We start from the raw sequence: 72,089 nt of genomic DNA, 5'->3' as shown, positions 1-72,089 counted from the left end.
TTTAGGGAAAAAATTGACCATATAGATAAACAGATAGGGAAAAAAATTTGAACAGATAGATATAAATTTGAACAACTAAATAGAATTTAGGAAAAAATATTTGAACAGATAGACAAAACATTTGAACAGATAGAAGAAAAATTTGAACAAATAGATATAAATTTGACAAATAGTCAACGAAAAGTTAAGCAGATAAAAAAAAGTCAAAAGGTAAAATTGGAAACAAAATATCCTTCAGGACTTCTCACTAAATTATTTTACAAAATGTGGACTTTTCACCAATATTCACTTGACTTAATGCCTTATACCCTTCTTAGATTAGATTTATCACAAATTTTCTCATTATTTAAATTATAAAATATCTATAAGAAATATTTAAAATTAATAAATATATAAGACTATGAAAATGTATTAAATTTTCATATTTTTTATATTTTTAATATTTAGTGAATTTTTTAAAGATTTTTTTTACAAATATTATATTTTTAATTGTATTTATATTAAGTGTATTTAAAAAAAATTATTTAAAATATTAAAAAAATTTCCTAAAAATAAAAACATACGAAAATAAAAAATTCATTTTTAAAAAATTTGAATTGAGGAAATTGAAACATTGGGGTCCGTTTGGTTTAGTTTTAAAATTATAATTTGAGTGTAGAGTTGTGTTTTGAGTTTTTAGTTTTTGAACATCATGATTTGAAAAGAGAAAATTTATTTGGTTATGAGTTTTGTAAATAGTCTTGGGATGATTTGTAATTTTTTTTTTTGATTAAGAGCATCTCTAATGGTTTGCTATTAGAGATGCTAAAACCATTTTATAGTAGGTGTGGGCTAAAAGTGTTCTCCAATAGTTTGTTTTGGCAACTACTATCTTTGGCAAATGCCAAAGCTTGCGTCAAATATGGCACAAGCTTTGACAACTGCCAAGTCACCAAAACAAATCGTTTCCTTCCTTCATCCATCCTTTTCTCATCATCCTTCCAAGCAAAAAGTTCTAAAACAGAAGCAAAATCCACCCAAAAATAAATAAATTCTAAAGCATTTGTTTTTAGAATCAATAATAAATCCATTTGACCCCCCCCAAAAAAAAATTGAATTTCAAGAATTTCTAATAATATGAATGAATCAATTTCAGCAATTTCAAGTAATGAATTTCAAAAAAAAAAATTTCCCGAATTTTAGCAAGATAATATCATAAAAAATACTTGCAATTTGAAGAGGAATTTGGCTTCATTTGCTTCATCTTCATGTTTGGATCATCTTTATTACGGCTTCGACTTGATCTTCTTCGTCTTCTTTGGATGGTTTTCATCTGGGTTTCGGGTTTGGATTATTTTTTATAGAGAGGGATCGTTGGAGAAGAGATTAAGAACAAAGGGAGAGATAGATCGAAAAGGGAGAGAAAGGATCATTTTAGTTAGGTTTAGGGTTTTAATCGTTGGAGAAGAGGGTTTAGAACGGACGAGGAGAGAAAGAGAGAGAGATGCTGAGAAGAAGGTGAGAGATAGGGGTTATGGTGGAGAAGAGGGTCGGAGAAGAGAGAAGGAAATTTGGGTATGGTGGTTGGAGATTGGCGGTCGATGTAGTAGTGGTTCTGTTAGTTGTGGTGGTAGTGGTTCATGTGGTTGTAGTGGTGGTTGTGGTGATAAAGAATGTGAGAAACAGAGGAAGAGAGTGAGTGAGGAAGAATGGTGATGGTAAGAGAGAGAGAGAGAGAGAGAGAGACTGGTTCTGGAATGAAGACAGACAGAAAGATAGATAGAGAGAGAGTAGACTTGGGAGATGAAGCAGGTAAATTGGTTCGGAGGATAGTGTTGAGCCGTTGGATTATTTGAGCAATGACTCTTTTTTTTCCCTCTCGAAAGTTTGAAACGACTCTTTTTAACGGCTACAAATTAAATGGAAATAAAAAGTCATATTTTTACTCCCTATAAATATAAACAACCAATCACAAATTGAATTCACAAAATATTTTTCTTGTTCGTTTTTTTATAGAATCAATATGGAATATTCATCAAAAACAAAGAGAGAAAAATCATTCACCACTCAAGAAGATGTGACAATTTGTAGAGTTTGGTATCACATTACTGAAGACCCAATTGTTGGTAATTAGCAATCACATGCTAATTTTTTGAGCAAGAATTTTTGAAAATTATTGTTCATTTCAGAGGATCAATCAAGAATATAAGTGTCTATCTCATCTCGATGGAGTGTAATCATGAAATGCTGCAACAAATTTCATGAATGTTTAGCGTAAGTCGAAAATCTACACCCAAGTGGGATGTCTCAAGTTGATATAGTAAGATTTTATTTTCATTTATTATGTTAGTTTTTTATTTTGTCTCATATAAAAATTAACTAATTAATTAATTTAATATTTTATCAATACAAATGCTTCAAGCAAAACTTTTATACTATCAAGATGAAAATAAACATTTTGCTTTTGAACATTGTTGGCCAATCTTGCAAAACAATATCAGGTAGCAAGATGTAACTCCTATGAACACAATAAAGTTAAGGATACATGCACCATTTTTTCCTAATTCAACCCTTGAATATGGATAACTGCATTTCTCTTAAAGACGACAACAGTCCAAGTCTTGGTAACAATTCAATTATTGGTAATAATCCAATCGGTGTCTCTACAGGGGATAAAAGGTCTATGGATAGGAAATCTACAAACGAATTAATTCGGAAAAGTCAAGCCGTTGAAGCTCAAGTAAACCAATTTAACAATTTGTTAAATACATTTAATCAACACCTTGTTGAGAAGGAAATGAAAAAAACTGAAAGAGAAGAAAAAAGAGTTCAAGCATTGTAGGAGATGAAAGAACTTGAGATCAAAAAGGAAGAACATTTATAGGAGATGAGAGAACTTAAGATCAAAAAAGAAGAACATTTGATAAGCGCTACGGACATTTCTTATTTAGACCCTCAGACGAAAGCGTATTACATAATGCACAAAAATGAGATTTTCGCTAAGTGGTTCGCATATGTTAACAACCCAAATTACAGTTTTCCCTTGCCTCTTGATGAATAATTATGAGAGAATGTATTTTTTAATTTTGTAATGTTATTTATTTGTCAATGTAATTTTGAGTATTTTTTATGTTCCATTGTAATTTTGTTTTTGCAATGTAATGTTGACTATTTTTTTGTATAATTTTAATTTTTCAATGTTATTATGAAAAAACACATATATTATTGAAATGAATGCAATAAAGTTGCAAATGAAGATAATTTTATTAAAATAAAACACTTTACATGACATTAAGTGTCATTAAAAAGATAAAATAAAAACTTAATCTAACTCTCCAGTAGATCTAATCTTCTAGCAATTCAACATAAATTCAGCATACTTTAGATTTGGATCGCGTGACACTTGACATGGGATATTAGTGGTATCAATTTACAGTAGTGCTGCACTGCGTTCATTTTCTGGAATATTACGCTCGTCTTCAATGATCATATTGTGCAAAATAATGCACGTTTTCATGATGTAACATAGATCCTTATCACTTTAACCTCTCGTCGGAACTCTAACAATATTAAAACGTGTTTGGAGCCCTCCAAATGCCTTTTCGACATCCTTTCGACATTTCTTATGCATCATCGCAAACAGTTGTCTCTTTAAATCATGAGATTAAGATATTGTTTTCACAATCGTTGCCCAATGAGGATAGATACCATCAGCAAGATAATATCCCTTGATGTACGCGTGATTATTGATGGTATAGTTGGCAGCAAGGGCACACCCTTTAGTTAATTCAAAAAATAAATGCGACCTGTTAAGAACAGTAATATCATTTAGAGAGCCAGGCATGCCAAAGAAAGCATGCCAAATCCATAAGTTGTAGGAGGCGACTGTATCGAGTACAACTGTTAGTTTGTGGTAATGTCTAGTGTAAGCACCGGCTTGGGCAGTTGGATATTTATCCCAACACCAGTGCATACAATCCAAACTCCCTAACATTCTAGAAAACCCGCGTTGCTCTCCCTCTTGCAATAATATGGCGACATCTGCCTCATTTGGAGATCTTAAGTAAACACTTTCATAGATAGCAATAATCGTTCTGGTAAGGAAATTCAAGGTGACAATTACAGTAGTTTTGCCGATTCTGATGTACTCATCTATTGCATCAGCAAGTACGCTGTATTACAGGATCCGAAGTACAGCAGTCATCTTCTGTACACTGGATAATCCAAGAGCACTAGTGGCATCATGGGTTTGGATGAAGTACTCATTGACTTGTTGAATATCATGTAAGATACTAAGAAATAATGACCACCTCATTTGAAAACGGCTTCGGCAGTATTCTTCTGGGTAGACAGGATTATCTGCAAAGTAATCTTTATAAATTTGTTCGTTGCTTTTGACCCTTTCATGATTAATGTATCGACAATCACTTGTGGAACCAACATGTCTGGTTGGTTGGTTTAGGATAATGCTTGTATTATTTATTGTTGCATTGTTAACAGATGTATCATCAAATGATGGAAATTCATCAAAATCTCCATTGAAGACGGTTTTAGTGAAATTGTTCATTGTGGGCGGGTGAGTGAATATGAAAATTATAGAAAATCTTGTGAGTGGGTACAGAGAATTTAGAAGATATGAAAATTGTGGATAGGTGAATATGAAAATTGTAGAAAACCTTATGTTATAATTTATAGAGAAAATTGTGGGTAGGCGAATAATGGGTGGTTGTTGGTAAGTGGATGATGGATGAATAATGGATGGTTGTTGAATAGGTGGTTGTTGGTGAATGAATGATGGATGATTGTTGATGGGTGGTTGTTGGTGAACGAATAATGGGTAAATAATGTATGGTTGTTGGTGGGTAGTTGGTGATTGTTTATTTTTTAATGTAGTTAATAATTTTTATTTTTTTATTTTTTATAGTGGTATATTTTTTGGTGGGGTGAACTATATTTAATTTTTTTTAATTTTTTATATTTGTCTGGTCAGGTATAATGCAAATATAATTTTTTTTAGAAACAGTTGAAAAAAAGTCACAAAAGACAAAAAAAAAATCTATATCCAAACAACACCTACAAACTTAGAGATAAAGTTGATTGCGATTTGCCAAAATAGTATGTGACTATTGGAACACAATTGCTATAATTTGACAATTTACTACTATTCATTGCCAAATTATAACAATGGCAGTGTTATTATAAAAAATACCATTGGAGATGCTTTGATTGATGTATATAATATGAGAAAACTAGTGTATGCCTGTACCTAAAGGTACGATGTGAATAAAAATAAGAGAACAAAAAGGAGAAAAAATAAATAAATAGAGAGAAAAATAAAAATGAGAGAAAATAAAAGAATAAAAAGAAAAGAGGAAGGAAAGTGGGACCATGGCATGTAGTTAATAAATTTTATTTTTTATTTTTTATAGTGGTATGTTTTTTGGTGAGGTGAATTATATTTAATTTTTTAAAAATTTTTTATATTTGTCTGGTCAGGAATAATGTAAATATGTAATTTTTTTTAGAAATAGTTGAAAAAAAGTCACAAAAGACAAAAAAATAAACAAAAAAAAAAAAATCTATATCCAAATAACATTTACAAAGTTCACTACAAGAAATTTCACTTTTGGCGACTAAATTATTAGTTGCCAAAAGTACGATTTTAGTCGCCGGAAATTTTTCCCGACTAAATATTTTGGTCGTCAGATTGGTCGCAGGAAGGTTGTCGAGGAAGGTATTGTCGACTAAAAAATATTTAGTCACCAAAAGTCCTACAAATGGCGACTAATGTTTTTAGTCGCCAAAAATCTTATTTTCCACCACTAAAACTTTGCTCGCCAAAACTTGTCGTTTGGTAACACTTTCGTTTTCAGTTTTCTGTTTATATTTACAAAAATTTAAAAACTCAAATAAAAACTTGTTTGATAAAATTTTTGATTTATAAATCAGTGGTCTCAGTTTATAAATTTGGCCAAAAAATGAAAACACAGAAAATGTGTTTCCATTTTGAGTTTTCAGTTTTTTTTTTTTAACCACCCAACACTAGCCACCACCCGTCACCATTTTCCACTACCGTCTTCCGCCACCACCACCCATCACCCACCACCCACCCCCACCACCTGCCACCACCACTTACCACCTATCTGTCACCACCACCTGCCACTACCACCCGCTACCAGCCACCAGCCGCCGCCACCAGCCACCACCCACTCGTCACCACCACCCACCCCTCGCCGCCACCACCACCCGCCACCCGCCACTTAGTTACCGCCACCACTCACCATCCACCTGCTACCACTATCCACCACCTGCCACCACCACCATCACCCGCCACCTACCTGCCACCGCTACCCACCACCTACCACCACTACCACTACCACCACCACCACCACCACCCGCCACTACCCACCACTATCCGCCATCCGCCACCCACCTGCCACCACCATCCACCACCTGCTGCCACTACCACCACCACTCACTCGCTACCACCCACCACCCACCACCCGCCACCGTCACCCACCCACCCGCCACTGTCACCCATCACCCACCCACCACCACCCGCCACCACCACCCACTCGATACCACCGACCACCCGCCACCATCACCCACCCACCCACCGCCACCACCACCCACCACCACTCGCCATCCGCCATCCGCCACCCACCTGCCACCATCACCACCCACCACCCGCCACTACACCACCACTACCCACTCGCTACCACCCGCCACCGTCACCCACTTACCCGCCACCAGCTACCCACCGTTACCATTTTCCACCACCGTCTTCTGCCGCCACTTGCCACCATTGCCATTTCTCACTTTTTTTTATATATTTTTAAATTTTTTAAAACATTTTGTCAATTGCCAAACGCGTTTGTAGTTTATGTTTTTCTAAAAATAAGCAAAAAATAAACAAAAACCAGTTTATAAATTTTTTTTAAATATAAACTGAAAACGTAAACGTTACCAAACACATCTACGGTGACCAAAGTTTTAGCTGCTAAAGGGTTTTTTTTTTCATCTTATTTTTTTTTATTTTTTTCATTTTATTTTTAGCTACTAAATTCTTAGTCACCTAAAGTCTGCTTTTATTTTAGCTACTAAATATTTAGTAGCCAAAATTTTTTCTCCATTTTATTTTTATTTTTAACTACTAAATATTTAGTAGCCAAAAGTTTTTTTCCATTTTATTTTTATTTTTAGCTACTAACTATTTAGTTGTTAAAAATATTTACTTCATTTTTGGCTACTAATTGTTTAGTCCCCAAAAACATGATTTTATTTTATTTTTTAATTAATTTGTCCACAACATTTATATATTCCATGCAACTTGTATCATATATATACATATATATATATATATATATAAAACAATACATCTATTATGAATCATTCCACAATTTCCATCCATTTCATTTCCAACCATCCAAAAAAGAATAACTTTTAATGTCAAATTTCATACAAATTAAGTATATTCCAACCTAAAATAATAATATTATTCCATACAAAATAGAGAATTAGACCAAAACATGTCCTCCGTACACAAATATATTCTCTACCATGCCAAATATATTCCCTAAAGAAGATATCTTTATTGCTGTAAAGTGAGTTGATAATGATGTGCATAAGTCGAGACACCTCAGCCTGAAATTCAAACTTCTCTGCATTACTGTGGAGTGATCTCTTCGACAAGTTTCCCTAAACCACATAATTAAAAAACTGAACTTTGTAAGCAAATAGTTGCAAAGATGGATTGTTTTAAAAAAAAAAAAAGAGAAAAAGATTTCAATGAAAATACCTTTGGCTCTTGGAATTGCAGCAGCCCTGCATACCCATACAACAAAGAAAAACAAATTCAGTCAACCGTCACATTTGCGCCTCCCTCTACATTTGAATTTAAAAACTAAAACAAACTAAGACTACATAAAATTTAACTCATAAACATTGAAACCTGATTTTCAAGATTTGTTACAGAGCAATGGACCTCCCTCATAGGTTCATGATTCAATAGCAATACACCACACACTCAATACGTCATTAAACTAAAACTTTTACCCCCCCCCCCCAAAAAAAAAGAGGAAAAAACTATGTAATTCTAAACTGGGTGTTTTATGTACTACAACTTTTAGCTTTATAATGTAAAGCTTGCTTCCTCACTTGCCACCTAAAATTCCTAACAATCAACAAAATCCTGAAACAAAAACAGTAGTGAAAAACAAAACTTTTTGCCTAAGAGAGATAAATTGCAATTTTGATTTCAACAAGGGATGTGAGATTAACTGTCAGTAGACTTAAATGATAAAATCCCCAAATTGATAGTAATTGGTTTCACAAATTCCTCAACTATACACACTATACAAAAAGTACCCAAATTCCAAAACCACCATATAAAAATTTCCTCGACTTGCAAAGTATCTGAATCGAAGCGATAATGATCATTAATGAATAAAATTGACAATATATATATATATACGGAGAATCAAAATTATAGAGAAAATAAAGCAAAACAGAACAAACCCAGATGAAAAAACAAGAAAGCAAAATGGAAAGAGAGCTCACAGAGCAGTGGCATGCTGAATATCAACTTCTAGAATTTTCAGAGAGTCCTAGTAAGAGAACCTAGACAACTGCTAGTACATCATCTCCATCTTTCTCTCACTGGAACCTAGACAACTAGTAGTACATCATCTCCATCTGGCCCCCAAGTTTCCCTAAACCCAATTTGGTATCATAAACTTCACAGAAATGAAGGAAGATCAAACTATACCTGATCAATAGCAGATGGCCTTTTTCCATAGTGGAAAGTTGAAATCACAATGGACATAGCTTGTACATGATTCATACTGACATTATGCCGATCTTGTAACATTCTAGTTCTCTCATCACACATGCTTGCAAAGGGTTTCTTTCCTCTTCTCCACAGCTTGGGAGCTCATGTACCAGAACACAGACAAAGACGCTAAGGTCCAGAAAACAATCCAAGTGACCAAAAGGTTCTTCCACTATGTTTTTCTCACTCTCTTCGACCCAATATATTGGTAGTATCAATGTTGGATCTTACTAGTGATTTCTGAGATCATCTCCCAAAATTTCACCCAAATCTTTGTACCATCACCAAGAAAACCAGTCTTGGTTTCCATGATTCCACCATTAATGAACCAATTCATGGAAATCACAGAGAAAAGCCAGCAACATAGCATCAATAGCAGGTGGCCAACCTTCAAGCCAAACTCAATTACATGAAGAAAACTCATCCACAACAGTAACCAGAAAAGAGTTCAAACAGTATCAGATTGAACTGGGTCTTGGCTGCTTTCTAATGTCATAAAATAAAAATAAAAAAGTAAAAAAAAAATGAACTCCACCACTGTCAAATCTACAGAAACTTAACTAGATGATCTAACATAAAATCTAAAAAATTCAAAGTTGAAAGAAGCAAAGAAGTAGGAAGAAGATGAGCCCACCACCTCCAACTCCAACTCTAGATTGTGTCTGTGGGGGCCGAATAATTATATACTAAGGAAAGCCAAATTTATTTGAAGGAAAATCAGGACAAAGACAATTCGGCTCTGTCCTGAGGGGTCCTGAAGCCAAATATTTAAATCGGCCATACAAGGAGCCGAGTAGGAATTGGGATACAATAGAAAGGCCGAATAAGCAATTATGCGCTGGATTAAGAGTGGGCCCGACCCCTAGGACCAGATACTAGTATAAATAAGAGGAACATCAACCAAAGAAAGGTATGTGAGAATAGATTAAATAACTTGAGATAGAAGCAAACTGAGAGCATATACTAACTTGTCCGTCGTAGTGCTAATTCCGGCACCCCTGACTGGAGCGTTCATTATTTTTCAGGTGGCAATCATAGGATTAAGAACGTCTTACAGGATTTGGAGTATTTCCAAACCACTTCTCCACAATTGGCGCCGTCTGTGGGAATACTCAAGCACATCCATGGCGGGTGTAACAGATGATCCTTCGGTAGTCGCTGATGACATTACGCCAAGAGATGACATCACTCCAAGAAACATGCTTGGACCGGAAAATATCACCGCACGACGGGCCTTGAACTTCGACTCAATAGCCCAGACCTCACCCTCGACATCAGTACATGAGACAATGCAGACGAATATGGATCAAGCAAAGCAAAATGAACAGCGGCTGGAAAACATGATGGTTGAGAACGAACGCCTATGCCAGGATTTGGCCCTGGAGGTGGCAAAATCCCAACAGGCCGTATGCCAAGACCGGGGTCAACCTTCGAGAAAGAAGGATGGTCGACGACGTCGACTTCGGAAACACGATAATGACAGTGATTTTGACTCGCCATCCCCAGAACTCGAAAAAAAGGGACAAGTCGATGTATCTAGCTCATCTGAAGGAAGTCCGTATGTACAACACAAGCGAGGGAGAAAAAGTGATGATTCGGATAAAGAAGATAAGCATGACCCTTTTGTGCGAAGAATTGGAAGGGCAGTGCTACCCAAGAAGTTCAAAGCACCGTTGTTCACCCTGTACGATGGAAAATCGGACCCCACTGATCTTAATCGTCATTATAAACAGGTGATGACACTGTATGCTGACGATGAAGCCCTCATGTGTCAAATGTTTTCGAGCAGTCTGGGATCAATGACTGTCAGATGGTACTATAAACTGGAGCCGTCATCGATTAAAAGCTTCCATTAACTCCAAAAGTCCTTTAGGGCAAGATTCATCACCAATGAAATCCAGCCAAAGCAAGCCGATTCTCTCTGGGCAATGCAAATTAAACTAGAAGAAACCCTTCGTGAATATTCGACATGCTATTGGGAATGCTTTAACCTAGTAGACGATGCCTGCAATGACTCCATGGCCATCACCACTTTTAAGATGGGATTACATCCTGAGAGTCCCTGTAGCTCGTCTTTTTGCGTCCCCTTTTGAAAGGTCGAAAAGAAACCCCACAGTTCGGACTCCAGGGATTTTGAATTTAATCTCATAAGTGTAATGTGAGACTGATAAACACCAAAGAGTCCAAATCCTGCAAATCGTTTTGAAAAATTGATTTTGAATAAAAAATGCCAAAATTGGACTACTTTGCCAGATATAGAGTCGACACCTAAATATTTTATTTTTAGAGAAATTTAGGAAACCCATGACTCGTCCCAAAGGTCACGTGTCCATCATCACCAAAGTTGCCTCGGCTCGGGAACTTGGGTACAAGAGGGGAATGTCATGAATTGAGCACCCCCGCTCGCCCGATCAAAGATCGACCTTTACTAATCATGATATGATTTTTTATAAACATTATGTGCTTTTGTTCCGGTTATTAAGCTAGCTTTACTATGTGATGTGCATAATCAAGTATAGACTAGTTTGTTCAATTTGGAACAATTCAACTCAGGTTTGTTTTTGCGAAAATGGTTTGAATTTGCCACCTCAAGTGGGCTTAAAGGTTTGCGAATATGCCACCAAACATAATGGGCTTAAAACATGATTTGCCACTCAACAAAGTGGGCTTAAAACACACATTTGTTGAATTGTTCTAATTCAAACAACAAGCCTTCATTCGTAGGCATTCATGCAATTTAGCATTTAAGCACATAGCTTCATGGCAAGCATGCTAATCATGGCAACATTCACACTTATGTAAGTATGCTAAAGCGTAAAAACTTACCTAGTACTCCAAGCCAAAACAGAAACTAGTTAGAACGATGCATGATCCTAACTATACAAGATGCCTAATGTAACACATGCAATAATCAATTATATCTGCTTGGCTACTAATATGGCATATAAATCGATTTGAACAACACGCGATTAAAACACGTATTCAAAGAAGATATTGAAATGCCAATGCAGTTTGAATGATATGTCGAGCCTCGGTGCATGCAAGACAAATGAATGGATACAAGCATGCGATATGCTAATCAAAACATGACCCTAATCTAACCATCAAAAGTGATTAAATAAAAGGGAGAAAGACGTGGGGTTGAAAAACATACACACACGCAGGCACACTTATTACAACATTACGCCCTTGCGAAGGAGGGTCCGAATAAATAAGCTAACCAACTAGCTACGCTAATTTAGCTAACTAAGCTAACTAATTATTATAAAAACTCGAAACTAATTAACTATTCTAGTCAACTAATTATTACAAATCAAAATCAAATAACTAGTTAAACTAACTAATTACTTACAACACTTTATTAGCTATAACTAATTAATTACAACACATATTTGATCTAATGTTAATTAAACTAATTAGCTAATCCCGAGAAGCGAGGGATGCATGCATGCTCGATTTTTCACCTGAAAAGCCACTGCCTTGCTGCTGAAAGCATCTGTTTGCACATATGAACACCAACAAAGCTGCCCACTTCCAGAACACCTCTGCTCCCTCTTACCAACACACTGTGCAAATTTCATTGGTGGCCGACAAGGAGTCGGACACTGGTGATGGCTGTCGGCCACTGTTGGTTTGAACTTTCTTGCTGCAACAGAGAGCAAAACAGTGTATTTCTCAAGGGTTGTTTGCATACTTTGCCCCTCATTTTCATAGGGAAATCAAAGGAGGGACAAGCTTTGGTTCACAAACCATCAATCAAGCAATTTCGTTGCATGATGGCTTGTGAAACCAATTGTGCAAGTTCAATAAATGCATAACAAGACCAAAATGACCATCACCCTATCATACATGATCAAGGGCAATGGAGACCTAGGAAAAATTGCACATTTCGTCACTTTTGAGTACGAAATGTCCCATTTTCCTTGTGTTCAAATTAACGTCCGATTTGAATACATGCAATGCAACACAAAGACTGTTTATCTTGCCTCTTTTACTTGTCAATTTTGTTTGCTCATTTTAATTTACCAAATCATTCTTTAATCCATTAAGTCCATTGGTGAGTGTCCTCTAATGGAAGGAGCATCAAACTACAAGTTGTTTTAGACATGAGAGAAGCTTCATGTCGTTGGTAATGAATCTCAAAGGGATTAAATCATTAAGCACAAGACCTCAATCTCATGCTTTAAACAAGCAAGGAGCTTGAAGCACTTTCAAAGAAAAACAAAAAGTCAAGAAAGGGGGAGGTTGCAGAGATTATCAATGCTGAAAATAAGTGATAAAAAGCATAAACAAATGCAATCAATTCAAAAGAGGTGGTGTCTAAGGCCTAGAACACCAAACTCATGAGGACTATTACTCTATAAGCATGCAAAACAAAGCTCAAACACAACAAACACCTAAAAACAATCTTAAAACAGGTCTGAAACAGCCCTAAAACATGCTGGAATTATGCTAACAAAAGCTAAAAAAACAAGCTAAGACATAGAGCATGTTAAGTTAGTAAACAAAACACAAAGAGGGGAGGGTACCTCCTTCATTTTTGGACTCCAAAACATGATTTTAGCCACTAAAATAACTTTGAAATTTAGTGTTTAACAGCTCTGAAAAAGATGATGCAAGGATAGGAAACACAAGGGCAAAGGCCTCCAAAACAAGGTACAAAGAAGGGCTATCAACCCCTTAACCTTTAATGGCCTTAGGACCCAAGCTTTAGCCCAAAAACATAGAGTTTTTATAGCCCAAAATCAGTTGGAAAACATGCTAGAATGAAGACAAAAGTAGCTAAAACAATAAGCTAATACATGGGGTTACACTATAACTATGCAAAACAAGACTCAAACAAACTAACTAGCCCAAAACAGAGCTAAAACGGGTTATTTCAAAGGCTAAGACATGCTGGACTTGAGCTAAGTTAAGCTAGAAAAACATGCTAACATGTGAAACTAACTAGGCATGCAAACAAGACACAAAATTTTCCACTGAAAAACCTCTGAAATTCAGTGATTAAAAGGCCCATAAAAAGTTGATTTGAAAGTGGTAAAAAAGACACAAAAGCTTTACAAGCAAAGAAGCAAGAAGGGTGAACCACTCCTTAACTGAAAATGGCCTCAAACCACCACTTGTAGGCCACAAAATAGAGTTTTTTACAGTCCAAAAATAGTCCAAAAATAGTGGAAAGAGATAGGAAAACAATTGTGCAAAACAAGCTTAAAAGGAGAGTGCTATACCTCTTGAAGCCAAGACCACCTTCTAGAGCTCAAAGAGGGTTCCAAGTAACCTCATCCCAAAGATAAGAAACTTTTGTTAAGTGCTGATAGGCAAACTTGAAGCGTATCTACACTTGTATGCACTAAAGTTCAAGAGAGAGAGAGAATTGTAGAGAGAGAGACTCCCAAAATTTTTCCAACCTTGAAAATGATAGAGAAAGTCCTCTATATATAGAAATATATGGCTTCAGGTCAACGATATCAATATAGGACAGCTGGAGCAGTATGGAACAGCTAGAGGGAAAATATTTGTAGAAAACTGCCTTTTTTTCACCAATGGCCGACCGGCCATCATTGGTGGCCGAAAAACCTCATCCATGGCCGACACACTTCACCCCTGGCCCCCACATGGCCATCAAACCCCACTAGTGGCCAACACATGGTCGTCAAACCTCACTAGTGGCCGACAAGCAAAAAATTGGTTTTCGGCCCCGACTTCAAACAGGCATATCTCCTTTGTTTGGACTCCGTTTCAGATCATTCTTGAGTCTAAATTGAATCCCTGGAAGTAAGATTTCCAATGGTGGCAGTCTCACATCAAAATTTCAAGTGTGCAAAAAGATATGCCTATTTTAGTGAAGATTGCTCAGTTTTGGTCTTAACCGGATTCATGCCTAACTTCTCATCAATTAGTTTTCTTCCCTCCCCTCTTATTTCCTTCAACTCCAAACCACTAAATAAGGTGTTTTGAAAGATTTTTCAAGGAGTTCACCTCTCTTTCATTTATTTCCACTTTGTCCTTGCTCAGTTTACTGAAAAGCGTAACATTTAACGAAATACGAGTTTCGGAACATCGTAGAAACTTTTTTCAAAAATATTTTGAAAGAGAGGGTTTTAAGGTCTAAAATCATTTGGGTCAAAATAATTTTGGTCCAAAATGGAGTGTAAGGTTGGGATTTGATGCTCTCCTTGTCGAAGAAATCGAATCTTTGCATAGCATAGCCTTCATCACGGAGTGATCAACCTGTGGCACCCAAGTCTTATGGGCGGTCAAAAATAGGGTGTCTACAATCCCCTCCGCAGTTCGTTGACCAAACAGCCCCCCAAAATAGTCTGGGTGCTAATGAAGAAAGTTGAAGAATATTGCAAAGTGGAAGACGATGCCCTGTGGGTCAGAGCCGCACAGAAAGCCGTTAAGACAACTTCATCTGGAATTGTTTAGCCGGTAAGTGTCGTGCCATCAAGGAACCCCGAGCCGTAGGATTGGGCTAAACAAGACAAAAGGCGTGACTCGCGCCGATCAAATGATCAATGTTCACATCGATCGAATGAACAATATCAAGTGGATAGCAGGCGCACAAGATGCTCAGATAAAAAGTATACGGAGTTGGCAGAGCCGGTCAGCTAGATTTTGTCGCAAGTTCAACACTTTCCGTTCTTTAAATGGCCGTCCAAAATGATTGGACTTCCTGATACTAGGAGAAGGGACAAGTAGTGTGAATACCACAAAGACCATGGTCATGACACCGACAGTTGTTATGCACTGAAGGACCACCTAGAGGAACTGATACAAGATAGCCGGCTGGCGTAACACGTTCGAAAGAATAATCCATCAAACACGGTAACCCTAAACCAAGATTCACCTCCATATGGTGTCATTCACGTGATATACAGCCTGCTATTGTCAGCCGAGATACAGACAATTCAGTTATGACCTAGCCTCCAAAGGCCGATCACACCGGTAAAATGACCCCATGAAACTGGGAGGATCAGTTTCGACGACACCGACTTAATTGGAGTAACTCTTCCACACACTGATCCCCTCATCATTGAGCTACGCGTCAACAGATTCACCATTGAACGTGTTCTCATCGATCAGGGAAACACTTCAGGAATAATGTATTATAATATATTCGTCAAACTCGGCTGCAAGGACTCGGATCTGTTGCCGGCCGATTACCCATTATTCGGCTTCAACGCTAACCCTGAGTATCCATTGGGTAAGATCGCATTACTAGCTCGAGTGAGCACTAGATCAGTAGATGTAGAATTTTTTGTCGTTAAACTTTCGTCACCGTACAATCTCATCATGGAAAGAACTTGGTTACATATAATGTAAACTGTTCTGAGCACCTACCATAAATTACTTCGTTTTCTGACCGAGTATGGCATTGAACAAATTCGGGGTTCTCAGAAATTAGCACAGGCATGCTACCTTGTTGCTACTGCAAAGAGACCAAAGGAAATATAAGTGAATTCAATTGAAGTACCAGATTGGGAGAGCCTCGAGGACATTGGGAAGATCCCTAGCGAAAAGGCAACTAAAGATTTGGATCGGATCGAAATTAATGGGAGTCCTGACAAGTTCTTCATGATCGGCATTTCCCTGAACAAAGTTGATAGGCACGAGCTTATATCCTTTTTACTCGAAAACCTCGGCGTGTTTGCATGGGCGCCATACGAGATGCCAGAGGTGGATCTGTCTGTGGCCCAGCACTACTTAAACATTGATCCAAAATGTAAACCAATCATTTAGAAAAGTCGCCGGTCAGCCGCGGAGCATACTTCTGCCGTCGTTGAGGAAGTTGATCGATTGCTTGATGCCAAGGCAATTCGCGAAGTTACCTACCCTACATGGTTGTCCAATATGGTGGTTGTAAAGAAGAAGAATAGATCTTGGCGTGTTTGTATGGATTTCACGGATTTAAACAAAAAAGAAGATTGGATCTTGGCGTGTTTTCCTCTCCCCAAAATAGACCAACTCGTAGATACAACGGCGTATCATCAACGTATGAGCTTCTTGGACGCCTACAGAGGCTATCACCAAATTATAATGCACTCGGAGGACCAAGAAAAGATTGCATTCCTCACCCCGAGAGGAACCTATTGCTACAAGGTCATGCCTTTCAAGCTGAAGAATGCGGGGACAACTTACCAGAGATTAGTTACTGCCATGTTCAAGGAACAACTCAGCCACACCATGGAAGTATACATTGATGACATGGTGGTCAAATCCAAGGAAAAACACGCCTATCTAGCCGACTCGACAGAGACATTCGGCATTCTTCGAAAGTACAAAATGAAACTGAATGCCTCAAAGTGTGCATTCGGCATCAGTTCCGGAAAATTCCTCGACTACATTGTTAACCACCGCGGTATAGAGGCCAACTTGAGGCAAATCACGGCAATTCTTGAACTCAGCTCTCCTCGGTCGGTCAAAGAGGTTCAAAAGCTAATAGGAATGGCTGCCGCACTCAACAGGTTTATCAATCGTTCCACAGATCGTTGCCGACAATTCTTTTATACACTTCGGTAGGGTAAAGCCTTTGAATGGACCCCTAAGTGCTAGGCCGCTTTGGACGGTTTGAAAACTTACCTCCGATCAATACCACTCTTGGCAATCCCCTCGGCAGGTGATCCATTTATTCTGTACCTGGAGGTATCTGATCGAGCGGTCAGCGCCGTACTTTTAAAGGAAGAACTCGGGAAGCAGCGACCAGTTTACTATGTAAGCAAAGTAATGGCTGACGCCGAAACACGTTATCTACCAATGGAAAAGCTCATCCTTGCTCTCGTTATGGCTGCAAGAAAACTAATGCATTACTTTCAGGGGCATATCATAGGGGTACTAACAGACTATCCCCTCCGATCAGCGCGGAAGCATTAGGGCGTATTTCGAAGTGGGCTTTGGAACTCGGCCAGTATGATATCCAGTTTCTGCCTAGAACTTTCATCAAGGGGCAAGTTATCACCGATTTTGTAGCCGAATTCACGGGATGCCTCGGCGACTTCAAATCAAATCAAATGCAACCTAAACCCAACTGGGGGATATATGTTGGAGATATTTGGAAGTTGTACTTCGACTAGTCATCCAACCAACGTGGTAGTGGGGCAGGCGTAGTAATCATGACCCCCAAAGGGGTAATAATTGAGCAGGCGGTCAAACTAGGCTTTGTTGCATCAAACAATAAGGCCGAATACGAAGCATTGTTAACCGGCCTACGGAATGCACTTCACCTTGGTGCACGACAGTTGCTTGTTTTTTGTGACTCCAAATTAGTCATCAACCAGTTGAAAGGAGAATATGTAGCTAAAAATGATCGCATGACAGCCTCCATGAAAACAACAAATTCCTTGCTTGTAAAATTCGACCACTAAGAATTGAATGAAATAACCCAGGATCAAAACAAGCATGCAGATTCCCTGGCTTGTCTAGCCTCTGCCATCGATTCAGAAATCAAACGGACAATCGAAGTAGGATTCGTCCCTGAGCCGAGCATTACCTCTGCTGAATCAGTTTGGATTAACATCATTGAATTTGGTCAAGTTGGATGGACTGCATTGCTGCATTCCTTTCCTTAGAGCAACTCTTAATGGATAAGAAAGAAGCCCACAAACTGTGGAATAAAGCCCTGCAATACTACTTGGATCCGCATAGAAAGCTCTATAAAAAATCCCTTTTCGAATCGTACTTAGAATGTGTTCATCTAGACAAAGTTGAGGAACTCTTGGTTGAAATACACGAAGGTAGCTGTGGCGCCCATTCTGGAGGACATATATTGGCCCATTGAGCTGTAACACAAGGGTATTATTGGCCGACCATTTGTACAGATGCCGGGAGCTATGTCAAGAAATGCGAACAATGCTAGAAGTTTTCCCCTTTAACTCATCTACCTGCCAAGGAGTTAAGCTTTATCACTAGTCCTTGGTTGTTTGCTTAATGAGGACTTGATATCTTCGGACCATTGCCGCAGGCTCCAGGGAACAAGCGATTCCTGATTGTCGCAATAGATTATTTTACAAAATGGATCGAAGCAGAGGCGTTAACACGTATTCGAGATGTCGATGTTAAGCATTTTGTATGGAGAAACATCATAACACGATTCGGCATACCAAGAGCGCTTGTCTCAAACAACAGTATCCAATTTGATTGTGGCGTCTACCGAGAATAATGCAACACGTATGGTATCAGGCCATACTTTCCTTACCGACCTATCCACAAAGCAATGGTCAAGATGAGTCCTCCAATAAAATCATCCTGGACGGCATCAAGAAAAGATTGGAAAAAGCTAAAGGTAGATGGGTCGAAGAGTTGCCCAGTGTGTTGTGGGCTCATCGCACTACTCCATGGTGATCCACTAGGGAAACGCCGCTCGCTTTGTGCTTTGGAACACAGGCAATTCTCCCATGGAAATCGGCCAACCCACGCTGAAATCCAAGGTTTTTGACATGGACTGTAATGATATGATGTTGGCCTTAGACTTGACTCTGATTGAAGAACGCCGAGATCGTGCCTTAGCATGCATGGCGCGGTATCAGCAATAACTCACTAAATCATACAATCAGTGCGTACAGTTATCTCGTTATACACCTGAAAAACTGGTCCTCAAGAAAGTATTACCTGCTACCAAGAATCCGACAAACGAAAAATTAAGCCCCAACTAGGACGGCCCTTATCAAGTTGATTTAATCATCAGAACAAGGGCGTATCGGCTCAAAGATATGGTTGGGAGAAGTTTACCGCGCCCCTGGAATTCCATATGGTTTGTGCAAATTTTATCATTAAGCCAACCTGTACGGCATGCTAGCTTGCTTCAAATTTTCGTTGATGTATGAACTTTTGCTGATATATATGTATTTCTTTTAAATTCCCCAATGCAATTCCTTTTCTTATCCTAGTCTTGTCAATAATGGTTTGATAATGAATAAAAAAACTCCAAATTTGGAGCCCCATCCGTGGTTGCCACGTTTGGGCCGAATAAGCCTCCGAATTCGGAGCGCCTTTCGTGGATGTCATGATTGGCCAACACTAAAAGACCCCGAATTTGGAGCCCCATCCGTGGTTGCCACGTTTGGGCCGAATAAGCCTCCAAATTCAGAGCGCCCTTCGTGAATGTCACGATTGGCCAACACTAAAAGACTTCAAATTCAGAGGCTCATCCGTGGTTACTATGTTTGGGCCAAATAAGCCTTCGAATTCGGAGCGCCCTTCGTGGATGTCATGATTGGCCAACACTAAAAGACTCTAAATCCAGAGCTGTATCTGTGGTTACCATATTTGGGCCAAATAAGCCTCCGAATTCGAAGCGCTCTTCGTGAATGTCATGATTGGCCAACACTAAAAGACTCCGAATTCGGAGCTCCATCCGTGGTTGCCACGGTTGGGTTGAATAAGCCTCCAAATTCGGAGCGCCCTTCGTGGATATCACGATTGGCCAACACTAAAAGAGTTCGAATTCGGAGCCTCTTCTGTGGTTTCCACATTTGAGCCGAATAAGCCTCCGAATTCGGAACACCCTTTGTGGATGTCACGATTAGCCAACACTAAAAGACTTAGAATCCGGAGCCTCATCTGTGGTTACCACGTATGGGCCGAATAAGCTTATGAATTCGAGTGCCCTTCATTGATGTCACGAGTGGCCAACTCAATCCCTTCCGTGGATGTCACGTTCGGGCCAAATAATCTTTCAAATTCGGAGCGCCTTTCGTTTATAACCACGAATGGCCAAATAATCCTCCTAATTCAGAATGACCAAATTTGGCAATATAATGGTATGGATCAGTGTACGATAAACATTAATCGAAATAATATAGAAAATGTTTATTTCATTAAATAAAGCCTAAATACATGACTTTTGACAAACCTAAAGGGTACAATGCGACATATAAATTTATCAACATATAAATTTATTCTATACCCTATTCATCATTGGTCTTCTCGGCATCATAAGCCTCGAAGGGAAACTTGTAGTTCTAAGATAGAGGTGATGCCGAGTTGATACGCGCAGCCTATAGTGCCTTAGTCCACCTGTGCTTAAATCCACGATTTTCGCACCGATAGACGTCCTCAGCTAACTTTTCTTTCGTCTTATCAATACCAATTTTCCGACCGTTAAAAAAGCCTTCTTTGTAGGCCTTCATTCTTATCACTTCTCTTGCGAACATGCTGGCCGTATCTCGGTCGGTAATGGCATGATCTAAAAGCCGCTGATTTACCCTTTTCGCCACGATCCGGTTAACTTGACTTGCCGACTGCTTTTCAGAAGTTTTTGCATTTTTTAATTCATTCTTGGCTTTTTCTGCACATTGTTCCAAGTTTCGAATGTGGCTGTCTTTCTGCTTTATCTCCTTTCACGTGGCACGAAGATGTATGCCGATTTCATAAGAGGTGTATAGACCCCTCACCGCTCCATGGACGCCCTCTAGAAAAACTTCGTAGTCAGGTCGACCGACCATTGATTGCTGGACCTTGGGTGGAAAAATCTGTCAAGCAAACTAGACTACCACATTTGGATCGCAGACGATCGAATCCGCTTTAGTCATCGGTTTATTCCCAATGAAAACCGAAAAGCTCAATGGGCGTAGAGCCCTGCTCGGCTCACTTTGCGCAGCACTCTGACCATTGGTATTACTCCTTGATCTCCCTCGTTACTGCACCCCATCCCTGGGAGACTTCACTGTGTCACCACTTCTGGGGGACCTACTCCGATGTTTGGGCGACCGACGTCTCTCCCTTCCCTCCGTTGCTATATCCCCCGTTCTTTGAGCTTCGCTTCCAGCAGTGTGATGCATTTTAGCATCCAGTTCAGCTAAACTTCTTGCTTCTCCTTTACTATTGAAGAACAGCCTCCGCGACATCTATGGTCCAACTCATGTTTCTATTTTTCCTCCAATTATCGATTATCGTCTTCTATGCCAGATTCGTTCCACAACGCCCGCAGCTTCGTAAATACTAAATTTCTTGTTCATTAATTACGGATACATCATTTTTGATGCGCCCAACAATTAGCCCCGCGTCTGTAGCCGGGTTTGAAATATGTTCAAATTGACACATGTTATTCGGCGTTGTAACAGTATGCCCAAATGAGGCAAGGGCATCACTATAATCGGCATCTGATGGTATAGTCGAATGATAATACATTACCTCATTTGGCCAGACGTTTAGCTTTGAGCCGAATATTTTATTCACAAGTTGCAACCTATAAGGGACACATGTTATTCGACGTTGTAACAGTATGCCCAAATGAGGCAAGGGCATCACTATAATCGGCATCTGATGGTATAGCCAAATGATAATACATTACCTCATTTGGCCAAATGAGGCAAGGGCGTCACTATAATTAGCATCTGATGGTATAGCCGAATGATAATACATTACCTTATTTGGCCAGACGTTTAGCTTTGAGCCAAATATTTTATTCACAAGTTGTAACCTATAAGGGACATATGTTATTCGGTGTTGTAATGGTATGCCTAAATGAGGCAAGGGCATCACTATAATTGGCATCTGATGGTATAGCCGAATGATAATACATTACCTTATTTGGCCAGACGTTTAGCTTTAAGCCGAATATTTTATTCACAAGTTGCAACTTGTCAAAGGACACATGTTATTCGGCGTTGTAACGGTATGCCCAAATGAGGCAAGGGCATCACTATAATCAGCATCTGATGGTATAGCCAAATGATAACACATCACTTCATTTGGCCAGACGTTTTGCTTTGAGCTGAATATTTTATTCACAAGTTGCAACCTGTCAAGGGACACATGTTATTCGGCATTGTAACGGTATGCCCAAATGAGGCATCATAATACATTACCTTATTTGGCCAGACGTTAACTTTGAGCCGAATATTTTATTCACAAGTTACAACTTGCAAGGGACACAGGTTATTTAGCATTAACTTGCCTAAACTAGCAAACTATTGAGCTCAGCATACAATTTAATAGCCGAATTGAGTTGTGTTATATTTTGACTGACTCAAATTAGTTATCGCCTACTGGCGTTGCACTATCACATTAACATGCAGAAAACAGACAAAAAGACAATTTTCATTAATAAATTGAGTACAATCAGTCGTCTTTTTACGCATGAAAACTGCCTTACAAAAATTACATACAAGAAAATACTAATCAAAAAAAAAAATTACACAAAACTACTTATTCCTCAGGGTCAGACTCCAACTGCTCAATCTCTAGCTGCTCATATGGAATTGGCTGCTCCAATACCACATTAGCGGCCACCAAAGCTTTGAGCCAGCCGTGTTTGAATCCCCGATTCTCAAATTTAGGTACTTTCTCTACATATTTCTCCAAGGCAGCGACCTTGCCAGCATTGAACGCTTTGGAAACCTCAGAGTTGGCAATTTCTTTCGCCTTCTTCGATTCTTCCAAATCGGCCTCTATATTCGTAATCGCTTCCTTGGCTAACTTTAGCACTTCTTCACTAATGTTCGTTTTATCCTCGGCGACTATCCTGAGAAGATCTGAGCGTTTAGCCTTCTCTTCCTCGGCACTGGCCCTTGTTCGCTCTTTCTCCGCATTCTTGGCTTCAGAGTCGGCCCTGAGAGATGCCAACGCCAGTTCGGCCAATGCCTCTTTAGCCTTGCCCTTTTCAGTTTCAATTTCGGCTTGAAGAAAGCCGATTTACTTAACGGAGTCATAATGACGGCGACCGATCTCTACGATCCTGCCCCCCGCCTAAGCAAAACACGCGTAAGTTAATCGACATTATTTTAAAAAAAATATAAATAAATAAATAAAAATAAAATAAAATAATAAAATAATACGTGAAGTACATACCAATACCACCGACTGAGTAGTTAGCGCTATCAAGACCACGCCCGGCTCAACACGGAATGCAGCCCTGTCAACCGGCAAGGATATCGACGAGGCCACACTTAGGGCCACAGCGGGGTCCTTTAAAGCTGATGCGTCAGCCGAAATTGGCGTGTTTTTTATTTTACGTTAGATAATAAACAACACCGTTATATCCTGTAATTCTTCCATACGTGGCCGTTTATTGACTAAGTCTTCAGAGGAATCGACTCCAACCTCGGCGGGGCGTTTTTCCTTCATCTGTTCGGCCAACCGATTATCCGATTGCTCAATGGCCGACTCATCCACAATAACTTGCTTTGTTTCTTCAACAAGAGTTGGAGAAGTTTTAACCTCAATCGGAGCCGGAGGAAGAGAGTCAATCTGAACAGGTGGTGGTGGCTCAGACCTGGCGGCCTCAGCCTTTCTTCGAGCCGCCATCTTCTCGACATTCTTTCTTCTGGTCATCTGTGCAAGCGACTTCCTGGCCATGTTTTCAGGATCCATGCCAAAAAGATCTCATAAATTGGTGAAAATATCGTCTGCCAACGATATGTCAACCCGACCTGAAGTAGACGGAGAGTTAATGCCGACTTTCTCAAAAGCCAAGTTGAGAGCCGCGTTGACTTCCTCCAAATCGGCCTCGTTTGGTTCAGCGACCTGATCATAGACTTCACCTTGCTCTAATTCCGAATCTCCAACACCAATTACCCGAAGGTTCTTATAGTTCGGGAAAATGAGTGCCGTGAGCTATTGTTCGCCCTTTAGAGTCGGAATGTAATCCGTAGCCAAAAAAGTGGCGTATGTAGGTTCATATCGTAACAGTATATGGGCAGCCCACCATTGTTTTTAAAGGTTGGGACAGCCAAAAAATTCTAGCGTGGTTTTGACTTGTTGAAGTACAACGTCGTCGGCTGAAGGAAGTACTTTCTTCAAATCATTACCTGCACAAACTGAAATGATTAGTACATGGAATTTAAGCCGAATGAACGTATAAGAAATGCGTGGAAAAATGGGACTACACGGCCACCTGGTTCACTTTTTTGTCTAGGTAAAGGATCTAGACGATCTTCGCTCTTACCGAATTTCCAGTTGCCTCGGACAACGACCATGACATCATCAACACGCTTGCCCGAGCTGGCAAGCATAGTCACCAAATGGTAGTCGGTGTCCTTAGCCCTAAAAAAGTAGCATCCCTGCCAACCAGAGGATTTGGCCAAGGCATAACAATGCCGAATAGCAGGAATTCCAAGATTAAGCCTAAGTCGGCGATTTAATTCTATTATTCCCATTATGATTCGGTAAAAGTTTACGTTAGGTTGAGAGGGGAATAGACCCTAATAGTGAATGACGACCCTAAAAAATGAGTGAAGAGGGAAACGGACTCCGCCCTCAGTGATTGACAGGAGAGGAAAGATGATCGTACTCGCATCGGTCCTCTCTATTGCAACTACGCTCTCTGCCACGAGTGACAGATGGACGTCGTCAGGAATAGAAAAATGGCATCGAAAAGCGGAAACATGATCTGCAGAAAAAAGGGCTTTTAAATGTTTTGTCATCCGAGCCAGAATAGAAAGTACTCTAAACTAAAAACAAACAAAAAATGGAAGTTGGAATGAAGAAGAGAAGAACTTACAAGGAGCAGAGAGGACAATGGGGAACGGATAAAAGTTGCAGAGGTCGTGAAATGAAAAAGAGATGTTGAGAGGCAACCAAGAAGCCTTGCGTATTAAAAAAAAATACATTCGAAGGAACAATACAGTTTCAAATCGCATTAAATGAACGACGCGTACGAAGGGGCCAAAAATTATAATGATTTCTAAAAGCGTGGACGTTCTGACGCTTCAATATTGGAAGGAGTGTAAGCACCGTATTTTTGACTTTCCAGGTTTAGAACCAAACATGCCGACTAATTGGCGTTAATTAGATGTTTGGGGGGAAATTGTGGGGGGCGAATAATTATATACTAAGGAAAGCCAAATTTATTTGAAGGAAAATCAGGACAAAGATGATTCGGCTCTATCTTGAGGGGTCCTGAAGCCAAATATTTAAATCAGCCTTGCAATCAGCCATACAAGGAGTCAAGTAAGAATTGGGATACAACAAAAAGGTCGAATAAGCGATTATGCATTGGATCAAGAGTGGGCCCGACCCCTAGGACCAAATACTAGTATAAATAAGAGGAACATCAACCAAACAAAGGTATATGAGAATAGATTAAATAACTTGAGATAGAGGCAAACTGAGAGCATATACTAACTTGTCCATCGGAGTGCTAATTCCGGCACTCCCGACCGGAGTGTTCATCCTTTTTAAGGTGGCAATCAGAGAATCAAGAACGTCTTACAGGATCTGGAGTATTTCCAAACCATTTCTCCACAGTGTCCAAAATCAAATCTATGGGAAGTTTGGGTAGGTAGTTTCAGGGAGAACTTCAACTTGAGCTTGGCATATAAACAAACATGTAATAGGCAATCAGAACGATTCTCTGAGAAATTAAAACCAACGATGGCTCAGATCGATATATTTAAGCAACAATAATTGATCTCACAATCGGTGTAGAGATTATTATTATTATATATATATATATATATATATATCAGTCGATTAGAGAGAGGGAGATAAAAACTTTGCAATGCGAGGAGCTGTGAGGGAGGAGTCGCCAATTGAGCTTCCTTGGGTGATGGATCTTAGGCCTCGGTGACCAACAATGCGGTGAATCGATGCTCCAGTTGCCAGCGACCGCAAGGGAGGGGAGAGGAACAGCAAAGAGGGAGAGGTAGAGGGAGAAAAAGAGAGAGAGACACTGAAGAAAGAGAGACAGAGGTTTTAGTTTGGGTTTGGAAACCAAATATATATATATTACACCATTAGTGACTAAATATTTTTAGACGTCAATTAATTTTATAAATCCCTCTAAAATTTGAAATGTCTCCCTTCAAATATTTTAGTTTGTTGGCGACTAAAATATTTTTTTATCGTTGAAAATAAGTTTTTGGCGACCAAACTTTTGGTCGCCAAAGATAAAAAATAATTTTTTATTTTACATTCGGTGACTAAATTGTTTTAGTAGCCAAAACTCAATATACGGCGACTAAAAATATGTTTTTGACGACCAAACTTTTGGTTGTCAAAGATAAAAAATAATTTTTTTATTTTACATTTAGCGACTAAATTGTTTTAGTAGCCAAAACTCAATATACGGCGACTAAAATATTCTTTTTGTCGCCAATTCTTTTATTTTTAGTGACTAAATTTTTTTTAGTCACCAATTATCAATATACCTCGACTAAAAAAAATTAGTAGCTAAATATTGTACTTTTGCCGACTAAAAAATTTTTGGTCGCCAATTCCAAATCTTTTGGTGACTAAATTTTTTTAGTCACCAATTTTAGTTGCCAAAGGTACATTTTGTTGTAGTTAGAGAGAAATTTTATTGAGATTTGCCAAAATAACATGTGACTATTGGAACACCATCGCTATAATTTGATAATTTACTACTATTCATTGTCAAATTATAGTAATGGCAGTGTTATTATAGCAAATACCATTGGAGATGCTCTGATTGATGTATATAACATGAGAGAACTAGTATATGCCCAAACTTGAAGGTACGGTGTGAATACAAATAAGTAAACATAAAGGAGAAAATAAAAAAAATAAACAAGTAGAGAGAAAAATAAAAATGGGAGAAAATAAAAGAATACAAAGAAAGAAAAATGACTGGCAGCTCGAAAAAAGTGGCCCGATTTTGGCTCAAATCGCAAAACGACGTCGTTTTGCGATTCTTTTTTTTTCTTTTCTTTTTCTTCATTTTCTTTCTCTTCCTTTTCTTTCTTTCTTTTCTTGTTCCTCTTCGTTGAAGACAAGAGAAGAATAGAGGAGAAGAAGAGGAGAGAGGGAGAAAGAGAGAGGAGAGGAGAGAAGGGCCCCTCATGTGCCTCTACCGCCGCCGATCCTCGCAGCAGCTCCAATCGTCGTAGCCCCGCCGCAGCTCGTCGCAGCCCCGCGCAGCCCCGCCTCCGGCCTCGTCTCCTCCAGCCTGATTTTGATGGCCCCCTCCCTTCCAGTTCTCCTTCTTCCTCCTCCTTCCTTCTTCTTCTTCTCTTCTTCTTCTTCTTCTCCGAATTCGAGCCTCCGAATTCGAGCTACGAATCGGAGTTGAAAAAGAAAAGAGGGAGGAATGTGGGATCATGAAATGATGGGTGAGAAAAGAAAAAAGTAAGAAAGAGAAGCGGGAAAGTAGAAAATGTACATATAGGATATTTTTTGAAAAATATATCTCAACCATTGTTTTATAATTTGAACAGATCTGAGCCATCCAAATGTCCTAGTAGGACAAAAATATGTTCAAGATTCAAAAAACATCATACTTTATTATATAGATGTGAGAGGAGAGATGGGAAAAAAAGTGATTAATTGATTGAATAATAACAATAAATTTTAAAAAAAAAAAACAAAAAAGAAGTTTTGAAAATAATTTTGAATTATATTTAAAAAATATATTTTGTTAATATATTTCATCCAAATGAGGATTTAAAAAAGAAGAATTGACCAATAAATCCTATATTTTGATCTTGTGATCCATATGGTCCTAAAGGTTTTCTTGTTAACCGTGTAGTCTTTGGGCTATTTGTTTACTAATTTGTCATTGATGAAACCATTGTCAACAATTGTGTATTTAATTTTGGGGATAAGGGTGTGTGTTTTCCACGTCCCTTAAAAAAGCGTAGTAAGTATTTAGTTGTTTAGAATGTTTGAGTTGGAAATGTAGGGGTGTGAACATGCCACATGCATATGGTGTATCTTTTCTGATGTGAGTGACATCATGTAAGGGTACACGGAACACCATGTCACTATTAGAACATAATTTTCTATACCCTACCCCCACACGCCACTAATACAACCACAACAACGTCCATTACTCAAATGTGTGGTCCCCTAGATTCAGTACGCGGTGCACACACAATCCATATTTACAATATTGAAAACCCACAATCAAAATAACCAATAAAATAACACATCACTTACGAAACATATACAATGCTACACATACATTTCTTATTATACCCATTACGTTATCACATTTAGAAAATGTACATTAATGAGTTTTTTTTTTTTTAGAGTATCACATCATACCCGTCACATTATCACATTTGAAAAAAGTATACTAATGAGTTTTTAATTTCTTTGGAATATCACATCATACCCGCTACGTTATCACATTTAGAAAAAGTACACTAATAAATTTTTAGTTTTTTTGGAATGTCACATCATACCCGTCACGTTATAACATTTGAAAAAATTACACTAATGAGTTTTTAATTTTTTTGGAATGTCACATTATACTTGTCACATTGTCATATTTGGAAAAAATATACTAATGAATTTTTATTAATTGGGTAAGCTATCAATATGTCCTAATAGTTAGATTTAATTCTCATCAAGTCCTATTGAAAATAAGTTTTGATAAAATTGTCGCTAAAAATATTTTTTTTGTGACAATTTTTCACATACGTCGCTAAAAATTGACAATTAGTGACTTTTTTTATTATGATTTTTATAAATTGTCGCGAAAACTTACAATTAGTAACTTTTTTTATGACAAATTTTTCCTATAGAACCTATTAGACAAGTCCACTTATTAGGATATACATGTAAGTACTCATTTTTAATTTTTTTAGAATGTTACATCATACCCGTCACGTTGTCACATTTAAAAAAAGTACACTAATGAGTTTTTAATTTTTTTAGAATGTCATATCATACTCGTTACGTTGTCACATTTGGGCTACGTTGTCGTATTTAGAAAAAAAAATACACTAATAAGTTTTTAGTTTTTTTTTAAGTGTCACATTATACCCCACGTTGTCACATTTGAAAAAAACATACTAAAGCATTTTTAATTTTTTTAGAGTATTATATTATACCCGTTACGTTATCAACCCCTTCATCAACAGAATATCACCCCTTCCCTCCAATTGTGTGATCACGTATTCCAAAAACAAATTAACATTCTCAATTAATTAGTAAAGGTATATCTGTCTGATTAATACCCATCTATAATTGAAAAGGGACTTTCTGGTCACAAATTACACCTAATAAGGGTTTGCCAATCAAATATTCCAAATATAGGACCAAATGGTACAAAAGTTCCCAAAATACGACTTTCCAATAAATTTTCTTTTAAAAAATACGTTAAAAGTTGCCACCAAAAAATTATAAATAAAAAAAAAAAAAAAAAAAAAAAAAAAAAAAAAAAGGGGTAGGCCACACGCTATGGTTTCGCCATTTCATCAAACAATTTGGATGCGACTACAGTACTGGTTTATTGAAGCACACGAATCAGAGAAGCAAATGCACTAGCGGGCCGAACTCGACAAGGTTGGTTAATAATTTATTCTATTCAATGGTCGTTTATACAGTGATTTTCGATACGGTTGTACCTAAAATTGTGTTTGTTTGTTGAGAAAGAATATGTAGAAAACTAGGAAAATGAAGTCTATGATCATATGTTCTATGTTTTACACACTCGAATTAAGCTTATTGATTTATGAGACCAAATATAGTAAAAAAAATTGAAGGTGCAAAACACAATTATAATCTGATTGTTAGTGGACGAGCCTGTGTATGCTTGATTGTGCTTTGTTGGTGCTTGTGGTTTCTGACTAAAATGATAGGGGAAAATGTTCAATTTGGCAATACTTCTTAAGAAATCAATAAAACCATGCCAGCGAACCGGTACTTTTGCAACTTTTTACCAAGAAAATAAATGAAGCTTCGATTGCCATAGTTGTGGAAAATAATCGTATGCTATAGATCTATACTGTTGCTATTTGATTTTTACTCTATACTGCTATGTGGTTAGTGTTAATATGTTAATATATTAATGTATGTACAAACTATTAATGTATGTATAATATATTGACATACAGCTAGCTAAAGATAGATAGGATTCCTTTTCCTTTTCCTGCTTTCGGTCGCCCGTCTCCTTTCGGCCTCCTTTTCATTATTATATTGAATTGTATCATAATGATGTTTGTAACACAGCTCCTATATAATGGAGCCTTTATCTGGTTTCTGAATATATTGAATCACAGAGCTTACTCTTTCAATATCACTCTCTCAACTTATTTTACATGGTATCAGAGCTTCAAATATATAGCTCATTAACCAGAAACATTCACATTTTCTGGTAGCTCTCTATGTTTCATCACTGATTAGATCTTTTTTTGTTCTCAAAAAATTTTCACACTACCTACCAACGTGTTTGGAATCCTCTCACGATTCCAACGCCACCAACGGCATCCTCAGATCTTCCTTAACGCGCCCTCACGGACCCAATTTCTCGCCGGCGCGTCACCCCTTCCGCCTTCAACGTCACATGCGCTACACGCGTCCAGAAGCCGCTCCCCGTGCGCCCCACTCACTCGCGCCGCTCTCGCCACATGCACAAGCTGCGCCCTCTTGCTGCTCTCGCCACACACGCAAGCCGCGCCGCTCTCACGCACAAGCCGCGTCGCTCTCACGCGCAAGCCGCTTGCACAACACCTTCGCCTTCGGCTTGCCTTTGGCTATAGCTAGTTCAGCTCAAACCGGCTCAGAAACTTCCCAAGGCCGGTTCAGCCCTATTTTTGGACTTTTCTGGGCGGTTCAGACCGGTTCCCCCCTAATTTTGCCCTTCTGCATTCGCTGTTACCCTCGGTTTTTCAGATTCTACCTCGATTGTGCTGTTTTTCCCTCATGGATCACCCGGACTCCTCTAACCACCCTATGTTCCGTTGTTCTTGCCGGGACTAATTATGTCTTATGGGCACAAGCCATGTCTGGCTTCCTCAAAGGAAAGAAACTTTGGCGCATCATCACTGGGGATGTGTGCAAACCTATCCAAGAGACCACGGAATCCGCTGCCAAATATGCCGACCGACTAGAAGATTGGGATAGTAAAAACTATCAGATCATCACTTGGCTTCGCAATACTTCTATTACATCTATTACCCTGCAGTTTGGTCGGTTCCAACTTGACTCTGTTTCCTCTCCAGCCAAGGCCATCTAGGATTTTTTACAAGAACGCTATCAAACTACTGGCCTTGCTCACCAATATCAGCTTCTGAGTCATCTTCACCGTATGCGTCAAGATACAACTCAGACCACTAATGATTTCCTCTCCCAAATGTATTCTGTTTGGGATCAGCTCGCTCTTTCTGAACCTCCATGGCCTCATACTGAGAATGCTGCCTTGTTTACTACTTACCGTGACCAACAGCGCTTGGTTTAGTTTCTCATGGCTTTCACTCCCCATTTTGAGCCCGTACGCGCATCTCTCCTTCATCGCACTCCTTTACCCACTCTTGAGTAAGCAATTTTCGAACTACTGTCAGAGGAAACCAGGTTTGGCACTGTCCATCCGTACCCTATGGACTTTGTTCTTGCTACTCCCCAAATTCGGAGTTCTCCTTCACCACCTTCACCATAGAGGTCAACTACCTGTAACTATTGTCAAAATCGCAGTCTTTCGTCGACTCATCTTTTGGTTAATTGTTCAGTTCGCCTTTGTCGGTTTTGTAACAAAACTGGCCCTGGTCATCTCCAGCAAGATTGCTTCCGTAATCCTGCCTGTGCCTCTCGCAATGGTTCTTCCACCGGGAATTTTTCACGAGGCAACTCTCACCGTTCTGGGACTCAGTTTAAACCAATGCCTGTTCAATGCACTGCTGCTGCTGCCTCAGAGGATTTACCTTCCTCTGTCCCTATAGACCCTTCCACTCCAATCTTCTCTCAAACAGATGTCGAAGCCATGTTTCAACATTTTCTCTCCACTTTCGGTACTCCTCTATCTACTGCTTTGTCTGTCACCGTAGGTAACACTTCCTGGTACTTTGACTCCGCTTGTTGTAATCACATGATCTTTGACCCTACTATTTTTACTACTCTCTCTTCTAATCCTCGTGTTCCTTCTATCTATACTGTTGATGGGTCTCTTCTGTCTGTAAGTCATGTTGGTTCTGTTTCCACCTCTCACTTATCTTTATCCCATATATATCTTATGTCTGCTTTTACTTTAAATCGTATCTCCATTAGTCAATTGTGTAAACATGGTCTAATTGTTACCTTTTCCCATACTGGTTGTTTGGTGCAGGACCCTCGGACGGGGCGGACTCTTGGGATAGGCCGTAAGCATGGCCATCTCTATGAACTCATCTATCTCCATGTTCTGGATTCTTCTCTGATCATAGCTCCTACCACTGTTCCTCTTGTATCTCCTTTTCAGCTTTGGCACTGTCGTTTAGGCCATCTTTCTATTGGTCGGTTAAAGTCTTTAATTTCTAGTGGTCATTTAGGTCCTATAAGTTCTGATACTTTAGATTGTTTGTCCTGTCAACTTGCCAAACAACCTGCTTTATTATTTAATAAAAGTGACTCTGTTTCTCTTGCATCATTTGATCTCATCCATTCTGATATTTGGGGCCCCTCTTCTACTCCTACTATGGGAGGCACACGCTATTTTGTTGTTTTTATAGATGATTTTTCCCGTTTTACATGGTTGTTTCTTATGAAAAATCGCTCTGAGCTCAAACAACTTTATTACAATTTTGCTGCAATGGTTAAAATCCAATTTTCTAAAACTATTAAGCTTTTTCGCTCCGACAATGCCATGGAATATAAGATTTTGACTTTCTTTCCTTCCTTCAGAGTCATGGTACTCAACCTCATCGTTCCTGTCCAGGTACGTCTCAACAAAATGGATGTGCTGAACGGAAACATCAGCATATTCTCGACACTACTCGAGCCCTTCTTCTCTCTTCCTCTTGTTCGGAAAAATTTTTGAGGCGAAGCAGCTCTCACTGTTGCTTACACTATCAATTGTATCCCTACACCTGTCATTCATAATCACACTCCCTATGAGCGTTTGCATGGCACCCGTCCCCCTTACACCAACCTTAGGGTTTTTGGATCTGCATGTTTTGTTCTTCTCCAACCTCATGAACATACCAAACTTGAACCCCGTTCCCGCCTTTGTTGCTTCTTGGGGTATGGTATTGAACATAAGGGGTATCGTTGTTGGGATCCTCTCTCCCAGCGCCTCTGTATCTCTCGTCATGTGGTCTTTTGGGAACACAAAATGTTTTCCTCTCTCTTTTCCGCTTATCTGTTCCCTCACCCTCTCTGTGTTTTACTAACCCTTCCACAGATCTATTTTCTGATGAGCTTACTCCACCGCCCCTGCCAGCCTCTCTCGAGACCGCCTTGCCTACTGGTCTTTCTCACGCACCTGCTTGCTCTGATGGTCCTGCTCTTGCTCCCTCGGGCTCCTCACCTCCTGTTGAGTCTCTTCCTCTGGCTCTTCCTCCCCCTGCTCGACCACACTGGGTAATCCAACCTTCTACTCGTCTTCGTGACTTTATTGTTGGTTCTACTGCTTTTTCCACTTATGAACCTACTTCCTATTGTGAGGCTCGCTCTAATCCTCTTTAGCAGCATGCTATGACTGATGAATTGTAGGCTTTAGACAAAACTCACACTTGAGACATTGTTGATCTTCCTCCTGGCAAGACTGCCATTGGCTGCAAATGGGTATACAAAATCAAAACTTGTTTTGATGGATCTATTGAGCGCTACAAAGCCCGCCTTGTTGCCAAAGACTTCAACTAAGAATATGGTATTGACTATGAGGAGACCTTTGCTCCTGTTGCTCGTCTCACCTCTGTTCGCAGCCTGATTGTGGTTGCTACCACACGACAATGGGATCTTTATCAAATGGACGTGAAAAATGCTTTCCTTAATGGTATTCTTCTTGAGGAGGTCTACATGCAACCTCCCCCTGGGTTTACTTATCCACCTCATAAAGTCTGCAAACTTCAGCATGCTTTATATGGTCTCAAACAAGCTTCGCGCGCTTGGTTTGCCAAGTTCAGCTCTACTATTCATGATTGTGGTTTCACCTCCAGTTCTTATGATACTGCTCTTTATATTCAGAAAACTGCTCAAGGGATCACCTTGCTTCTCCTTTATGTGGATGACATAATTATCACCGGTGATGATGTCGATGGTATTCTTCGCCTTAAACAGTTTCTTAGCCATCATTTCGAGATGAAAGACCTTGGTCCTCTCAGCTATTTCTTGGGTCTTGAAATCTTCCATGATTCTACGGGTTCTTTTCTCTCTCAGGCTAAGTATACCTCTGATCTTCTCACCCGCGTTGGTCTTATGGATTGCAAGAATGCCTCCACTCCCCTGGAGCCTCAGAGTCGTCTTACACCTCTTGATGGCACTCTTCTCTCTGATGCTACCCTATATCGTCAGCTGGTTGGCAGCCTTGTCTATCTCACTATTACTCGGCCTGATATTGCCTATGTCGTTCATATTGTCAGCCAGTTTATGTCAGTTCCTCGTACCCCTCATTATGCTGCATTAGTTCGTATCCTTCACTATCTCAAAGGTACCTTGTTTCATGGTCTTCATTATTCCGCCTGCTCCTCTCTCCAGCTTCGTGCTTTCTCCGATGCTGATTGGGCTGGGGATCCTACTGACCGCCGCTCTACTACCAGGTTCTGCTTTTTCTTTGGTGATTCAATTATTTCTTGGCGCAGCAAGAAACAATCTCTTACTGCTCGTTCCAGTATCGAGGCCGAATACCGTGCTCTTGCTGATACTACTCAGGAGCTTCTCTGGCTTCGTTGGCTTTTTGCTGACATGGGTGTTTCCCCCTCTGGCGCTACTGCCCTCTTTTGTGACAATCAAAGTGCTCTTCAAATTGCTCACAATGATGTTTTTCATGATCACACCAAGCACGTTGAGATTGACTGTTATTTTATTCGTCAACACGTCACTCGTGGTATTGTCCATCTCTATCCAATCTCTTCTGTTGATCAACCTGCTGATATCTTCACCAAAGCTCATTCTCCTGGCCACTTCGTCGACCTTGTCTCCAAACTCCAGTTGGTTGATGTTTGTCCTCCTCGAGTTTGAGGGAGGCTGTTAATATGTTAATATATTAATGTATGTATAAACTATTAATGTATGTATAATATATTGACATACAGCTAGCTAAAGATAGATAGGATTCCTTTTCCTTTTCCTGCTTTCGGTCGCCCGTCTCCTTTCGGCCTCCTTTTCATTATTATATTGAATTGTATCATAATGATGTTTGTAACACAGCTCCTATATAATGGAGCCTCTATTTGGTTTCTGAATATATTGAATCACAGAGCTTACTCTTTCAATATCACTCTCTCAACTTATTTTACAGTTAGATTCAGTTGAATAGCAAATGACTCATGTTATTATGTTGACTAAAGTGAATTCAACAGACGGGCTGGAAGTGTTGCCACCAGAATGTTTTCAATATCTAGTTTTAAACATTTCCAAATTCAAAATTTGTCACTTTCTTTTAAATTTTTTGATGGGCCTGGTTATTTGTATGTTGTGATATCAATCTCCATATTTTGCCTTCCAGCATGTGCACACCATCATCTCTCCCACTTGTGAAGGTTTAACAGGTTAAGGTTTAGGTTCTTTCCTTCATTGTTTTTTCTTAGGCCAACACTTATTTATGCCATTTGTGGCCATATTTATAATTGACCAATGGTCAGACTAAAGTTGTTAGAAGTGTGGAGAAATGGGATAATGGGGTGAGGGAGTTGAACAATTCGCTTTGACCAATTAATTACGAGGGGAGAAACAAGGGTGGGCAGGGGAGTGGCAAGGGAATGGGAGTGGTAACCCGTCAAGTTACTATGAAGATTAAGATTATTAGCTGCCTAGCTGGAATGTGAGGAGTTGAGAAAAGCTTTGCTAGAGTAGAGTGATCTTGATAAAAGCTTTGTCCTGTTTATTTAAAAATGTGGAGGATGGGCCTTTTTTTGCAGTTTATGGCCTGGAGTTGAATAAGTTGAGAAAGGAATTTTGGGAGGAGCTGTCAGAAATTTCTTCTAGTTGGGATGTTCGTTGGTGTTCTGGGGAAAGATTAGGTTTGCTCATTGCTTAATAGGGCTGTGAGGGAGTTTTCTGCTTTAATAACTGAGTTAGAGCTTGTGTATTTGCCTTTGGCAGGCGGTGATTTTCGCATGGAGCAATTTTCAGGAAGCTCCTTCCATGTCTCACATCGGTTCTTGGTGTCAACAACTTGGCAGGAGCATTTTTAAGAGGTGGCACAGTTTTCTTCTCTGAGGGTGGTGTCAAATCACGTTCCTATAATGCTGGATAGCGGGGGTATAAAGAGGTTTGCTCGAGATTCTGAGGGTAGAGTGGTTGGGGTATGTGTTCAGCAGCTTGAACGTATTTCTTCGCCAAGGATAGCCAAAGTGCTAGCCATTAGACTTGCTCTGATCTCAGCAAAGGAATGCGGCTTTACCGGCATTCAGGTGGAAAGTAATGCATAGCTAGTAATTTGGTCATTACAGAGGCATGGAAATATCCTAATGGATAGTAGCTGAGGATTGCATTCTTCTAAATTCTTGGTTTATCTCTTGTGATTTTAATTTTATTTGTTGTTTGGGGAATGTTGCAGCACACGAATGTGTTAAGGATGCTATTCCTGTTGGGATTTCTGGTATATGGATTGGACAATACCTTCCATGGTGAATGGAATTACTGCAGAAATATTGTATGCCAATTGGCCTTTTGAGTTCTGATCAATAAAATCTTTAATCCTTTGGCAAAGAAAAAAGGACTGATGATGAGTTTCTGAACTTGGTACTCCAGGGTCTTCAATTTGTGCATATGAACCAAACTGATTATGTTACAAATATGTTGCCACGAGGATTCTCCTTTGCCCTTAGACAGCCAAGGGATCCTCTCTGTAACTCTTTTCTGCTCTGCATGTTTGCAATTTTTTCCCCATAAACTGTGGGCATTTCTATCCTTTCTAGCTGTCTCCTATGCAGCTGTAGAGAAACAAGGGTTGGGGGATGTTTCTTGCTTTAGTCTTTGGTTGTCTCTCTTAGGTTTTGTGAAGAACTAGCCAAAACGCTGACATTGCAGCACACTTTGGTGGCTTGAATTGTTTTTTGAGAAGTTGTTTGTCGGGTCTCATCTTTCTACAACAATATTACTGCTCCTATTTTTTTATCAAAATTCCTACCACCCCTCAAATGGGTGAGTTCCACAGTGAGACTCAGTGGTAGAAATTTCAGTAAAGGGGGCGGGATCTCTTAGCATTTTTGTTGTATACAAGCACTATTCTTTTTAGTTGATTGGATTATTTTTTTTTGTTTTTTTTAAAAGTAAGTGGAAACTTAATCAGTTCATAGAGGGGTTTTTTTATGGGTAATTTGTTAAGATTAGTACTGTTTGCGGCCATATAAATGAAAATAATTTTGTGGGTCTCAGAGTAGTAAACAGATGATACATTGCTCGTGAGTTGTGGCAGTGCAACAAAAGTGTTTGTTTATCATAATGTTAGTAGTATTCTGCTTGAGCTATTTTCGATTCATCAAAATGTACGGTACTTGAAATTTTTAGGTCTTTGGATGATACTGATGAAGATGCTGGATCTTACTTCATTTGTGCCGTATGCTGGAAGAGCGATAGCCCTTGTTGAACACTTGATGCTTATTTTGTATATGTTGATAAATTGAATCTTGACTTGGGAAAGGGAATAATATCGAAGTGGTAAACTAGTATGTTTTTTCAAAGCAGTTTTTTATGCAAAATTAATAATTATTAGTGTTTACAAGAAAGAAAAGGTTTGACAAAGCTTGTAGCATTTGTATGTTGATTAATGTACTTTGCCTTTGCAGTTCTTTAACTGAGCTCTTTGTACTTCGCAAGCTCAATTGGGGGACCTCTCTTGCCTGCACACACATGTACCATGATTGTGTATTGTGGGATTGATGATAGTTGGCTTCAAAAGGAGATCCATCTGGCGTGTTTGGTATGGTTCATTCTCTCTTCTCGGAAACAAAAAAAAAAAAAAAACTGACAAAAAAAATTGTAAAAACTTGCCTTGAGATAACACTTTTAAATTATCTTCTGGCTTTCTGAAAATCATTTATGAAGTTTTGTTTCGATGAATCAGATGATGACTACTTCAGCCAAATTATATAGTAAGATAAATTTTCTCTATGGCTAAATTACCAACGATATATGATGAAATGAAACTGTAAGGATTGGACTAGTGCATGACCTGTTTTCCTGTTCTGTTATGTTTGTATTGGAATCTTAATATTGTTGTGTGATGCAATTTTTTCTTCTTGTATGCTTCTTGTAAAGAAAAATTTAATTGGGTAGATTAATAATTATAAAAAATTAAGATATTAGTTCATTAAGTTTTAGTATAAAATTACCATCTAAAAAAAAAGGTTTTAATATAAAATAATTATTAATTACATATTAACAAGTACTCTTACACGGAAAATTATTTAATATTTCCAGAGTATTATGAGTTATACTATCTAACCAATTATCATTCAATATGTCCTATCATATTTTTCAATCATCTAACACAATATCTCACCTATCCACCTTCTCCACCAATCATAATATTATGAAATACCACGTGTCTATATTCCAAAATTACTAAATAATTACCCCTTCTACATAGTATTAGATATGAAAAAAATACCTTTCCTAAACGTTAGCTTTCAGATATGAAAAGAGGCTGGTATACCATTTGTTGTTTAGGTTATTGCTTCACATAATCACAAACTTCTTTTACTTTTGGAAGGAACTACAGATCACACAGCTTTGAAAATTGGACCCTACAAAGTATGATAGAAGAGAAAAAAAAGCATGAAACTTAAAAACTCAAACCATTGTTAGAAAGTGTTGGAAACAAAAAAAAAAAAAAAAAAGACCGAGGTTTACAAGTAAGGAAGGAACGCTTAGCCAATATTCTCCACATAATATTTGTAACTGTACTGCAAATTTCACATTCTGTTCACATAAACACATATATGCTTATATTATATTTGGACACGAACCAAATATTGACCATCTAAGCTATTTGCACAGAAACAATTTACTCATTCTTATATTTAACAAAAAGTCACTTATGTTCTACACTTTTCTTGGTACAGCAAAACTCCAAACATGGAACTACTTAAATACAAGAAACAAAGCTAACACTTGAGATTACAGAAAGAGCTCAGGAGGGATAGACGAGAGAAGAACATCCACAAATCCTAACTAGACATCATGCAATTGTAACCTCACGAAGGGCTTAGAGTGTGGCTACGGGCTTGCAAGGTCAAGAAAACTCGAACGGCTGTCGTGGAGTTCAAAGAAAAAAAGAAAAAATTTTACAAGAAGAAGCTCAGAAGGGACAGCGCCATGACTTGTCTCACATTTTGCTCGGTTCAGTCAAACCTTGAACCAGATGAGCCATGAACACGAGGAGCAGTGGTTGATTGACTAACTCAACCATGGTTAGAAGACAGAAAGCGGGTGAGAGGGAAGCTTTGGAAGAAATGGCTACTAGGGTTGACAAAGGTTGGTGTAATAGTGCCATGAGATGGATGAGGAAGGAAGGGGCTGAAGCAGCTATTTATACAAAGTTTTTTGACTCAACATGAAATAAAGGGTAAGAGTATAATTTTCTGCCTCATTAAATATAGGGTTGATGTGTCATTTTCTAGCTGCTTCTAAGGCAGGGACAATTTGGAAAATGAGAGTTTGTTTTCTTGGTTTTCGAGATCCATTTGAGTTTCCATTGCAGATTTGTTAACAACAATACTGCATGAATTATTTAAAAAATTATTCAAAAAAAAGTTAATAAATATATTACATTTATTACGGGTGTGACTTATATTTAAATGACTTTAAATCTATATTAGATATTTATATCTATTATGTCACCATAAAAGTATTTGTACATAATGATATCTATGTTATGAATTTGTTTTTTTTAATTTTTAGAATTTGAATTAGAATATTTGGTGTAAATTTAACAGATTTTCTCTATCAAACTTGAATTTACATACAGAGTAATGTGATCTTTTAAGTTTTTCTCATTTCATATTAAAGTATTATGATTTACAATTTTAAGAATATGATGAATCATGCATTATGAACATGTATATACCTTCCTGTAACTTGTAAGTGATCAAAATCTAAATTTGGTCTAGCATATTTAGTTCAAATAAAGCCAACATTGATTCTTACGCTAATTTCTTACTAAATTAACATGCATGTGATGTAAAAGATTATATTTTACATGATTATCAGCAAAAGATATGTATGGTTTAAATTAATAAATCATGCATCCAAACACAATCATGACAAGTCAGTGGTCCATTGAAGGAGTATTAATTTTCAGTCCAATTTGATGTAGTAAAAATGACAAATGAGAGAAACAGTGGTGCATTAAATTTTGTTTGTTAGAAAGACAAAACGTGATGATGGCCTTTGACCATTAAATTCATTACTCTTCACCAGGTGCAACTGGCCCATAAACACTCTACCCACAACTCTCTTTCTCGCCTAGAGGTTGGCACCCATACTATTGTGTGTATAATTTGAAGCAATTGAATTTGATAATTATGATAATGGTTTTTAAAATAGGAAATCAAACAGTTTAGAACAGTCATCATGCCTTTGGGTATTTCGAGAAATTCTAAAATCTGTGATAATTAATACCAACTCTAGGGTTTACTTTCTATTATATATATGTAAAATTCTAACAACAATAGTTAAGAATCCATAATTAAAATATAAAAATAATTTTGTTTTTTAATTGTGTGTTATTTGCATTCTCTATGAAGTAGGATGACCATATCTTATTTAAGGGAGAGGCTCTTCTTTAGTCTGCAATCAGATTGGAGAGTGTTGTTGGCCCATGATAGGTCCATCTTAATGATTCAAATTATTCAATATATAGGACTCGTTGAGTACATTCATGCAAAAATCATGTTAATTATATCATATTTGTGACTAGGGTGATTATAATTTTTAAAATAAATTGTTGAAACAAATGTGATATGATTAAGTAGTTATCGATATCCGATTAATGCAATTTTTTACAAAAATGATATACTTGACGGGCCTACACATTAAATTGTTTGAATAATCAGAATAGATTCTGATTTGAGCCCACCATGGGCCAACAAGACTCTCTCGTCTATAAACGGACTAGAGAGAAGCCTTTGCCATTTAACATGTTTCGATTATAATACCAAGTGTTACAAGTTTTGCTAGTTTAATGAACGCATCACTTATATTTGATAATAATGTCGTGATCAGTATTATTGAAATTTTGATCTTAGGGGGAAAAAATGTTTACACTAAATACAAACATCATTAAGGTTTTTCAAAATACAAAATCTTATAAATAGTTATTAAATTTTACAAAAATAAAAAAATAAAAAAACCTTAGAGATGATGAACCAACCTAAATAATTTGAAAAACATTCTCAACAAAGACTAATCTACATTGTCTCCATATCTGTATGTAAGCCTCAGATCCAATCCAATTAGACATCCATTTATTTCAATTTTAAAAGGATTATCAAATTGGATTTTAGTAACCGAATACACACCTACACACTAGTTGTATATATGTATGTATGTGAATATAGGAGTATAGTATGTGATGCAGAGAGAAAGGGAAAGAACATAAACAAAACCCTAGAGAGAGATGGAAAAGGGGGGTGTCTACACACAAGCTCAACTTTAAAGACAGTTCATTTTGTCCCACTGTGGGAATTGCTAAATTCATACGAAAAACCCCAGAGGCAGGGACAGAGTGCACCCTAATTTCCCATGTCTTATGTAATAAATGATGGTATGATGAATTGCTCCTACTTGCAGTCTGAGAATAGGACACTGTGAAGTGAAGGAAGGGTCACTGCTTCCTGCATTGTGAGGTCAATCTCGCATGGACCTTCCATTAATGACTCTCCTCCTTCATCTCTTTATTATTATGACGTTTCAGTAGGAGAAATTGTAAACAAGTGCAGTTTTCAAAAAAAAATTCGAATAATTGATAAATGATATCATTTTTAATAATTAAAGCTTATAATTTTTTTTTATGAATTTATTAAAAAAAAATTAAAAAACATAACGAATATGTGATTTCTCCATTTAACTACATCAATAACTTTTGGGAGAGACTTGTCTCCTATTGATAAAATTAGAGGTATTGTTGGATTTTGATAATTCGAATAATTGGTCAAAACCTCCTAGGTCTAACATGCTAGTGTGTAAAGAACAATTCAAAATATTTTACTTCTTAAACTCTTTGAGAAAAAGAAGCGTGTTCTTTATGAAGGATAAATTAATATTTTTTTTCTTCTTTCTCTATACGAACCACTTCAGTAAGTACTTGGAGTTCAAAATCGTTTCCCAACTTCTCCAAGAACAAGATCAAAGCCCACATGGCTAGCTTTAGGGTATATATTATCATTAACTGGAAGCCAACCAACACGTTTTGCAGCCTGAATGAGGAACAGAATGGGGAAAAGAAAGGAAGACCATCAAACTCATGGTAGCAAATTAACCTTCTCTACGAAGCACACAAAGTTATGAAGTACAAGACATGGGATTTGATACTTAACAGTGAATAACCGTGGACCTGCTGGGTTTCTTGGCTCTGGCATTACTATTGACATTGCTCGCGATTGTGTTCCAAGTATTTGGCATAATAATAAAAGTAACGATCAAAATTCAGTTGATTCTGAGCTTCTTCTGCCACTTATTTGCCATTTTCAATTGACACAAAGAGGACTTTTGACACAGCCATTGAGTATTCTACAAGTATGGATTTTAATTTCTAGAACTAGTTTGAGTTCATATACATGGAGGGGTGGCATTCTGTATTTGTTGCTGATGTTCTGTTTAGAACTGACAGTAAAATGTTACTGTCAATCTTTGATTATAAATGTTAATGGATGAAAAGATAAACGATATTTGATTAACTTGATTTGTTATAGGTATGTTCTACTTAATATATTCTAAAATATGAACGGTTTGTATTATCGAAATAGGGTCTGAAATGGGTCAATTTAGGTAACAGTCATCCCAAATCCAATCAAAGGCTCCGTTTGGCAAGAGCTAAACGGGGCTTTTTTGACTATTTTAGCCATAAAAGACAAAATAAGCTATTTTAGTCACAAAAAATAAAATATCACATCCAACCCATAATCATTATATTCTTCTCTCACAAAAAAAGTCAAAAAAGTCAAAAAGCCAAAAAGCCTTTCCCAAACCAAACTTTTTAGCTCAGGCTAAAATAGTCAAAAAAGCCAAAAAGCTAAAAAGCCAACTCACTTCCCAAACGGAGGCAAAGTAACATTTTAATAAAAAATAGAGTAATATGTTACATCAATTTCAACCATTTTTTTTTTTAAGAAAATATTTTGTACTTATACTTAATGAATTGAAGTTTTATTATAAGGGGTTTTGACCAAATTTCCTTTGTAAGATTTGTCAAAAAAATTGTATTTAAAAAAAACAAATTGATTGAATAACTGTAGAATTATTATTAGATTATGCCCTCGTTTGGCATTAGGTTTTTTTGAGGTTGATGGTTAATTTAGCCACAAAAAGATAAAATAAGTTAAAAAATTAATAAGACAAAATTTCACATTCACAAAAGTCAAAAAGTCAAAAAGTCCAATCTTAGACCTCGTTTGGCAAGTGACTGTTTTAGCCAAAAAATCACTAAAAAAACTAAAAAGCCAACAATCCATAACAAAAAGTCAGCGATTCATTTTTCTTTCTACTTTTTGCACATCTTTTCGTAAAAAATTAGAAAGACATCCCAAACAAACTAGTTTTTCTTACATCACATTTTAGCCAAAAAGTTATTAAAAAAGTCTGTTCCCAAACGAGAAGAACTTTTTAGCCATAGGTTAAAATAGCTAAAAAACCAACTCACTCCCCAAAACAAATCCTATATTTGTTTTCAAAATAATAAACATTTTTTTAATAACAAATTGAGGGTTAATTTAGCCACAAAAATAAAAAAATAAGTTAAAAAATTAACAAGACAAAATTTCATATTCAGAAAAGTACAAAAAAGTCAAGAAATCCAATCTTAATGAACTTTTTAGCTCTAGATTAAAATAGCTAAAAAGTCAACCTATTTTCCAAACAAATCTTATATTTGTTTTCAAAATAATAAATATTTTTTTAATAACAAATATAATGTAATCATGTGATTATTGTTATTAAAGCAATCTAATTCTTTTGTAAGAAAAATATTCTTGATAAATCCTATAATAATATGAATAATTAGGATCTTAAAATGGGCTGTGGTGATCTCATGACTGCCTAGCGACGCCTCCAATTGAGAGAAACCTCTCTCAGTAACCAGTGTTGTTAAACTATTAATATATTTTTAAAACATAAAAATAAAAAACAAAATAATATAAAATTAATTTGTTAGAACTTGTCACATAACTATAGTCCATTCACATATTTTGAAAATATGTAAATAAAATACTATGTGGGTGTTTGAGAAGTAGATTTTTATGTAAATTTTTTTTAGTTGTAGGATATTGTTAGAGAAAAAAAATTTAGTGTTTAAAAAGATAGTTAGATTTTTTTATAGTTGGATATGATATTTGTGAGAGAAAAAGTGAAATGATTATAGAGTTAAATGTGATATTTTATTTGGATTTATTTTTTTTAGTTTTGCAAAAAGTTTGCCTTTTAGTAAAAAAAAAAAAAAAAAAAAAAAAACACAACCCACAAACTTCCCAAACATCACCAATATGTTTATAATAGCAGAATTCATAACTTTAAGTGTATATATTTTAAATAGATAATCTACCATTTTAAGCCAATTAAATATTGCCTTGGTTTGGCATGTCGGTTTTTTTTTTTTTTTTTTTTTAATTATTTTAGTCATAAAAAGATAAAATAAATTATAAAACATCACATTTAATCCATAATCATTTAATTTTTTTTCTTATAAAAGTCAAAAAAATTAAAAACACTTATCTCAAACGAGATTTTTTAGTTCTAAACTAAAATAATTAAAAATTTTAAAAATCAATACACATCCCAAACAAACTATTGGATTTTGTTAACAAACTTAAAAAAAACGTTGAGTAATTTATGTTCCTTGGCACTACACGTGCTTTTTGAAGCAAGACCTAGTAACACGAGTCCGGATCCTCTCCAGCCAAAACTCCCTCTTGTCCTCTGGTCAAGGGCCACGATTTGGCCACGTGGCCCTTTCAAGATCTACGGCTCAGAAAAAAAAAAAAAAAACAAAACAAAACAAAACAAATTTGAATTCGTTAATTTCGACCCAACACAAAGTTCCCTCAACACAGCCACACACCACTGCAAAAATTTGAATTTCTTCTCCAGATCGGTGAACGACGACGGCATGTCGTGACCCACGACGGCGAATTGAAGTCGGCGGCGAACATCGGTGGGCTGTCCCTCTCTCCCTCTGTCTTACTCCGAACATTTGGACTGCGATTTGAGCCGCGAACCATAGTTAAAGGTAAAAAAAAAATTTGTCTAACTTGCTATCTCTTCTCCAATCATTGGTTGGTATCTCTAACTTGCTGCTTTAGAGCAATTTTTTTTGAATTAGTTGTTATTTCACAACTTGTAGTTTAAATTTTGATTGATTTTAAATATCTGCAATCTGCATAGTTCTGTTCTCAGCTTTTGTAATGTGTATTAATATGAATTTGATAGACTCAGAAATAATCAATTTTGGTAAGAAGTTGGAGCATGCAGATATGACGCACATCTAACTTGTAAGGAACATCAGTGAAAGCTATAAAGTTAGGGCATACTATGGCCATGATAAAAAAATTTAAAACAACTTAATGTTGAGGAAGTTCAAGAATGTTGTTGAAGCCGTAAATTAGGCTGCTAATAGGTTGTGGCTACTCATATAAGAATGTGAAATTCTGATGTGGAAAAATTAGGTTGTACAAGAGTTCTACATACTTGAGAAATGATAGCAAAGAAATGGATTGACTAGCCCAGTGGGGTGAAAATATTGGGGAATAGAGTTGATGGGAAGAAGGCTTTTTATAGTCTGTAGTTTCAAAAGGTCTTTGTTTGCTTTCCTGTCTAGGCTGTTTAGAGCCAAAATATGTATTCTTATCTAGCAAAAATATATGCACACACATTTGCAGCTAGTTTCACAGACCTGATGGACTGTTCAAGAGACTGATCAAGCTGTTGGGGAATAGAATCACTGCACAATTCTCAGCAACTTAAGATACCAATCTGTTGCTAGTTTATTTGGTTCTAAAAGGAAAATTCCGATATATAGAAAATCCATATATGTTTTTCTTAGAATTGGGAAGGCTTTATGGTAATGTTTTGACAAATTGAATGACAATTTTGGCAGCATTCGTTCACCTGCTTTTGACTTTGTTATTCTTCTAAATAAACTTGCAACACAACAATTCCAAATATTTAGCAAATCCATATATGTATTTCTTAGAATTGGGTAGGCATTTCATGGTAATTTTTGACAAATTGAATGACAGCTTTGGCAACATTGACAGCAGCAAGAGGCCCAAATATATCAATTGAGTTATGTTGTTCAGAATATGTTAGATTATCACACACTGAAGTGGCTAACAATGTCTTAGACAAATTTAGTTTGGTATCATTTTCTGGTTATTTTTAATTGATTTGATGTTTCCATTTATATTAATTATAAATGATAGTTATATGAACATATTAATCATTTTAGAGTGATTTAGAATCTGTTGATATATATTTGTTAGATATTAACATATCTGCATTTTATTGGCATAGCTATATATATAGATTTTTGTCTTTGTATAACATATGCATGTTAGTATGCATGCACTACACCATACATAAATTTTTGTTACCTGCAGTCTTTGCTAAAGTAAGTTATCTTGGAAGTAGTTATCTCTGGTGTTGCGAATGATTGTTACTCAAGGAAATTTCATCTACAAAATTTATATAGGAGGATGTTTGGACTACTGTGGAATTCATAGCTTGGGTAAGTGTTTTGATAGTTAGCAGTGTGCTCATTTATTATTGAAGTGATGCTTAATCCGATATGAATGAGATACACAGCAATTTATTGAATATAGCTCCTCAAGAGGAGTAAAAGAAAGTTCTTTAGGGTGGAGATTATAAAATCAGTGTGTTCAAAAGCTTTAGATTTGATGTGTGCAAAAACACAATATAGTGGGAGTTACACTGAATTGACTTGTTTTCCTATATTATCAAATACAAGTTAAATGTCTTGGGACTCATTCCCAGTTCATGCTATATTGTGGTTTTTCTTGTTGGAATAAAGGCAATCAGGCTATTTGATAATTTTTGGGCTACTTGATAATTTTTTGTAGGTCAATGTCAATGTCAAGCACAAATGCAAGTATGGACAACATGCATGAAGTTAGATTCGAAAACCGCAATTGTCGATGTGGCAAAAAAGCTATGGTGAAGATTTCTCAGTCAACGGATAATCCAAATTGTCTTTATTTTGTATGCCCCAATTATCCGAATGGTTGTAACCTCTTTCAGTGGTGGATCCCTCCACATATGCAGCATAATTTGAAGGTGGTCGAGAATGATATCGATGAAGAACGCATGGAAGTCTTGTCTACTCTTAGAGAAGTAATTATCGTGAATGGGGAGCTCAAAGACATGACTATAAAGAGTAGGAAACAATATAGAGACTTGGCAATGGTGGTTGAAAGAGTTGGTGCAAAATTGAATTACGCCTTTGTTTTTTTTGTTTTGTTGTTAGTGGTAGTTGTGATTTTAGTGTATTTGAAATAGTGTATGTAATGTAAGGTAGTGTCAGTATGACTTGTATTGTAGGTTGAATGTGTATGTAATGTAGTATGACTTGTAATGTACGTTGAATGTGTATGTAATGTATGTTGGACTTGTAATGTATGAGTATGAGTTGTAATGTATTTTGTAATGTATGAGTATGATAGATTTTCAGCACAGTTTTTGTAATGTATGAGTATGAGTATGATAGATCTTGTAATGACTTGTAATGTAAGATAGATTTTCATGACAGATTTGTAAACAAATATTTTGAACACAGGTTTTTGAAGACAGAATTTTTGACACAAGTTTTTGAAGATAGTTTCCAAAGACAAATTTTCAGCACAGTTTTTGAACACAGATTTTGAAAGACAGATTTCTGAACAGATATTTTGAACACAGGTTTTTGTAGACAGTCCTAGTTTCAGCTCTAGGGGTTTTTGTCAATGGGTCTCGCTTGTCAACCTTCTGAAATCCCTCTTTGTTGCAAACCAAATTTCTAGAAATAATTTGTTTTGTTAACTTGTTCTTCTTACAATATTCCCTTCTTATGCTAAATCACATTCTTCCTCCATATGCATTATAAAAATCGTACACACTTTCTTCCGAATCAAAGGTCATTCCTACTTTTGGCTTCCAACCACAATCATTGTCAGGTTCCATATCCATATAAAAACGCAACTGAAAAGTAGAGGCAATCAAATGGGAGAACAATAATTAGAAACATTACTTAAATGAACTTATAGCTTCATTCAACCACAATCATTTTTTTATTGTTCTTCATTACCTCCAATTACAAAGAAGTGCAGGTCTTGAATGAACTTATACACAACAATATGTCAATGGTTTAGGTGATTTTTATATCTTCCTTGTATTAATCTATTGTTTCAGGAGTTAAAAACTTAGGTAGATGGATTAGAGAACATAAGTCATTCTCTTGGTTATTGAGGTTAATGAAGTAGATAGTGGAAGTCTTGTGACATGTTCCACTCACAAGAGAACAATGACAGCAAATAGTTCCCTTTGTATTGTTCCTATTAATTATTATCAAAACCTAACTAGTTTTAGATGAATCATGGTTGCATTAAACAAATTCAAGCAAATACCCAACACTAGAAAACAGTGTTGAAAATCTGTTTTTTCCCATTGTATTATTCAAAATCCCATTGTATCAACACTATTTGTTCAAAATAACAGATTTTGAACAAAAATCTATTTGTTCCCATTGTATTGTTTGTTCAAAACAATTTTGAACAAACAATCTGTTTGTTCAAAAATCTGTTTCGTAGCCGATAGTATCAACACTGTTTTTTCCCATTGTATTGTTTCCACTGATTATTATCAAAACGTAATCAGTTTTTAAACAAATTCAAGCAAATGAACAACACTAGAGCCCCAGTTTTTTTCTTTTTCCCTTTGTGTTGTTCCCACTGATTATTATCAAAACCTAATCAGTTTTTAAACAAATTTAGGCAAATGCCCAAAAATAAATAAGGACTTATCTCTGGTTCAACCATCAAATGAAAAATAAATCCAGACACAGTTCTATTACTAGTTGCACATTGTGCTGAAGATTTATGAACTAGGAAAAAATACAAATGAGAAGGAGGAAAGATATTGAATACCGAAAAACTAAACCTCAATGTTCTAGCTTCATTCATGGTACCATGGTTGAGAACAATAAAAAAATGACAATAAAACATTGTAGACAAACAATGACAACAACAGAACAATGTTCCTTAATTTTCCTTTTTTACGCCACAGGAAGTCCCTAGTTAGAAACATTACTTAATGTTCCTTAATAACAATGTTCCCCAGCGATGACAAACATTACCTTCAGTTTATGACGAAGTGGAGCTCTGGTTCGCAGGGTCACCGGAGCTTGGTTCACGGTCGATGTTCGCCGCCGATCGTCCTCGATGTTTGCCGTCGACTTCGCCAATCGCCAGAGCTTGGAAGAAAGAGGGAAAAAGAGCTTCGAAGAGGAGGGAAAATGGACTCTGGAATGGGAGGGAACTTTGTGCTGGGTCGAAATTAACGAATTCAAATTTGTTTTTTTTTTTTCTTGAGCCGTAGATCTTGAAAGGGCCATGTGGCCAAATCCTGGCCCTTGACCGGAGGACAGGAGGGAATTTTGGCTGGAGAGGATCTGGACTTTAGTAACACAGTTAAAAGATAATTTTTTAATTTTTTAAAATCACATTATTTTTTATTTTTTATATATTTTAAAAAATAAAAAACAATTAAAAAATCAAACCTCCTCAAAATAAGTCCAAATCATGGACATGTTTTAACTCTATTTTGCAGTCCTGACTACACAAACAAAGCAAAGCAGCAGCCTTTAATTCCAACAAAAGTCATCATGAGCTGTAGCGTCATGCCACGTCATCACATTAAAGTTTATACTTTAAAGGGTCCACTCGGGTGTTGGCCAAGTTTGGCCTGTCACAAAAAAAAAAAATAAATAAATCAAAAATCAAAAATCAAAAATCAAAAAATTATTCAATAAGTTAAAAAATTATCATTATTTATCAAAAAAAAAAAATTTAAAAAGTTAATTTACACACAAAATTACAACACATCAATCTGACAGCCTCATACCTGTGATGCGTTGTGTAACAAAAATTGCACAGTTGGGGTGTAATTTTAATACACTGTTGTTCGGCCTGTGGGGGGCCATCACGGGCCTCGTTTTGATAATCTAAACCGTTCAATATGTATAACTCGTCGAGTACTATATGTTTATAAAAAATCACATTGATCGGATATCGATAATTATATGATCAAATCAATTTTGTATAAAAAAATAAAGGTGTTATAGTTAACGGTTGGAAAAAAACAAATATGATCAGATAGCTATCGATATCCGATCAACTTAATTTTTTTACAAGCATATAGTATTCGACGAGTTCTACACATTGAACGGTTCAAATTATCAAAACGGGACCCGTGATGACCCCCATGAGCTGAACAACACCGTCCAGTGCAATACCCAAAAAAGTAGACAATTACTTCTTAGCATCTATTCCACCTTTGCAGACATGACGTACAACTTACACTCTAATCTTCTCCTACACACTAAGGCTTCGTTTGGAAAGTGGGTTGACTTTTTGACTTTTTTTACTATTTTAGCCTGGGCTAAAAAGTTTGGTTTGGGAAGAACTTTTTGACTTTTTTTGTGAGAGAAGAGTGTAATGATTATGGGTTGGATGTGATGTTTTGTTTATTGTAGCTAAAATAGTCTATTTTGTCTTTTGTGACTAAAATAGCCAAAAAAACCCATAAAACCAACTTGCCAAACAGAGGCTAATTTATATAATTTTTTAATACATTTTTTTTCATAAAAAGTCAAAAAGTTAATCCAAACAATCATTTTTTTTTTTCAGCTTTTTAGTCCAAAAAGTCAAAAGTGCACTTATTTATGACACCCCAAACAACCCCTAATTGCAAAAAGTTTTGTAACAAAATTAATTTTAAAATTTAAAATTTTGATTTATTTTAATTTAAATTATTTATCTATTTTCATTAAATAATATTGATAAAAATTTTATATTTTAGTCATTAAATTAATAATAAAAAATTATATTTTAGACATTTTATATATATTTATTTTGAGTTTAATGACTGAAATACTATTTTTTTATAATTTTTAATTAACAAAAATTGATAAATGATTTAGATTAAAAAAATCAAAAGATTCAAGTTTAAATTGATTAAATAAAAAATTCAGAATTTATTTTATTATAAGGCTCAAGTTTTGAGTTTTTTTTGGTTATTATTCCTAAATTTTCTAATGAACTACCTCATCACTCTCGAAGTTTGAAAAAATATAATTAATCTTATATTTTTTATATAATTATATCAATCTTTTGTGAGAGTTTAATTTATATAATATTTATATTATTTTTTATTAGTAATTCGTTGATCATATTAATAATTTTTTTTTATATACTAAAGTGTACATTTATCTTTATATATTAGGAAAATTACAACAAAGTGGTAATTTCAAAAAATTATTACACATCAACGAAAAAATTTATAATTTTATTTATTAATATTTATCACTTAGTGGTAATTATTTTTCTTAACAGTGACTGATCTGTTATTTTTCCTTTTTATTTTAGTGTTTATTCATTATTTGTATTAGTTTCGATTGTTTTAATTTTACTAAAAGAGATATTAGTGTAATTATATTGAAAATATAAGCTAACTGTATTTTTTCTAAACTTTAGAAGAAATTAACGTAATTCACCATAAATTTTAAATTGTAATCTCTTCCTGACGTCAAGTGTTTTGCCAAGCATAGCGATTTATCTATATTATATATAATTTTTTTATAATGGGAAATATGTGTTGATTTTTATTTATTTTTTTACTTTGTAAAAGAGTACTGCTATTAGCACCCCATGAATTATTTTAGACTATCTAATTTTTAGTTTTTTTTTTTACTTCAATAATAACCTCAAATCAAATTACTACAAATGACATTATTAATTTTGAGACATCCCACTCACAATTAAACCTACACACCCACTTACATAATAAATGAGGGTTTATGAAAGCACCCACCTCTATCACCACCCATCTATTTTTCTCAAATCCCACCTTCAAAACCTACTCACCCTTAATTTGTTAATAATTTCAATGGTTAAAATTCTTAACACTCCCAAAAGTTTTCATTTTTTCAAGTTCGAGAATACAAGTCTGAACATTACTTATTTGTTTGGGAATACAGGCCCGAACATTACTTATTTGTTCGGGAACACATTTCCAAACACAATTTATTTGTGTTTGGGAATGTAGGTCCGAACATAAAAATTTGTTAACACTTTGAAAAGGGAGCATCTTATTAAGTCACCAAGACTTCTCATCCATAGCACTGCCATTGTCTCTCATACATGAAGTGTTTCATTTGATCGTTGGAAAACAATTTTCGAATGCACAACAATCAAGGATATCTTACCCACCCCTTTTGTCAATAGCAGTGCTAACGCCTTCAAATGTGTGGGTTTTCATGGGATTTGAGTTGATAGAAGAGTGAGGTCTATAGGAAATTAGGGAGGAAGTGAGGAGGAGATGAGTGAAAAGGAAGAGACATTAGAATGAGAGGAGGTGCAGAGATATGAGACTCTGTGAATAAGAGATAATTAGACACAAACATACACACACACATACTCACACACACACACACACAGCTTACCAACTATGACAATGGTTTAATTGGCAGAGACAGTATTCTTCTTCTTCTTCTTCATGGGGATCTTCTTTTTCTTGGGTTTTGACAAAGATGAAACTCTACTTCTTCTCACTGAATTTTGTTAGGGTTTTTTTTAGAATGGAGATTTTTTTTTGAGGGTGTAGGGCTGTTCAATGGGTGAAATGTGTAAGAATAATTTTGGTATTATTTGGAGGGTAAAAATAAATTTTAGGATTTTAAAATTTATAAGTAAAGATCCAAAAAAAATAAAAAATTCAAAATAATTTATGAGGTACTAAAAACACCACCCTGGTAAAATATTCCTCCAAGTTGGCCAACTTCCATCTCCAGCAAGTTAGCAAACCCCTAATTACCGCTCCAGTCAAAGTCAAAAACAAAATAATAACATATTAAAAAATACTAATCATTTTGTATTATTTTTATTTTTGTGCCATACCAGTTTTTTTAAATTAAAAAAAGAGTGTTTCCAAAAAATTGGTTGTTTACAGAAAATAAAATAAAATTCCAAAACAACTTTGGAAACAGTTGCTCAAAAAAAAAAAAAAAAGAAGATGAAGAAAACAATAATAAATGTCTCTAACATTTGTTTCAGATTTTTTTATATAAAAAACTAAAAATTAATTTGGTGAAATAAATAAAAAAATAAAAAACATTTATCATTTTTATATAATTTTATCTTTTGACACATCACAAATTATTTTTAAAATTTTGAAAATAAATTTTTTGATATTTATTTTTATCAAATTAGTTTTCATTTTTTCAAAAAAAATCTGATTTTTTTTTTTTTTTCCTCCCTGAAAAACAAACCATGTCTCTGTTTTTTGATCTCGAGATTGGGCTTGAATGGGCCTCCGATGAAAGTTAGTGTGGTTCTGCTAAGGGTGAGGACATCCATCAAAAAAAATTTAAAACAGGGCCCAACTTCAAAGTTGATGAAGTGAAAGATCCAAATTTGAATACTGTCACGTAGTTACCACATGGGCTTAATTTTTTGGCTTCGGTGGGCTTAGCCCATTCTTTCCAGAGAAGCTGGGCTAGAAATTTGGTTGCATTAAACAAATTATTATTCAGTTTTCTTTTCTTTATTTTTATTTTTTGGAACAAAGTAGTTTCGAGTTTTCAAAAAAGAAAGAAAGATTATTTTAGTATAAAAACAATTAATCTGTTTGGTCTTGAGTTTTCAATCAATATTCTTTTGTTTTTGGTAAATTTGTTAATATTTTAATTATTTTTTTAACTTTTTAGATCCACGTAATTTAAACACACTTAAAAAGTATAAAATTTAGAAAAAAAAAATCTTTTACAATTTCACTAAATACAAAAAAAATTAGTAAATTTTTGTATTTATTGATTTTAAAAAAAAATTATTTACAAATATTTTACTTGTTAATGTATTTAGATTAAGTTAATCTTAAAAAAAACAAATTAGAATATTAAAAATTTCACAAATACATATTAAAAATTCAAAAAATTATTTTTGAAAACTAAAAAATAAAGCTGAACAAGAGGTGTTGTATGGATAAGGCAGAACTGTGAACCCATTCACATGGATGGTTGCCTTTTTTGAACATTGCATTTGGATTATGAAATGGATATTGGATGTAGAGAGAGATGCCGAAAGCCCACTTGGTTGCTTGTGATTTGCGTAAAGAACCTCCTCTCCTCTTTAGTAGTGGAAAAGAACGTGATTTTGTAAATATAAAATTAACATAAAAAATATATTTAAAATAATATGTCATTGAGGCCTCATTTGGAAATAGACTATTTTAGTAATTTTTTAATTTTTTATAAAAAGATGTGCAGAAAAGTAGAGAGAGTGATATTAATTTTTTTATTAAGAATAATACATGGGGGCTCGAAATTTTGAGGCTTGATTGCCCCGAAATTCAAAACGATGTCGTTTTGAATATATATATATATATATATTTCTTTTTCTCCTCTCTTTCTTCTCAGAGAAGAGAGAAGAGGAAAGAGGGAAAAGAGAAGAAAGAGAGAAGAAGGAGGAAGAGAGGTGATGGGCTGGACGGAGAAAGACGGAGACGATGGGCGATGACAGAGACGATGGGCTGGAGGGAGGATGGGCTGTATAGATTTGTAAATACATAGATCTGTGTGTATGTATACACAAATCTTTGTTTCTTCCTCTTCTCCTTCTTGCTCTGTTTTCTTCTTCTTTTTTCCTCTGCTCTTCTCCTTCTTCCTCTGTTTTTTATTTTGACTTTGATTTGTGTATATTTGAAATATCTCTATAGATTTGGGTTTTTTTTTTAATTTATTTTGATTTTGATTTTGATTTTGGATCTTGGTTTTGGATTGTGGAATTCTGTTTGAGAGAAAGAGAGAATTCTGTTTGAGGGAAAAAGAGAAGAAACTGCGTAGGAAGGCAAGGAAAAGAGAAAAAAAAAAAAAAAAAAATCGGGCCATTCGAGCCCAGGTATTTCGAGCTACGTATCACAATTGTTTTATTAAAACTTAAAGTTACCAAACGAGGCAAGGGGTCATTCAGCCAAAGAAATTAAAAAAAAAAAAAAAAAAAAACAACAACAACAACAACAACTACAACTTGTGCTACTATTCAAAGAGAGTTGAGAGTTGTTTGGCAAGTGATTATTTTAGGGGTAATATTAGGGATATCAAATTTTCTATTAAATAAATTATTTTATGGGTCTTATATCCATGTGAGGCATTTAATCATTTATTTAATAAAAAATTTAAAACCTATAGCATTTTCTTTATTTTAATTAAAAAGTTTAAAAAAATTCATCTCATGCAAAAAAAGTCAAAAGTTTCTTGTATTCACTCAACGTTTTGCATTTTTTTCCCATATAAAGTCATAAATTCTTCCAATCTATATATATATATATATATATATTCACATCATATTTTAGTTAGAAAAACCAAAAAATCACTTCTCAAGGTTCTTGATAACAAATGCACCTATGCACAATGGAAAAAGAAAAAAAAAAAAATGAGTAGAGTCCAATACACTTTACACTGATTTCATAGCACTTGTTGTTAATATGAATCATGTTGTTGATCTGAATCATTTATATTATACGATTCAACGAACATATCATTTATAAAAAAAAAAATCATATTAATTGGATATGTGTAACTCTATGATCAAGTTTTAACTATTTTAAAAAACATTATCAAAATTTTTCTAACCATTCATTTTTTAAAAAAATAAATGTGCTCTCATTTTAAAGTTATAAATGTCCAATTAATTTATTTTTTTCATAAATGATTTATTTAATAAATTTACAATACAAATGATTCGGATCAATAATATGAATTCGAGACCAGGCCCAACAGACTGTCACAAAACGCTCACCAAGCCCATTAGGATTGCTCATATAAGGAAGTTCAAAACATTCTCGCAAACCCAACACAAATAACCCCAATGTCGGTATCAGAAAAAGATTTCCATAAAGAAAAAATAAATCTTTGACAATAATTAACAACAATGATTCATCCCACTAAAAACATCACCACTAATAGCACTAATGCATTAAAAAAGTAAAAAAAAAAAAAAAAAAAATACAACTCCAAGACCAAAACATCACATCATTAATAACGGGACCCACTGCCACCTAATTAGTGGGAGCACTAATTAGTGCTCCCAAGCATTTTTCAATAATTAATCGTTGAATTTCATTTTTTTTTTGTTTCACATGTGATGTTTAAAATTTAAAATATTACACGATAAATTGTGATGTTTTTAATGTGCATATTTGAAATTTGTGAAAGTTATTGTGCATAAAATCCGTTTGTCACTATTCACTATTCACGTTTTGAAAAAATGTGTTTAAAACTATTCACTTCTTTTGATAAATTTGATATACCCATGCGGGGTGGTGGGCTATTTTTATATATCTAAAATCTCTACAATAGTTACAAAGATTTTAAATGAGGTATATATTTTTACATGTGATACAAATGTTATTTAAAGAAATTTTACTATTCATTCAAATATTTTAATAGAGAAGTCGCTATACATTCAAATATTTTATTAGAAAAATTACTATACAGTCACCGTGCACCATTTGATTTTACGGCAAATCTTTTGAAAATATTGAAATTACTATTCATCGAAAGCGACCGTTTAGTCACTAATTTCAACTGTTGCTTTGCGTGTATTTCCTCTGTGTGCTCGAGCTAACAAGTCAAAAACAAGAGTGTGGGTTCTATCTTCACATGGCATGCAAGCCTGAAGAGGTGCGTCTCTCCTCTCTTAACGGGAAGAATTTTTTGGATATATGTAGAAGTGTTTTGGTTTAAGAAAAATAAGAAGTGAAGAAGAGAAAAATCCGTGATATTGAAATATTCTCAAATATTGTATTGTGTTTCATTGAGTTATATTTTTTGTGAGAAAATTTATTGAGAGTTTTAGCAAAATTGTAAAAGGGTTTTATGTACCTTATTCATTTTATACTTGTAAAAAGAGAGTTTTCGCGAGTGATTTTTTGGGATGAAATCACTTCGATTAGGTGTGATTAGGTACCGGATTCAAAACTACTTGGGATATTTTTGTGAGTGGTTTTTTGAGATAAAATCACTTAGGCTAGGTGCGACTAGACATCGGATTCAAAATTAGTTAGAGTGATCGAGATTGGTCACTTGTTGTAAAGGTTTACTAGCACTAGTAAAGTTAGTGGTGTAATTACTATTTGAAGAATAGTAGAGAAATTCTTGAAAATGATATTTGGAGAGTGTACGTAGGTCCGGTATACCCTTTACTCATTCTATTTTATTACTTTATTTTATATTATTGAATATATTTATTTATTTATTTATTTATTTATTATTTAAATTAATTTTTAATTTAATAATTTATTTAGAAATCCAATTCAATCCGCCTTAAGTTGCCTACTTGAAATAGCAAATATGTTTCGTGGATTCAAACATCAAAATTGTGCATATTTGTAGGGATGATATTATGTAGTCTATATATATACTATTGTTATATAAAATTGTAAAAATTATAAATAAAAAGAAGAAGAAGACGAAGATAAATTTGTTTAACATTTTGGAACACTTTATTGAGCACTTTTGCATCCATGCATGATTGATGCTGACTAAAGCTCGAATAAACAAACTATTTAATTATTTATTTTTTGGTTCAGCAGATGAAATGTTAGCCATGTGCAAGCTCAAAAGAGAGAGATCCTTTCCGGACTTTATTATTTGCTTGCAAGCTAATTTGTGGATGGGTTATTGGGTACTCCTCATGTGGTGCTCCATGCCATTATAATTGGTAGGGGGAAGTTATTTAATAATTTCGGAACGTTACGTGATTATATTTTAAGTTAATTATCAATTATTTAGTTTCATATTATTTTTCTATTTCTAACATAAATCGTAGACTCCTACCTCTCTCAATTAATCAAAATTCAATGGAGCACCACGTGTACATACTCTAAGAATATTAAATAATCACCCTTGGTAAAGAGGGTAGGATAATATTCTTTTGTATTCAGTGGTACTACATGCACCAATCAGGACATATTTGATTGACATGATTAGAGTATGAGATTATAATTATTAATCCATAGGCCCAATAATGTAGGGTTTGTTTGAAATTTTATTTCAAGATTATTAATCTAATGGATAATTAATCTAACATATTTGTAAGATTATTAGTAATGGGGTAGGGGTGAAATTATATATCATGAGTTGAGAAATAAAATAAAAAGACTTTTTTACCCTTGACTAAAAATTAAAACACTTATTATTTTTATATCTATATAATAAAGCAGTATGGTTTTTTAATTTTTTCTACACACATTTGTCCTACTAGGACATTTGGATAGTTCAGATCTATTCAAATTATAAAATAACGTCTGAGATACATTTTGCAAAAAATATCCTACATGTACATTTTCTATTTTCCCGCTTCTTTCTCTTACTTTTTCCTTTTCTCACCCATCCTTCTATGATCTCATGATCCCATATTCTTCTCTCTTTTTTATTCTTTATTTTTTTTATTTTCTCTCATTTTTATTTTTCTCTCTATTTGGTTTTTTTTTGTTTTTTCCTTTTTGTTCACTTATTTTTATTCATATTATATGGAAAAGTCTGCGATCCCAGAATTAGAAGTCAGATTTTACTGTGTGTAGTGGAGATTATATTAATGAATTTTTTAGCCCACAAATTAAATGGATTTTAACAATTAATTATTATGTTTAAATATATTGAATACCTGATAGATTTCGTAAATTTAGATCTCATATTAATCTTCAACATCTATATAATAAAGCAGGATGATTTTTGAATTTGTCTTATACGCATTTGTTCTACTAGGACATTTGATCGCTCAGATCGATTCAAATTATAAAACAACGGCTAAGATATATTTTCAAAAAAATATCTTACATGTACATTTCTTATTCTCCCGCTTCTCTTTCTTACTTTTTCCTTTTCTCACCCGTCCTTCTATGATCCCATGATCCCACCTTTTTTTCTCTTTTTTATTTTTTTATTTTCTCCCATTTTTATTTTTCCCTCCATTTGTTTATTTTTATTTTATTTTCTCCATTTTGTTCACTTATTTTTACTTGCATTATATGGAAAAGTCTGTGATCCCAGAATTAAGAGTCAGATTTTACTGTGTGCAGTGGAGATTAAATTAATGAATTTTATAGTCCATAAATTAAATGAATTTGAACAATTAATTATTATTTTTAAATATATTGAATACCTGATAGACTTTTGTAAATTTACACCTAATATGAATCTTTAACATCCATATAGTAAGGGAAGAGGATTTTTGAATTTATCCCAGAGACAATTGTCCTACTAGGACATATTAATGGTTGTGATTCATTTTTGTATTTAGATGGACAACTGAGATAAAAACCTTATCTCTCACTCTACCTAAACTTCTCACCAAGAGCCACAAACTTTGCAACCACCCATCCTCATCTATCGTACCTCACCTTTTCACATTTTAAATTTCAAAACACACCCATCCACTTCCTACAGAAGAGAGACCCACGCTCACCAACCTCTCTCTATAAATTCTCTCCTTTTTTTCTTTTAATCTCACTCCTAATTTTCAAATTTCAAAACACCCACGCATCTCTTTTCGACGACTCTCTCGCGACCCAGCCATGGTGCTGCTCATCACCTCCTCCAATCATCACCATCGCACAAAGAGAGAGAAAGCGAAGATGGGCGGAGGAGGAGGAGATCACGGACACCACGGAGATGCAACACACGGCGGAGACTTTAGAAACAAAGTATGGAGCATGAACGATGGTTCGTACTGCAGACCCAAGCACTAGAAGCGCAATACTGCCATCGCCATGGTTGGTATCTTCCTCATCTGCATCCCCATCGCCATGAAATCTGCCCAACTCGAGGTCCTCTCTCTCTATCTCAGAACCCACATTTCATTTTGATTGTTTTACTTTGCAAGATTTGAGTTTTTATTTCGATGATACAATGTTTAATTGCAATTAGGTTTTGGGATTTGTTCAAAAAGCTATTCTCAATTTTTCATGATATGGGTTTTGCATTTTTTATTGTTGTTGTTATCAAAATTGATGATGAGTAAAACTTTATAGGATTAATTATCTGTTTGTGTTCAATGTCATCGAGGTCCTCTCTCTTTGTCTCAGAACCCACATTTTATTTTGATTGTTTTACTCTGCAAGATTTGAGTTTTTATTTCGATGATACAATGTTTAATTGCAATTAGGTTTTGGGTTTTGTTCAAAAAGTTATTCTTGATTTTTGCATGATCTGGGTTTTGCAATTTTTATTGTTATTGTTATCAAAATTGATGATGAGTAAAACTTTATAGGATTAATTATCTGTTTGTGTTTGGTGTCATTGTTTAAGTGTACATTGATGCAAGTTTTGGCGTATAGAAATTGGTCTAATACAGAGGTCTGTTTGGGAGTAATAAAAGTCCCATGATATTGATATGAAATTACCATACACTTTCGCTAATATGTTTCCATTTAAGTTTTTTAATGGCATGTGGATGTAATGAACGGTTCAGAAATTATTTGTTTGGAAGTTTTTCTTTGACTATATTAGCTTTAAACAAGTCAACTTTGTAGCTTGGTAAGATCGTAAGAAGAAGACATCTGAATGCCAAAAAAGTCGGGTTGGAACTGCATTGAGGATAGAGGGTGCTCTCATAGGAGTGGTGTAAGGTTCAAATCCACTCATTTCAGCCTCTCTCTTTCTCTTTCTCTCTCTCTCTCTCTCTCTCTCTCTCCTTTTTTTTTTTAAAGATCTGTAGCATATTTGATGTGTGTGTTTTGTTTGTTTTTTATTTATATAGATTTTTTTTTTATGTAGGTTATGGATTTGGATTTAATTTTTTAAAAAGTTTTAGGTCTGAAATAATAGTTGATCTTTATAAAATGGGTTTTGATTTTAGAAATATATTTTTATTTTCAGTTTGCTTTATGAAATGGATTTAATTTTTTAATGGAAAATGAATGTTGATTTTTTATGGTTTTGAAAAAAGCTTTTGAAATGGGTGTTGATTTTTTTTTGATTTAACAAAATCAAATCACAAATTTAAGATAAAATAGAGTGGAAAAAAAAAATACAGAGAGAGGAAGATCGAACAAATGAAATAAATGATTTGTTGTTTGAGCTCTAAGAAGAGATGTAGTGTTTGTTAAGAGATGAGAGGAAGAAATGAGAAAGAGAGACGTTACACACACACACACACACACAGAGATAGAGAATATGAGTATTTTAAATACTAAACTTTTAGTGATGAATTTGATAAATTATATTTTAACTTAAACGAACTGCCATTCTACGATATCTTGAACTGATTTATTATAATTGATTTCTATAGCAGTGAAATTATTATCATTTTGAATTGATTTTTTTGTAAAGGATGTGATACCAATATTAATAATTTATGTTAATTGATTTTTGTAAAATATGTGTACCAATATTATTTACACCGTGTTTTGAGACACGGGCATACGCTAGTAATTTAATAAAGCAGAACGGTTTTTTAATCTTTAACATATTTTTGTTCTATTAGGACATTTGAATGGCTTAGATCTGTTTAAATTATAAAACAATAGCTGAGATATATTTTTTCTAAAAAATGTTCTACATATACATTTTCTATTTTTCCGCTTCTCTCTCTTACTTTTTCCTTTTCTCACCCATCATTCTATGATCCCATGATCCCACCTTCCTCTTTCTTTTCTTTTTATTTTTATATTTTCTCCCATTTTTATTTTTTCTCTCTTTTTGTTTTTTTTTTTGTTTTTTTTTTCTTTTTGTTTACTTATTTTTGTTCATATTATATGGAAAAGTCTGGGATCCCAGAATTAGTAGCCAGATTTTGCTGTGTGTAGTGGAGATTATATTAATGAATTTTTTAGTCCACAAATTAAATGAATTTAAACAATTAATTATTATTTTTAAATATATTGAACACCTGATAGACTTCGTAAATTTAGACCTCATATGAATCTTCAACATATTTTAATAAAGTAGGACGATTTTTGAATGTTCAATATATTTTTATCCTATTAGGATACTTGGATAGCTCAGACCTGTTCAAATTATAAAACAATGGCTAAGATATATTTTCCAAAAAATATTCTACATATACATTTTCTACTTTCTTACTTCTCTCTCTCTTACTTTTTCCTTTTCTCACACTCCTCCTTCCATGATCCCGCCTTCCTCTCTCTTTCTTCTTATTTTTTTATTTTCTCCTGTTTTTAATTTTCTCTCTATTTGTTTATTTTTTTTTATTTTCTTCTTTTTGTTCAATATATTTTATACATATTTTCATACAATATATATATGTCTATAATACACTAAGACATTATGGACATAAATATAATCTTCATATAATTATATAAGCAAAAACAGTATTGTATGTATGCTAGGCACATCTATCTATCTAGCTATATATTATATAAGAAAAAATGAGTTTTCGTGAGGAGTTTTGTGAGAACTCCAAAATTTTATAATAAATTTGTGATTTTATCAAATTAAAAAATAAATTTAAATAGTGTTGGGATTTCAATTATATTCTAATCCTAATATTATTTACACCGTGCCTTCAGGTACAGGTATACGCTAGTAATTTTATATTTTAGAAGGCTAAAAATAATTTTTTAAAATTTTAAAATATTTTTTGATATTTATTTTATCAAATTAGTTTATATTTTTTAAATAAAAAAATAAAAAAAATAAACCAAACATGGCCTTTGTATTTTGTATTTTTATTTTTCTTTATGTATTTATTTATTTATAATTTTTTTCAAAACCACGTTGATGAAGAAATTTTGATAAAGTAAATATTGTGAAGAAATATTGATAGAGGTTAAGATTGGAAAAGAAGATAAATATAGTTGTAATCTTACATTCATTTGTTTTTTTATCCAATGCAAATCAAACAATGGATAATGGGATAATTTATCCTACTAATCCAATTGGATAGTGAATGTCATACTAATTTGATGGGATTATTAGAATAATGTTATATGCACTAATTAATCTACTAACTAGTATACCAATTGATGATGTCACATAATTTAAGAAATTTTTGACATTTGTAATGTGATTAATGAATAGGGTCAATAATATTGTCATAACTAGTGTTAGTACACTAGTTAGTACACTAATTGGTGCATCTAGCATCACCGGAATTATTAATCGGTAGTGCTACATGCATCAATTAGTCTACACACTAGTGTACCAATTAATGTTACTCCCCCTGTCCCAAAATAATGGTCCCTTTTGGGGAATCCAACTTTTTTTGATAGTACAATTATTGCATTTGAAAAAAGTTAATTTTCCAAAATTACCCTTTTGGTAGTACATTTTTTGGGAATATCAACGTCATAATTGTATTTTTTATATTGTTTATTAATTTAAAAAAAGGGTAAAATAGGGAATTTATATTATTTTTGTATTTGATTTTTGAAGAGGGACTAATATTTTGGGACAATAAAAAATGGAATAAGGGACTAATATTTTGAGACGGATGGAGTATGACATTACTTTTGACCACATTTATTATACAGATTACAAATATCTAAAATCATACAAATGATGTCACATTATCTGTTAGTACACTAGTGTGTATATTAATTGGTACATAAACATTATTTATTATTAATACCTTTACTATTAATCTTGTGAATCGAATATGCCCTTAGTGTACTAATCAGTATACTAACATTAGTTATGACATTATCATTGACTTCACTCATTATACAAATCACAAATATCAAAAATCTCTTAAATTATATCATATCATCAATTGATACCTTAAGTAATACATTAATTAAAGCATATAATATTATTTTTTTGTATTAGGTGGTTGAGGAACATGGTAAATGCTTATTTGTAAAGAAATATGAACATTTGATAATCTGAGAGGGTCTGATACCCACTGCTTATTTGGTGCATTTTCTGCTTTGTTTCCTTTTATTTGAATATAAAAAATAAAAATAAAAAGAGAAGAAGAAGAAGATAATCTGCGAGTACATAATAATTTTTCGTAAAGTAGTGAGTTTTCCTTTAAATATTGTGGATCACACACTGAACTCTAATTAAATGTATGGAAAATTATAATTTAGTGGGATCTTTTTAAAATAATTACAAATTAGTTAAGCCTCCGTTTGGGAAGTGTGTTGACTTTTTGACTTTTTTGATTTTTTTAGCTATTTTATCTTGGGCTAAAAAGTTTGGTTTGGGAAGGACTTTTTGACTTTTTTGACTTTTTTTGGTGAGAGAAGAGTGTAATGATAATGATTATGGGTTAGATGTGATATTTTGTTTGTTGTAGCTAAAATAAATTATTTTATCTTTTGTGACTAAAATAGTACCAAACTTTCTTGTCATTTGTAGCTATAGTAATAAATTTTTTTTATGAATTTATAATTATTTTGAGAACACTCCATTAATTTGCAATTTCCCTTAAATGCATATGATTACGGACTGAAACCAACTTGATTGTGATAGGTAACAACAAACGTAATGTTAATTAATTTGAGTATTAAAAGGAAGTGTGTGAGTGATTTTCTGATCACACTGTCCAACTCAGTAATCAGCTGAAGAGCACTGGCAGAATAGATGAAACCTAGCTGACTTGCAACAGAAAGAGAAGATTCCGGCGGTGGTTCGTCTACCCGGGGGCACTCCGATGATCAAGTCAGTATATCTCTCAAAGATAATCAATAGTGCTAAACTCACTATTCAGAATATAAATTGCTTACCTTAGACCCATAGGGGTGCCTTTCTTTTATAGCAAACTCAATCCTAGTCCCAATAGAAGCTTAGCTTCAATGGACTCTTTCTTAGTGCTTATCTTGGATTCTCCAAGAGATAAAGATAAAACTCCCTAAGAGCTTTATCCTTATCCATGCTAAAGTCTTTCCTTATTCTAGGACTCTTGTCCCTTATCCGTTTATCCCGGATTCCGATATGTTCGGAGATAATCTCAGTCTATCTGAGATCACCTCAGCGTCATAATCTGGACACGTGGCACCTCAGCTGACACGTCGGCGTTACCTTGGCCACGTGTTGGTACTCAGAAAATATATCCCCACAACTGCCCCCTAAGTTTTATTACCTCGGCATTCTGAGGTGATGGAACCTATATCGGTATTTCTTGTCAGTACATCGGCTTCAGCCGAGATCATCACTATGGACCGACATGTCTTTCTTAAAGATCAAGGATTCCAAGAGCTTCTTCACGCGTATGAGCTGTCACGCATCACAATTCAACCATTTCAGCTACGTGTCTTTCTCTTACTGGATCGTACTTGTGACACACTTGTAAGCCATCTCGCGCATGCGTGCGCCGCTTGACAAACCCGTTTAGCTTTATCTCTCTAGCCTTTTTCTTTCAAACCCTCCATTGTTCAAGCTTCCGAAGCTCTGCAACTTGCTCCGTCCAAATCCTCCGGCGAGGTTCTTGCTAATCCTCCCCGTAACTGTCGTTCGTCAGGCTTCGGCAAATCCCATTCCGGCTTCCCTCTTTCTGGTAAGCCACAGTTCCTCCTGGTTCTTATTTGTTGTTTTTCAAGAAATTATGCTTCATCATTAGTCGCCATTGCTATTTTACTCAAGCAATTGATTTATGAATCATGTATCTGAGTGTATTTATTTCACGATTTTGTTCTTTGTCCATGTCTTGAATACACGCACTGCTCACAACTCTTCTGCACTTTTGCCACTGTTTTTGATAGTCCATCTTTGTTCTTGATTCTGAAGCATATTCTTGCTTTTCTGTTTTTCCAGATTTTGCGCCTTCAATCTTCGTTCCCATAGATCTAGGTTTGGGATTTGCTTGTAGAACCCACGATTATTAGGAAAAATTGAAACTATTTCCACAAATCCTTACACAGCGCATTCTTTAGGTTTTTTGCCGAGGTCCCAATAACCCTTTTAAAACACCTTTCTGAAATCCAACCCCTTCAATTAAGCCGATATCATGGGTATGTAGAAGCATAGGGTAGACACCCCGACAAAATTAGAATACTTTAGGCGAGAGTTTTCCATCCCTGCCGACGTCCATCTAAGGTTGGCTGGGGATGACGACTCTATCATGCCCGATGTAAACCTCATGCCTTTCCCAGTAGTAGTGTTTATTGAGTGTGGGTTTAGGTTTCCACTTGACCCTTTTTTCCGTGAAATCCTCCATTTCTATAGGTTGAACCCAATGCAACTTGCAATCAATTCGTATCGAGTTATTAATGGTACCATAGCCTTAGCTAAACAAGAGAATGCTAGGATTACTCTTGCCGATTTCCAGTATTGTTATACTATGTGTCGCCTGAAGTCAGAAAAAGGCCACATCTATTACCTCAAGCCGAGGTCCACGGAATACAAAATTGTTGCCAACCTCCCTGACTCCAACAAGGGAGCAGGGGATGATTACTTCATCGTTTCGGGTAACTGGGAGTTTCAGCCAAACGATGACCTCTATCTTTATCCCCTAAGTCGAACAGTTTTTTGGGAAGGAGTTGGTAAGGGCCACTCTTCACAAATTTTCTTGCTTTCTTGCATGAACTTTTCAACATTCTGTTGTAATGTCTACGCTTTTTTTCTTTTTTACAGTTCTCCCTTAGCCACTAAAGGGTTTCCGTCAGTCTTTCTTTCCCAGCAAAGACTTGAGGAGACTTTTGGATCTGCCAGTTCTCAAACGGAAGGCCCCTCTGCTTCTCAACTTCATTCCGACGTATAAGTCGGCTCTTCTCGACGTCCCAAAAAAGAAGAAGAAGAGCCTTTCTCCACCTTCTGCCACAACTCCACAAGTCGCGTCCACATCTCGGACAAACCAAGGATCAATCTCTGATCCAACCGAGCAGCCCTCAACCTCGGCTCCTTATCTGATCCCAATATCTCAGCGTCAACGTCGGCGACGAACTATTTTTGCTACTGAAATGGGTCGCCAGAAAGCTGTTGCCAAAGGTCTCCTTGCCAGTATCCCATCGACGGTTGACATTCCACCAGCGCAATCCCAGCAACCTGCGAAGCCGAAAAGAATAAAGAAGGCTCAACCAAAGGCGAAGGTGACTCAGGTTGATACTGAAGATACTTTGCCAATTTCTAAATTGGCTGAAAGCGATAGGTCTCAATCCGCTGCTGGGAAGAGGCGTTCTGAGGCCCAACCATCCGAATCCCCAAAATCAAAGAAGCTGAGGTCATCCTCTGCAACCACCTTGGGGTCCAAAAAACATGATGCCCCCTAGGCCTCAAACATCACTCTAGAAGATAAGCCAGTTATGGCCAACGATAGCGTTGATGACATCAGTGTCGGCGTAGCCCTTAGTACCGCTCTGCTTCTCCCCGGCGATCTCGACCGAAACGCCAAGTTGAGCGAGTATGAAAACTACACTCTGATGCTTCAACACTCCGTTCAAGTAAGTGTGTTTATCTGGCAACTTTTTCTTTCTTTCTGTTCATACTTGTAATTTTTTTTAACAACTTCTGTTCTGTTTACTTTCAGGCCATCCAGCATGCCCATTCTTTCTCAATACAATCTTTTGAGAACCGGGAGAAGCTAGGCGAAATGAAGAGGGAGGTCTCCAGTCTTCAAAAGGCCAACAAAAGTTTACAATCAAAAATGAAAAAGTTGGAAGACCAGGCTGAGGCTGCTATCAAGGCCCAAAATGATGCCGAAGAAAAGGTAGAGTCTGTTGAGGCCATCAAGAAGGTTCTTGAGGCCCAGAAAAGCGAGGTCGAAGAAAAGATGGCCCAAGCACAAAAAGAACTGCAAAACGCCTTGGCCACCAAAGATGCTGAACTAAAAGAGGCCGACCAGAAGGGCTACAATGAGGGTGTGGCCGATGTCACCGCGGATTATGAAAAACAAGTGAAGCAGGCATGCAACAAGGGTTTCACCCTTGGTTAGATGTCTCTTCTAAAAAAGCTTGAAGTCCCTGAGACTCCCCCCTCAGGAATGCCGATGTAATTCCTCTGCCATTCCCTCCAACTCCAACTCACTCTGATGACGACTCTGAATCTGAGGAGGAGGTTTTGGTGAGGAAGCCCAAGGAAGCTGTCGGGGCCAAGTCACCTACTTAAAGTGAGCAAGTCCTGGACTTGACTCAGGATGAGGAGGTTGAGGAGGTTTCCAAGGATGCTGCGCCTCAAAAGGTGATATCGGACGTGCCTATTGCCGACAAGAGCCTTGATCAAACTTTGCAAGAAATTGACGCTGAGCTTGCGGCTAAGAAGCCGCCGAGACGCCCTCCCAGCAGTCTTCCGAGATCTAGCCCCAGCCTGCTAATGATGCTGAAGAATCTTAGCCTTATGCTTTTCCTTTCCTTTCTTGTACTTTGTTTTTCCTTTCAAAGTAATGTAAACTCTTTAAGTTGCTGATGTTCCTTTTTATGAATATAACTTCTTTCTTGAATGTTTGCATTGTTTGTCTTCTCTTTATTGCTTTTTGTATGTCTTTCATATTTAGAATAATTTTGTGTATCTTCAAGATGTGCCATAGTCTTGTGCAACCTTCTCGGGGTGAAACACTTTACATTACATCGGCAAGTACATAAGTACCAAGTGTTTTAATATTATCTCGGTTTTAACTTTAACTTGTAAACTGTTCTCAAGTTTCAACAAGTGTAAAATATCATCTCGGTTTAACATCAACTTGTAAATTTTTCTCAAGTTTCAACAAGTGTTAAATATCATTTCGGTTTAACTTCAATTTGTAAACTTTTCTCAAGTTTCAACAAGTGTTAAATATCATTTCGGTTTAACTTCAATTTGTAAACTTTTCTCAAGTTTCAACAAGTGTTAAACATCATTTCGGTTTAACTTCAACTTGTAAACTTTTCTCAAGTTTCAACAAGTGTTAAACATCATATCGGTTTAACTTCAACTTGTAAACTTTTCTCAAGTTTCAACAAATGCTAAACATCATTTCGGTTTAACTTCAACTTGTAAACTTTTCTCAAGTTTCAACAAGTGTTAAACATCATTTCTTCTCTCTGCCCCCTAATGTGAACCTAAGTTCCACTTGGGGTCTCATTATGCATGTATTCCGAAACAACGTTATGTATCTTCATCAGTCACAAATAGAGAAGAATTCTGCTAAAATTTTATTCATTATGTCGGCAAATAACAAGGAAAATCTAATGATAGAAAAACTTCAGATTACAGGTATTCCAGGGTCTTGGAAACTCTTTGCCCTCACTGTCTTCAAGCCGATATGCCCCGTTGCCTAAAACCGAAATGATTTTGTAGGGTCCTTCCTAGTTTGGGTCAAGCTTGCCCTCCCTACGATCCTTTTTATTACTGACGACTTTTCTCAAGACTAGGTCGCCGACTTAGAACTCCCTTGGGTTGACTCTTTTATTATAAGCTCTGGCAAGCTGCTGCTGGTAGGCTGCGAGCTGAATTGCAGCTTTCTCTCTTCTTTCTTCCAGTGGGTCCAGATCTCGGGCTAAGAGTACATCATTAGTCCCGTTCTCTACTCCCTGGGTTCTGATCCCAGGGATGCCGACTTCAAGCGGAATGACAGCTTCTGTGCCATAGGTTATGGCAAAGAGGGATTCCCCCGTTGATCTTCTCGGCGTAGTCCGATATACCCAGAGTACACTTGGTAGTTCATCCACCCACTTTCCTTTTGCTGCTTGCAGCCTCTTCTTTATCCCATCTAGGATAACTTTGTTGGATGCTTCTGCTTGTCCATTGTTTTGAGGAAAGCTTGGGGTTGAAAAGAAGTTCTTGATCTTGAACTTTGCACAGAAGTTCTTGATTAGCTTGCTATCAAATTGTGTTCTATTGTCAGCAACTATTGCTCTTGGAATCCCAAATCTGGTGATGATGTTCCTCCATAAGAAGTTCTTCACGTCTACATCTCGGATCTTGGCTAGGGGCTCAGCTTCTATCCATTTGGTGAAGTAATCTGTTGCTACCAGCAGGTATTTCCTTTGTCCAATTGCTTGGGGCAGTTGCCCAACGAGATCCATGCCCCATTAGGCAAACGACCAAGGACTGGATACTGGGTTTAGGTTTGCTGCTGGTTGGTGTATCAATGGTGCAAACCTTTGGCATTTTTCACATTTCTTCACATAGGCTTCTGCATCTTTCTGCATGTAGGGTCACCAATACCCCCGGGTAATGGCCATGTGGGCAAGTGATCTGCCCCCAGTGTGGCTTCCACAGATTCCTTCATGTATTTCATATAAAAAATCCTCAACTTGTGACGGGTGTACACACTTTAAAAGGGGTCCAGTGAAAGATCTTCTGTAGAGATGTCCTTCTGATGTTAGACTGAATCTTACCGACTTCAATCTGATCTTGTGTGCTTCTTTGTGGTCATCTGGTAGCTTTTCTTCTTTCAGGAATGCAACAATTGTATCCATCCAGCTTGGTCCTATGTCCACACACATTGCTTCACGCTCTGTGGTCAGTGGTTCGATGCTCGGGCCCAACAAGTATTTGACCATTATCGTCCTTGCTTTTCCAGGTTGTATTGCAATGGCCAGATTGGCTAGTGCATCGACGTGACTGTTATCATCTCGACTGACCTGATGTAGTCGGCAATTCTGAAACAAAGCTACTAACCTGCTAACTTCCTTCGCGTGGGCAGACATCCTTTCATCTCGGGCTGCAAATTTGCCCGTTGTCTGGTTGACTATGAGTTGGGAGTCACAGAAGACTATCACTTCATCTGCTTCTGCTGCTACCGCCAGCTTTATTCCTGCAATTAATGCTTCATATTCTGCTTTATTGTTTGAGGCCTTGACCCTAATTGAATGAACTGTTCCAATACTTCTCCATCTGGAGATACTAGTACTACTCCTGCCTCCGCTTCTTGCCGGTTTGAGCTCCTATCGACAAACAGTCGAAAGGAGTCACCGATGTAAATGCTACAGGGTTTGAGTTTTTCCTTTTTCCTTTGTTCTGTTGCATTTGGTTGGGCTTCTCCTTGCTTGCTTGGACATCGTTCACCTTGGCTCAATGGAGCCCGATGTGCGATAGATTCTGGTGTGAACTCGGCCACGAAGTCGGCCAAAACTTGGCCTTTGATTGCTGTTCTAGGTCTGTACTCCAAGTCATACTGTCCCAAGGCCACTGCCCATTTGGCTATTCTTCCTCTCAGGTCTC

At 36.0% G+C, this 72,089-nt stretch overlaps 1 protein-coding gene and 1 long non-coding RNA gene across 3 annotated transcripts; one reads left to right on the top strand and one right to left on the bottom strand.

Annotated features, from left to right (window-relative positions):
• Positions 1-3,643: 3,643 nt before the first annotated feature.
• Positions 3,644-4,546, bottom strand: LOC114286878 (uncharacterized). Its single transcript, XM_082885729.1, has 2 exons — positions 4,161-4,546; positions 3,644-4,073 (listed from the first exon to the last, which is right to left on the bottom strand). The coding sequence occupies exons 1-2, from the start codon at positions 4,544-4,546 to the stop codon at positions 3,644-3,646; spliced, it is 816 nt and encodes a 271-aa protein (XP_082741855.1).
• A 25,322-nt stretch (positions 4,547-29,868) lies between these two features.
• Positions 29,869-39,772, top strand: LOC145797260 (uncharacterized). 2 transcript variants are annotated; one of them, XR_014338583.1, is made up of 4 exons: positions 29,869-29,998; positions 36,668-38,227; positions 38,356-38,489; positions 39,634-39,772. It is a non-coding gene; the product is annotated as an uncharacterized LOC145797260 (long non-coding RNA). The 2 variants fall into 2 exon arrangements; XR_014338582.1 differs by having other exon boundaries at positions 36,668-38,235.
• The last annotated feature ends 32,317 nt before the right edge of the window (positions 39,773-72,089 follow it).

Source organism: Camellia sinensis, chromosome 8 (assembly GCF_055761805.1).
Source record: "Camellia sinensis isolate YWXY chromosome 8, ASM5576180v1, whole genome shotgun sequence".
Taxonomy (NCBI): Eukaryota; Viridiplantae; Streptophyta; class Magnoliopsida; order Ericales; family Theaceae; genus Camellia; species Camellia sinensis.
The sequence above is the reverse complement of the archived record's forward strand: the minus strand, read 5'-3'. Positions and strand labels throughout refer to the sequence as shown.

Coding starts and splice junctions, on each gene's coding strand:
- LOC114286878 (XM_082885729.1), bottom strand. CDS start 4,546: ATGAACAATTTCACTAAAACCGTCTTCAATGGAGATTTTGATGAATTT. Junction 4,074..4,160: donor ACTGCTGTACTTCGGATCCT/GTAATACAGCGT, acceptor TTTCCTTACCAG/AACGATTATTGCTATCTATG.